The sequence below is a fragment of the Lycium barbarum genome, chromosome 4 (genome assembly GCF_019175385.1).
Source record: "Lycium barbarum isolate Lr01 chromosome 4, ASM1917538v2, whole genome shotgun sequence".
Lineage (NCBI taxonomy): Eukaryota > Viridiplantae > Streptophyta > Magnoliopsida > Solanales > Solanaceae > Lycium > Lycium barbarum.
In genome coordinates, this window is record NC_083340.1 from 30,938,983 (window position 1) to 31,011,071 (window position 72,089).

The 72,089-nt window shown below is 38.3% G+C and overlaps 2 protein-coding genes and 1 pseudogene across 2 annotated transcripts; 1 reads left to right on the top strand and 2 right to left on the bottom strand.

Annotated features, from left to right (window-relative positions):
• The first annotated feature begins 38,851 nt into the window (after nt 1-38,851).
• Nucleotides 38,852-41,547, top strand: LOC132635783 (protein NRT1/ PTR FAMILY 1.2-like). The gene is made up of 3 exons (XM_060352309.1): nt 38,852-39,049; nt 39,697-39,880; nt 40,619-41,547. The coding sequence occupies exons 1-3, from the start codon at nt 38,959-38,961 to the stop codon at nt 41,112-41,114; spliced, it is 771 nt and encodes a 256-aa protein (XP_060208292.1). The 5' UTR covers nt 38,852-38,958; the 3' UTR covers nt 41,115-41,547.
• LOC132637369 (pentatricopeptide repeat-containing protein At1g03100, mitochondrial-like) lies at nt 41,377-44,020 on the bottom strand (annotated as a pseudogene).
• Nucleotides 44,021-46,686: 2,666 nt separating this feature from the next.
• Nucleotides 46,687-47,610, bottom strand: LOC132637370 (uncharacterized). Its single transcript, XM_060354466.1, has one exon. The coding sequence runs from the start codon at nt 47,608-47,610 to the stop codon at nt 46,687-46,689; it is 924 nt and encodes a 307-aa protein (XP_060210449.1).
• Between the last annotated feature and the right edge of the window lie 24,479 nt (nt 47,611-72,089).

A 72,089-nucleotide genomic window follows, 5' to 3' on the forward strand; every position in this document is an offset into this window, starting at 1 on the left:
TGTAAATAGCATACGTTGTTGTCAAATTATGTTTTTTTGTGATGTTTTTGTTCTTGTTCTCCTTAGGATTTAGAAAAAATGGCTTGCAATCTTGTTGACTTTTTCCAACAGATGAGTAAGTTGTTGCAGCAACTTCAGCACTTGTTTGACAGTTGCAGACATTTGCTGAGGTTGCTTGCTTTAAAAACCTCTATTTGGTGTATTTTATGTGAAATACTGTTGTTGGTGTTGGTGTTGGTGCTGATGTTGTTGTTGGTGCTGATGTTGTTGTTAGTGTTGTCCTGTTATGGTATGGTTTAGAAAAAGAAAGGATAAACAATTATTGCACATACATTTGGTGTATTTTGTTAAACTTGTATGATTGTGTGTCTATAGTAGATGGTTTTGCTGTTGTCTTGGAAGTAGATGCTTGTTGTTTTGGTTTGGTTCAGTGTTTAGGAAAAGCTTGAATAACATCCATCTTGTTGTTGTTGTTGTTGTTGTTGTTGTTGTTGTTGTTGTTGTGTGTTTGTAGTGAAATAAATGGTTTTTTCTGTTGTTTTCCTGGTATGGTTCAGGGTTTAGGAGTAGATATCCAACAAATGGTTTTTTTGTTCATGTCCTAGTATTTATCTGGTTCTGTTTATAGAAGCTATGTCCAACAGATTTTTAGTTGTTGCAACAATTTCTACACTTGTGCCAACAAGTAGATAATATGTTGCGACAATTACAAATCTGTTGGACATAGCTTCAGTTTTTTGGTTGTGTTTGTAGAAGATATCTGATACACTCAAATTACACCTATTAATGGCGTAAAATGGACGTTGTCAAATATAGTAACCCAAAAAAGGTTGGGGTCGAATCCCACATGGAATATGGAGAGAAAAGAGTACTAATTGTATGCGATACTAGTCTTTAAAGGCTTTAATCCTATTCTGAATATTTTGAAAAGAGATTTGGTTTGTATTCGCTATTTTGAAGTGTTTGGATTTTGAAGAACCAAAGTTGTGTCCCTGCGATGATTAGATGTTATGCTATGGGTGTCAATATGATATATTTCTAATGGGTCGGGGTTATGTATGCACTTAATCTCTAATGCACTTTCTAATATTTTCCAATAGTTAGAAAGTATTTTCTTTTCATGATTTTCCCAAATGCAGAAAAGTTGTAAATAAGATTGATTAAATATGCCAAGTAGAACTCATCTTATCCCTAAGCGAGTTCATTAAACGAGGATTAGTGCCCCGAGTCCTTGTTATATTATTTCAAATCACACCCTAGTTCATCTTTCCAAATAAACTAGGGTTTGTCCATGAACAAGTGTGTGCAACCACTAATAAACAATGAATACGAGAAATAATAAAACACATCACAACCCATTATATATATATATATATATACAATGTTAGACACCCATTACATAGCACCCATCATTTGGGTCCACAACTTTGATTAAAGAAACTACTCACACATTATGGTGTCAAAAGTAGTAAGCAATAAATGAGACATAAAGCTTACAAAGTGTAATAAAGATAATGGAAAATGGAATCTTGTTGTCTTCACTAAGCTCCAAAAAGGGAGTATTCAATGCTCACCCACCAATGGAACTTTGTTCACGTGGTTACAATAATAATTGGCTGCCAAAAAAAACCTAAAATGTTCTTTAAATGGGCTCCAAAAAACGCATAGCAGCGACTGACAAAATTTCCCCCGATAGCAAGATTGACGGACTGTCGATCGTTCGACGATCCGTCGATTTCTACGTCCTTTGTACCTTCAGCAATGTGTTCCATTCGACGGTGCCGTCGACCAGTTTGACGCTCCGTCGAGTATTCCGTCTTTCTCTCTTCTTGTTGAGAGATCCTGCTTGACGACACAAATGACGAAGCGTCGATCAGTTCGACGCTTCGTCGATGCCTCCGTCCTTTGTCGTCTTCAACTTTGTTATCACTGGAAAATCGAGCTTATCGACGCTTCAAAGGACGGTTCGTCGGCTAATCGACGGAACGTCGATTCTTCATTTCTGGCCAATTTTTCCTTTGTTCTTTTCTTTTTGCTTTTGGGCCATTGTTTTCCTAAAAAACAACAAAACATATTAATGAGAACTAGACTTACTTGAAAACAACCAAGATTCATAGTAAAAAGGCGTCGAATGTGCCACAAATCCGCGGCACATCAACACCCCCAACTTAGGATCTTTGCTTGTCTTCAAGCAAGTCAGACAAAACAACCACAAAATAAAATTACAACTATGCTAAAAATAAAGTAAAAGTGACTACAATGGTGCTTGCTCGTTGCTACCGGCATGTGCATTTTTCAAATCAACTCCCTCTTTCCTCATTCCCAAACAAGGTTCTTTCAAAACAAACTTATTAGAATTGACCATGACGCTTCAATCGATGACATCACATTATTAGAAGCATTATGCGTGCGAGTATTCACCATTATGCCCTCACTTAAATTAGAGAATGTCCCACACATAATTTTTACAATAAGAATCGGGACAAGGATGGATGAGAATAGAAAGCACTCGCGCTCACAAAGAAGTTCATGATTTACAAGTGCAGATACCATATGCTTGCCTTTAATTTCAATGCCTAGCACTTTCGGATGGTTCAGTTGTGATCACTATAGGACTTGTTCTTGGGTTGTAATGTAGGCTCGGGGACGGGTAGGATACTCATTTGGGAATTAGTGACTCATCCTCCTCGACACTACAGATTTTGACCTTTCTTCTCATGCCCAATCTATTCATTCTTCAACTCATGACTAAGATGTGATTTTACTCTTACTAGAATTTACAATCTTTTTATGAGACAATATTATTATTATTATAAAACTATATATATATATATATATATATATATATATATATATATATATATATATATATATATATATATATATATATATATATATATATACAATTTTTTTTTTGTAAACTTTTCTCAAATTTAATCCTCTATCACATCCAGTTCTCGACTATGCAACTCACACACCCCCAGCTTTAGGCTCTTGGCCTTTACTTCACACATATACCACCCCCAACTTAGGCGATTTGCCACTTTTCTCTAGTAGTGTCAAAGAGGGAACAAGTGCAAAGATGGAATGAATTCATGAAGTAGGGAAAAAGTTTGTTACGACTAATCAAGAGAAAAAGTCAAAGGCTCAACGTGGGAACAGTGATATTCATATAGAACAGGTTTTGGGCTTTTAAGGCTGACGTGACTATTTAGAAGGAAAGCCTATGATCACTTCACAACCAACTATCCTAAGCAATATAGCACGACCTACCAGGCAAGTTCTGGATCCACATATGCTAACAATGAACACAAGAAGTTCTCACACTCGCAATGGCATAAGGATTTGAACACTTAATTCATACACACTCTAATATCTATGATGTCACAAAAAGAATCATACATGTCAATTCATTACAACCTGAGATAATCAACAAACTTTCGGAGGGGTCAATTTCAAATCAATCCATTTTCAAGTTCACAAATATCCTTTTTCATTCAAAATTCATGCCATAAGTTCAAAATGCAACAACCATGAAAGTCACAATTACTTTAAATAAGATTTAACAAATATATATAATACAAGGTACATCAGGTTACCCCACCCCCAGCAAAAAGAGGATGCATTGTCCCCAATGCATAAAAAATCATACCATCACCCCATGGTAGAGGGGCTGACCTGAAATGCTCTAATCTTGTTGTTGCTGCTGAGGTGTCTCCTCCGCAGCAGTGCGAATGGGAGCCCTCTCTACTACTGGCTCAGTGGACTGAAGAGGTGGAGCTGACTGGCTCTGTGGCTGCAGGTCCTGAGGAGATATCGTAATCGACCTGACTGGTGCTGGGATAACACTAGTGGTGGAAGATGCGCCGGTGAACCTCGTGTCCAGGCGTGACCGCCGAATACCCTCCTGAAACTCGGGGTATTCATCCTCATTATCCTCCTCCTCATCCTCATCATCAGCCAATGTGACAGGCCTCTTTCTTTTGCGACTTTCCCTAGGCTCATCCTTAGTCACCAAGTCAACTACTCGGATCAAATTGAAAATGCTGGCGACTGGTGCAGGTGGTGTCGGGTCATCCACAATAACGTGCTCTCTTGTCCAAAGGACGTAATCTCAGCTCGGAGCTGGTCAAGCTCGGTCATCAAATCTCCCGAAGTACCAGACTCACTCTTCTTCTCAATAGTGAGTATCCGCATCTCTAAACTGTCAAGTCGTGCATTGACCCTAGCATGATGCCTCTCCATAGCCTCCTGAAGAGGCTCCAACTCCGGTGCACTCTCTTTCCGGACAAACCTACCCAACTGCTATAATATCCGAGTCACCTTCTTATCAGCACGCTCAGCCTTGATTGCAAACTCTCTGAAGTTGGCTCTGTTGAGGACAAAGAGATCCTCAAAAGCTGATGCTGCGGCTGACGGAGGAGTAGGAGATGCAGATGGGACAGCAGGCCGAGGTGGTGCCTCTGAAGAAGGAGTAGCATCAGCTACAGATGGTGTGGAGGCCTCTGTTGTGGACAGTCCTTCCGTGCCTATATCAACTGTGCCTTGTGGTACTGAATCCATGACATGCTCAACCTGCTCACCCATGAGATCTAGCAATGAATTACTGGTGGCTTGAGAAGTACGGAGGGTCTCATCCCTACTCCGTGTGATGTCACATACCTTTGTTGCGGGGAGAGTAGCTGAAAATGTATCAATGTGCCTCACCTGGGCCAACCTACACAACTGCGTGATAAGGCACGGGAATATCAAGGTTGTCGCCTCCTGTGGTACGCGTGCCCGAATGGCGCTACTGATCAGATCACCCAAGTTCATTGGGTACCTGGATAGCATGGCAGCCACAACCACTGCTCTGTCCGGCGTGGCTATGTTATCTGCTCCCGTGGGCAGAACCTGATATATGATGAAATTTCACCAAAATTTAGCTTCCAAGATGATATTCGCCTTATGGATTTTGGCAGTCAAGTGTCTCACCCATGGGGCTTGGTCCGCCGGCCCACTAGCCATCACCGTCGCAAAACCATTCCCGTAGAGATTGCTTAGCCCTTCTTTCAAACTTATCATCATATTCCACTGTGGTTGGTGCCATGAAGTCATCACCAAAATAAAACCTGTTGATTGTGCGGGCTGAGATGTCAACATGGACACCCCGAATATATACTGTGTCTAATAGAGGGGCGACTTTCAAAGCTCTCTTGTTCTTGTGCTGCTGCTCGAGCATCACTCTATAGGTAGCATAGAATTCCCGAACCATGGTCGGGCAATAATCCCTTGGAGGTTATGTGAATGCCTTAAGATGATAGTGCTGGATGAGATCAGTAATCCGAGGGTAGCTCTCGGATTACCCCCACTGACTGTAGTGGCTCCTTTTACATAGTACTTTCGGCACCCTTTATAGGGGAAGCGGATTGCAGCTATTTCCATCTTTTGCAGCAGCAGCCACTCTTGTTCCTCATCTGAATTTCGCTCAGGAGCGGCTGGTTGTTCTGTTGGTGCATCGCTAGAATCAGCGGAAGTGGAGGATGAAGTCCCCTCTACAGACTGAGAGGAGATTAAGGTGGGTGATTCTGCTTAGGGAGCGGTGGTCTGTGCCCTTAACCTAGTCGTTGGGACCACCGCTTGATGTTCAGGGTCGGAGGGTTCATCCCTAAGAGTAAAGGTTGTTTGACTCCGACCTCGGCCTTTTCTGGGACCACCACCCGCTTGACTGGATTCTTTGGAGTCATACCTAAGAAAAGAACACCCTTCGTTGTTAAGACAACCATAGAAATATAACAGAATCAGACAAAAGTGCAAGACATGTGATAATGTGAACGCTGCCAGCGGGTCGTCGATTTGCTACAAGAGTCGTCGAACAGATCGACGGAGCGTCGAAGTTGTCGTCGAATTGATCGACGAGCCGTCTATCTCATCGTCGATCTCTTGTTAGCCACTGGAATTTTCGACTGAAAGACAGTTGGAAAGACGCCCCGTCCATTGATTCGACGGGCCGTCGATCTCACCGTCGATGCTGTTTTGGTTAAGAATTCTGAGAAGACTCATTCGACGTTGAGTAGGACAGTCCGTCGATTGAATCGACGGGCTGTCAAACTCACCGTCGATGCTGTTTTCAGGTTAAAACTACAGATTCCATACACTTCTTTGGTCGAGGTGCAAATCATCACTTATTTTGGGGTTACTCAGACTTTACCCCATGTTGGCTTCGGTTAGACTAGGGAAAACACTTGGTGGGTAAAACAACTCTATGCTCGTAATGCCCTCCAAGCCATCGTGAGACACAACGCCACACTTTGGCATTTCATCGAACAATTGGTGGGCAAAACAACAACAATCTCATGAATGAGGTGTGTTTGTCGTAATGCCCTCCGACACGGTTAAAGATCAATGACCCAACAACCACAAACAAACCAAGAAATCACCCCTAGCAAAAAATATGAGCATCCCAGGCGAAATAATAAAATAATGGAAAAACAATCAAAACAAGCAAAAATAATCAAAACAAGCCATGGAATGCAAAAACAATCAACACAAGGGAGCACACAATCCACTAATTCACATACCTTAAAATGAAAAGAATATGATTTCAGCCCTTAAGGAAGGAAAAACACCCAAAGAATCACACACACAGAGGGACAGAGTAGTAGGGCGGGGGGGGGGGGGGGGGGGGGGGGGTGGCGGTTGTGGGGTGGTGAAGGAAGGGGGAAGTGGGTGGGTAACGGTTATGGCAGGGGGAGAAGTGGAGAGAGAGAGAGAGAGAGAGAGAGAGAGAGAGAGAGCAAAACGTTACAAAAGGGAATGAATAAAAAAGAAGAACACAACGTGGGTTATAAAACTCATGATCTTGAACCGTCGCGTTAAAGGACGGAGCGTCGATTAGTTCGACGCTCTGTCGAGTGAAAACCCCCTCCCTTTTTTTTATATATATCTATATATGAAAAAAAGATAAGAATGCCCGTCGAACTGACCGTCGATCAGTTCGATGGAGCGTCAAACCTGTTGTCGAATTTTCATTTTTTCCAGTGACTAATCTTTCATGCGATCCACTCGACGGTGCATTCGACGGCTCGTCGATCAGATCGACGTTCCGTCAAATGTGTCGTGTAACTGCTTTCTTGGAAATTTCTGGATTCCACACTTAGGTTCGTCAACACATCAACAAACATTAAAACAACACAACAACAAAAATCAACGGAATGAGAAAAAAAATATTTCAAAAATGCACATGGGTTTCCTTCCAAGAAGCGCACAATTTAACGTCACGGCATGACGTAATACCACTTTTTATGCTAAGGTCCGGTGCCATGTTTCAACCGGTGAGCATCAACAATCTTTTCTCCATCAACCATCCAATGGTATTGCTTTACCCGATGGCCATTCACCCTGAAAGTACGCGTCCCATCGTTGGACTTTAACTCCATTGACCCACTGGGTGACACACTCACTAAAGTAAAAGGACCGGACCACTTAAATTTCAACTTGCCCGGAAAGAGCTTCAATCTTGAATTGAACAGCAACACCGAATCACCCGGTTGAAAATCTCGCTTCAGAAGTTTGACATCATGATAGTGCTTCATCCTTTCTTTATACAAACTCGCACTCTCATAGGCATGATACCGAAACTAATCCATTTCATTCATTTGAAACAACCGCAGCTTGGTTGCTTCGTCCCAATTCATGTTCAATATTTTTAATGCCCACAAAGCTTTGTGTTCAAGTTCAACAGGTAGATCACAAGCTTTACCGAACAACAACCGATAAGGAGAAGTACCAATAGGTGTCTTGAACGCTGTTCTATAAGCCCAAAGAGCATCATCAAGCTTAGATGACCAATCAGTTCTGTTTGCATTAACCGTCTTGGCTAAGATGCTCTTTATCTCCCGATTGGAGACTTCGGACTTGCCCACTAGTTTGGGGTGGTAAGGAGTTGCCACCCTGTGCTGCGCTCCATATTTCTCCAAGAGATTAGTGAATTGCTTGTTACAAAAGTGAGTGCCACCATCACTAATGATTGCCTTTGGAGTGCCAAACCTTGTGAATATGTTTCTTTTGAGAAATTTGGTGACACTCTTCCCATCATTGTTGGGCAATGCTACAGCTTCAACCCACTTGGACACATAGTCAACCGCAACAAGGATGTATCGCATACCACGAGAACTCACAAATGGGCCCATAAAGTCGATGCCCCATACATCAAATAGCTCAACCTCCATGACAAAATTCATTGGCATTTCGTGCTTTCTCCCATTTGACCCTTGGCGTTGACATTGATCACAAGATTTCACCATCAAATTTGCATCATGATAAAGGGTGGGCCAATAATAGCCACATTCAAGCACTTTAGCTGCTGTGTGGTTTCCACTGTGATGACCCTCCACGGGAGAGTCGTGACAAGCTTTCAAGATTTCCGTAGCCTCGTATTCGGCCACACATCGCCGAATGATGTTGTCGGCACAAGTGAGGAATAAATAGGGCTCATCCCAATAGTATTGACGACTGTCTCTCAAGAATTTCTTCTTTTGATAAGCCTTGATGTCGTCGGGGATAAGACCCATCACCAAGAAGTTGGCGATATCTGCATACCAAGGGGCAAACTCACAAGATACAGCCAAGAACCTCTTATCGGGGAAAACATCATTTAACTCAAGATTTCCACATGGTCTCCCAGCTTCCTCAAGTCTAGATAGATGATCCGCAACTTGGTTTTCACAACCTTTTCTATCTTTGACCTCAAAGTCAAACTCTTGCAACAACAATACCTAACGACCGCGGCTTTGCATATTTCTTTGTCATCAAATATCTCAAGGCCGCATGATCCGTATGAACAACCACTTTGGATCCAAGTAGATAGGCCCGAAACTTCTCAAACGCGTAGACAATGGCTAGAAGCTCTTGTTCGGTGACGGTATAATTCATTTGAGGTCCATTGAGGGTCTTGCTAGCATAATAAATTGGGTGCATGGTTTTGTTGTGCCTTTGCCCAAGCACCGCACCAATAGCAAATCCGCTTGCATCACACATGAGCTCAAATGGCATTGACCACTCCGGAGATACAATAATTGGAGTAGAGGTGAGTATATCCTTCAACTCATTAAATGCCTTAAGGCACTTCTCATCAAATGCAAACTTAGCTTCTTTTTCAAGAAGCTTACACATCGGGTTGACGATCTTGGAGAAATCTTTTATGAACCGTCAATAGAAACCGGCATGTCCCAAGAATCTACGAACTCCTTTGACAGAGATTGGTGGAGGGAGCTTGGCTATAACATCAACTTTTGCTCGGTCTACCTCAATACCCTTCTCGGAAATCCTATGGCCAAGGACAATCCCTTCCTTCACCATGAAATGACATTTCTCCCAATTAAGTACAAGGTTGGTTTCTTCACACCACTTCAATACCTTACCGAGATTGGCAAGTCATTCGTCAAAAGAGTCACCAAGAACCGAAAAGTCATCCATGAAGACTTCCAAGAAATCTTCCACCATATCTGAGAAAATAGACATCATACACCATTGAAAAGTAGTCGGGGCATTGCACAAGTCTAAAGGCATGCGGCTGAAAGCAAAGGTTCCACAAGGACAAGTGAAAGTGGTTTTCTCCTGGTCCTCTAATGCAATGTTAATTTGGTTGTACCCCGAGTAACCATCCAAAAAGCAATAATAAGCTCTTCCGGCTAGCCGATCAAGCATTTGATCAATAAAAGGCACAGGGAAGTGGTCTTTACAAGTCACGGTGTTTAGCTTTCGATAGTCCATACACACTCTCCATCCAGTGACTGTCCTTATAGGAATCAACTCATTCTTGGAGTTAGGAACAAAATTGATGCCTCCCTTCTTTGGCACGCATTGCACCGGACTAACCCATGGACTATTTGCAATTGGGTATACAACACCCGCATCCAACCATTTTATTATCTCTTTCTTGACCACTTCTTGCATAGTAGGGTTTAGCCTTCTTTGATGCTCTACACTTGATGAACTATCCTCCTTAAGTTCGATTTTATGTTCACAAATACCGGAGGGAATCCCCCTAATATCCACAATAGTCCACCCAATAGATCGTCGATAAGCCCGCAACACTTCAAGCACCTTTTGAGTTTATTCCTCATTTAGCAAAGATGAGAGAATAACCGGTAAAGTATTATCTGGGCCAAGAAAAGCATACTTCAAATGAGAGGGAAGTAGCTTGAGCTCAAGTTTTGGAGGCTCAATAATCAAAGGCTTAGCCGGAGGAGTGGTTCTTTTATCAAGATCAAGAGATAATTTCTTTGGCTCATAAGAGTTAACTGTTTCAATATAACCCTTCATGTCATCCACCTCGAAGTTCACCAAAATAGCCGAAAGTATTTCATCAAAGTGCTCCTCCTCTAACTTATAATCCACCGCTTCGTCTACCACATCGAAAGAATCAATGACCGATATGCTCTCATAAGCACTAGGCAATTTTAACCCCTTGCTAGCTTGGAAAGTTACCTCTTCATCATTGACCCAGAATTTTATTTCATTCTTTTCTGAGTTTATTAGAGCTCTCCCGGTGGCAAGAAATGACCTTCCCAAGATAATTGGGACTTCATTGTCAACTGCACAATCAAGGATGACAAAATCTACCGGTAATAAGAATTCCTCCACTTTAACAAGGATGTCATCAACAACCCCTACCGGCCTTTTGATGGTTCTATCGGCCATTTGGAGACGCATGCTCGTTGGTCTAGGTATTCCCAACCCAACTTTCTTTTATATGGCTAGTGACATCAAATTTGTTATGTCCCGTGCTTTCGTATAATTGGAAATCGAGAAATAAATAAGACTTGTGTGTTATAAGGAGATATTTTTGATTTTGGTGAATATGACTATGTTGGTTATGGAATCATTAATGTTAAGACGTTGGGGAAGGCCGAGGGTAAATTTGAAATTTCGGAAATTAGTTTCGGGAATTACAAAACGGGACTTTTGTGAATTGGGCCAAGAATTAGAACACACAAATATGAGGCCCAAAGTGATGGGGTGGCCGGCCAAAGGCCAAGGCCCATGACCCATTTTAATGACCATGTGCCATGCATGTGATCCTATTGGATATATATCAATGCAAGACTTGTAATTATCAAGTATTAGATCAAAACAAAAAAAAATTGAAGAACACCAAGAGAAAGAGGCTCTCGGCCGAATAGAAAAGAAGAGAGAAAAAACAATTGGCAAGCTTGATTCTAGCCTTAAAAATCTTGATTTTCACATAGTTGTAAAGTAGTCAAGATGCTCTCCGACGTGATACAAGTAGTTTGGCGAAAGAGCGACGTTTGCGGCAAATCGGAATTTCAAGAGAAAGGTGAGAAATCTATGTTTTTATGTTATGAAATGGGTTTATATGTTATAGTGATTGATGTTGCGTGAAGATTATGGAATGGTGTTGTGTTTGTGCATGGCGTGTGTGTGTGAGAAGGGTGTGTTTGGCCGTGAGCCATATTAGTGTGAAAGGAAGGCGAATTGCATTCTATTTAGTTTGTTAGTTGCGTCGTTGTGACCTTTATAACGTAAATGAATGATTAGTGAATTGAAAGGGCGTTGGAAAAGGATTTTGGAACATTATCGGAAAGTATATACCTTTGGTATATTTGCGTATATCATTGTATATCTTTGGTGCTAAAGACTTTAAATATGATTTATGGTTGATGTTAATGAATTCGGAATGAAACGACGCAAGTTAGAACGTTCGTTGTAAGTTTTGATGTTTTGAAAGAATTTTGGAAGTTTGAATGAAAAGTTGCCAACTTAGGTAATAAGGTAGAACTTTGAAGCTAGAGTGGTTTGATTATGATTTGTGTTGTTTGATGATGTGTGGGTTGTTGTTGTTGATGTAATTTGAGCCGAGCTAAGTCTCGGGGATGTTAGATTTATAGGGGAAATGCTGCCGAAATTTCGGTAGACAAAAATGAAGTTAATGGCATTGTTACGCCTAAGAATCTCAAATTGGTATGTAAAGCTTCCCACTTCTTCGTTTGGCATGTCTTAGTGTGCTAGGTGAATATTGGAACCTCCGGAGCATTTCTGCTCCTCGAAACCCGATCCACAGAAAAGTTACTATTCATTCAATTCAATTGAAGCCTAAGGGCTCTATTTTGGTTAGAATGCAACCAAATGTCCGAAACCTATCGAAATGTGGTCGGGTAACTTGGAAATGATTATGTATGACCTTTTGGCCCCTAAACGTCCGTAAATTATGTTCGCCACCTCAATTTGACTCGAGGTGGGCCCGCTAACCCCGAGACGCCCTATTTGTCCTAGCGGACTCTCCTTTTGAATAAAGTTTGATATGATACTTTCGGTTTTAGAACTTCCTCCTACGAGATATGTTTTGAATATTATGATATGCTAAGTTCTGTTTTGAGCCATACGTAATATTTTGGAAACGTTTTTTGAAATGAAACTTTGTATTGACTAAGTATTCGATTATTTTGTACTATGAAATGACTTGTGAGATTACTAAGTTTTGAAAGGCTATTTTGAAATATGAACTGCATTTGTTTGCTCACGACTCCGCTCGTGCCTCGTTATGACTTCGTTCACCGGTTCCCGGGCCGGTTATGATTCGTGCGCCTTATGATAATTCGGCCGTATGCTGTGTTGCGGTTCCCGAGGCTTCGCCATAGGGCCGGGTTCCGTTTGGAGTTATGCTGTGATGTGGCTCGTGATGCGATACGCTCACCTATGTTTGTGTTTGTGATCGGGGATGTACGGAGATTTGAAACTTTCTGGTGTTATGCTGTGTGTGGCGCCAGCGTCGGAGTGGCGACCACGTTCTTAAGCGTTTGCATGATTTCGTTTGCATTATGTATACGTATATGACTTTGATACGGATTTTGACATACTGATTTGTACTCCACTTTGTCATCTGATTTGCTTTCGGTTTTGGCCCATATTTCTGTACTCCGTGCTTTACATACTCAGTACATATTTCGTACTGACCCCCTTTCTTCGGGGGCTGCGTTTCATGCCCGCAGGTGCAGATATTGGTGATCCTCCAATGTAGGCTTCACTATTTGCTACTTCGGAGTACTCCTTCTTGACTCGGAGTCCCCTTTTGGTACAGACTCCCTTTTGCTATGTATATTCGGTACATTTGACTATTTGGGTACGGCGGGGCCCTATCTCGCCATATGTATTTGTTTTGAGTTCGTAGAGGCCTGTAGTCATATATGTGGGGCGAGGGTCCTATATATGTTTGTTTGATTTTGTTTTCTGGTCTTAAAGCGGTCCATTTGTTATGATGGCCCTAAATGGCCCTTATGCTTATATTTGCACTTCTGACCGGCGATGTCTATTCCGCCGCTCCGTTTGGATTTGATGTGACATTTTGATTTGTGCGACCGCTTAAGACGTATTTTGATATAAACTATGTTGATATGACCTGTATGAAATTCTGAAATAAGTTTGGATTTGGCAATGAATATGCAATTTGGTCTGGGTACCCAAGTAGGGTGCCAGTCGCGGCCCACGGGGCTGGGTCGTGACAAAATTAATGCTAGCCCCATTGTCACATAAAGCACGAGCAAAATCATGATGAGCGATGGTGCAAGGGATAGTGAAAGCCCTGGGATCTCCCTTCTTCTCAACCTTTGATGACGAAATAATAGCGCTCACATGGTGGGTGACTCTCACCATATCATGCTTGATTGGTGTTTTCTTCATCAACAAATCTTTCAAGTATTTAGCAAATTCCGGCATTTCTTGGAATGCATCAAGAAATGGGACATTCATTGACAACCCTTTCAATTGGTCGTAGAAGCGTTGGCACTTGGCATCCTCCGTTCTTTTCATCAATATTTGTGGGAACAGGGGAGGAGATTTATATATTTGAGTCAAGGGTTTAATTGCCCCCGTGACCTTGCTCTTTTGGGTGCTACCACCGGTAGCTTTTTCAACACTTGGCTTCTCGTCACCCTTGAGAACAATAGGGTGTGCTTCCTTCTCTTTCTCAACAATAATAGGCACTTCAATTGGTGCCTCCATTTCTTCTTCAACTTCTTCCTCAATAACATCATCAATAATCGACTCGACAATGATAGGTTCAACCACTCTCTGATTTACCGCATTAAGGATCTTTCCACTTCTGTTAGAAATAGCTTTGCATGAGGCAATGTGATCACCTCCACTACCTCTTGGGTTCGGAATTGTATTGCTAAGAAGGCCTCCTATTTGTGGTGAATGTTGCTCACGAGAAAGATCTCGCATTTGTGACTCAAGTTTATGAATCGAAGCGGTGGGAGAGCCTACCACTTCGATCAAATTTTCCATCTTCTTATCAGTCTTATGCTGATTGTCCAATATCTTTTCAAGCATAGATTCCATTCGAGAGGTCCCTTGATCATTGGAAGGACCCTCTCGCCAATTTTGAGAGTTATAAGTACGACCCTTTGGTGGAACATAGGCATTGGAGTTCCGATTACCATAATTGTTGTTGTTGTAATCCCTCATGTCCGAACCACCATATTCATTTCGGCCATATTGATTGCTTTGTTGTTGGGGTCTCCATTGCTTTTGATAACCCCCTTGAGAGTGATCGATATAATTAGCATCCTCACGTTGTGGCTGCCCCTCTAGATAAGCTTCCTCCGATACTTGGTACATTCCGGGAGCATGAGATGGCATCTCTTCGACAACATTCACACTTTTAGCTTCTTTCTCCGTAAGCCTCTTGTACAGTAAATCCACGGTGGTTTGCAGTTGAGCAAAAGCATGATCTCGCTCATGATTTTCTTTGGCCACCGCGGCAGCAGAGGGACTACCATATGATATGGTTTCACTATCACTTGAGTGCCAAACTTGATTGTGGGTGGTGAGCTTATCAAGCAACCTGGTGATGCTGACAAATGATTTGTCCATGAAGCATCCCCCAGCTGCAGTGTTGAGAGCAATTTGATTCATTGTATCTAACCCCTTGTAGAATTTCTCGGTGAGTTGGAGATTGAGCCAGATAGTACTTAAAACGCTCCCATGCCGAATATAATTGTTCCCTCGGAAGTTGTTTGAACTCAAAGATCTTATCTCAAAGCTCAGCCTTTTTGCTTGGTAGGAACCACTTCTTCAAAAATGTATTGGCTAACTCGCTCCAGGTATGAATAGAATTGCTGGGGAGCTTTTCATACCATTCCCTTGCTTGGCCAGCCAAGGAATATTTAAAGACCCGTAATCGAAGTGCATCAGCAGAAACAACACCTTGGGATTGTTGAGCACACACATGCAAGAAGTTCTTCAAATGTCAGAGTGGACAATCCTTCGAAGAATTTCAGAAATAACCTTCAAGTTTCAGCAGCTGATTGATAGAACTATTAATTTTGAAAGTAGCATTTCCAGTTCTAGGAGGAACCACAGCAGAAGCATAATCAGCTTCATTGATGAATTCTGCAAATATATTCTCATTCTTATCCTCTTCTGGTGCAGGTGGGTTCACTTGGAGTCCACCTTGGTTTCCTTGATTCTGATTCTGTCTTCCTGCCATGTTCACCTGGTTCACCACAACAGCAAACAAGGTGTGATGGAATAGAAAAAGTTTTAAAGAAGAGTACACAACAATCAGTAATTTCAAAACCGTATTCCTCGGCAGCGGCGCCAAAATTTGATACGCTCAAATTACACCTATTAATGGTGTAAAGTGGACGTTGTCAAATATAGTAACCCAAACAAGGTTGAGGTCGAATCCCACAGGGAATATGGAGAGAAAAGAGTACTAATTATATGCGATACTAGTCTTTAAAGGCTTTAATCCTATTCCGAATATTTTGAAAAGAGATTTGGTTTGTATTCGCTATTTTGAAGTGTTTGGAATTTGTTTGGATTTTGAAGAACCAAAGTTGTGTCCCCGTGATGATTAGATGTTATGCTATGAGTGTCAATATGATATATTTCTAATGGGTCGGGGTTATGTATGCACTTAATCTCTAATGCACTTTCTAATATTTTCCAATAGTTAGAAAGTATTTCTTTTCATGATTTTCCCAAATGCAGAAAAGTTGTAAATAAGATTGGTTAAATATGCCACGTAGAACTCATCTTATCCCTAAGAGAGTTCATTAAACGAGGATTAGCGCCCCGAGTCCTTGTTATATTATTTCAAATCACACCCTAGTTCATCTTTCCAAATAAACTAGGGTTTGTGCATGAACAAGTGTTTGCAACCACTAATGAACAATGAATACGAGAAATAATAAAACACATCACAACCCATTATATATATATATATATATATACACACACAATGTTAGACACCCATTACATAGTACCCATCATTTAGGTCCACAACTTTGATTAAAGAAACTACTCACACATTATGGTCTCAAAAGTAGTAATAAATAAATGAGACATAAAGCTTACAAAGTGTAATAAAGATGATGGAAAATGGAATCTTGTTGTCTTCAATAAGCTCCAAAAGGGGAGTATCCAATTCTCACCCACCAATGGAACTTTGTTCACGTGATTACAATAATAATTGGCTGCCAAAAAAAAAACCTAAAATGTTCTTTAAATAGGCTCCAAAAAACGCACAGCAACGACTGACAAAATTTCCCCCGATAGCAAGATCGCCGGACAGTAGATCGTTCGACGATCCATCGATTTCTCCGTCTTTTGTACCTTCAGCAATGTGTTCCATTCGACGGTGTCGTCGACCAGTTCGACGCTCCGTCAAGTATTCCGTCTTTCTCTCTTCTTGTTAAGAGATCCTACTTGACGACACAAACGACGAAGCGTTGATTAGTTCGACACTTCGTCGATGCCTCCGTCCTTTGTCGTCTTCAACTTTGTCATCACTGGAAAATCGAGCTTATCGACGCTTCAAAGGACGGTTTGTCGGCTGATCGACGGAACGTCGATTCTTCATTTCTGGCTAATTTTTCCTTTGTTCTTTGCTTTTTGATTTTGGGCCATTGTTTTCCTAAAACACAACAAAATATATTAACGAGAACCAGACTTACTTGAAAACAATTAAGATTCATAGTAAAAAGGCGTCGAATGTGCCACAAATCCGTGGCACATCAGTATCCAACAGATTGTTAGTTGTTGCAACAGGTTATACACTTGTTGCAACACGTATACAATATGTTGCAACAACTACAAATCTGTTGAACATAGCTTCAGTTTTTGGTTCTGCTTGTAGAAGATATCCAACAGATTTTTAGTTGTTGCAACAAGTGTAACTTGTTGCAAGAAGTATACAATATGTTACAACAACTACAAATCTGTTGGACATAGCTTCAGTTTTTTTGTTCTGTTTGTAGAAGATATCCAATAGATTTTTAGTTGTTGCAACAAGTATACAATATGTTGCAACAACTATAAATCTGTTGGACATTGCTTCAGTTATTTAGTTCTGTTTGTAGAAGATATCCAACAACTTAATCACTTATTCAACAACTGAAGAATCTATCACAACAACCTATTCACTTGTTGCAACAGTTACATCATTTGTTGCAACAAATTCTTCAGTTGTTGGGGAATTTTGTTACTTGTTGTATTTTGTTTGATCAAATGCTGCACTTCTTATTGTCTGTTTACTTTGAATGATGCATTAATCAGTTGGAGTTCTTTTTTTTTCTCCTGTGTGTAGATAAAATGTCTCTAGCCAAAAGAAAAGTTGAGAAATCAGCTGAGGGTCATAGAGATAATAAAAAAGCCAGAGTGCAATCATTATTAGAGAATCTTGCTGATTTAGCAAAATCTATTGTTGAATCAGTAAATATAGAGGAAAGAGACAGCCAAACTGACAATCAATCCTCAGAAAGAGAGGAAGTACAAAGCCAAGAAGCAGTAGATACAAATGAACAAAGTGAATAAGAAACAAATGAACAAAGTGAAGAAGAATTAGAAGCTGAAGAAACTGCTGATGGAGTAGATGAAGGAGATGGAGTGGATGAAGATGATGAAAAGGATAGTGCTTCCGAAAATATAGTTCACTTGTTGACGTTCATATCTGAATTAAGAACAAAGAAGAGAAATAGTGTGAATGCCAATTTAATTACAGAATCTTCTAGTAGATTGGACAATAGATCATAACATACCTTCCATTAACGAGGTCGTCAAGGTTTTCAGTATTGACAAGTATGCCGTGAGGATGCCGTTGAATGAAAATAATGATTTGACCGTTGATCTTACCGTCAAATCAGGCATGGGCAAGAACTTTGATATGTTTAGGCTAATTCTTAAAAAGCAGTGGTTGGAGGATTTCTTTAGGAAAAGTTGTTTTAGGGTGTATTTGGATCTGCCTGAAGAGACCGGTGCACGGTTTCAAACGAAAATGGTATATGGGCTTATGAAGCGTAGGATTCTTTCTGATACAAAGGATAAGCTTTGGATTAATTACTGTGGCATGCCGGTGTTCTTTGGCTTGAAAGAGCTTGCCATAGTTACTGACCTTAGCTGTCATCCTTGTGAGCTTCCTACTGTTGTATTGAATAAGCCAGCCCGGACTTGCAAGACAGCCAAAGAAGCCAAGAAAGTAGGAAAGGGTGGAAAAGATAAGAGTGAAACCGGTTTGGTGGAGTTTATTGGAAAAAGCTACAAAGGAGATAAGCTGCTTGTAGATTTGCAGTCCAAAACCATGTTAAATAAGCATAAGCAGTCCTTGTGTTTAGTTTGGTTTGTGCACTGTGTTCTTATGGCAAAATTGTCACGACCCGGCTAGGGCCATGACGAGTACTCCGGGCTAATCACCGAGCACCACTTGTTCTATTACTCATTCTGTGTACAGTCGTATTTCTTATGCTCATAATCGTAGGAAAACCATTTTCATTTGAAACATGTTTACCTTTATATATACATAATCCCTTTGGCTATTAAAATAATACATATATACATGTGGGAAATCGTGAGACCATACTACCCATACATACGTATCTACGAGCCTCTACTAGAGTACTAGACATATGAACGGGACAGGACCCCGTCGTGCCCAAAACATATATACACAAAAGAATCAATGGCACCTCCGGAACAATAGAGTGCTCACAAGGCCTACTAATAGCTCCTACGAGTCTGGATCACCTCCTTGTCTACCTGTGGGCATGAACACAGTGTCCAAAGAAAAAGGACGTCAGTACGAACATTGTACCGAGTATGTAAGGCATGAATGAAATGAACATAATAGAGAAATCATAAGACATGAGATGAAGATATAACCTCCTTAACTTTTAATAATATCACATGTACCATGAAATCACATATATCATTATATCACGTTTATTATGTCACATTTATCCTCATCGTTAACCCCCGTCCGGGTAATCATCATACGCGGCCCACTAGTGGTGGTCATGTACGACCCTCTAGGCACGGTGTACTCATACGCAGCCCACTAGTGGTGGTCATGTCCAGCCATTTAGGCACGGTGGAACTATAAGCAGCCCAAACCTAGCAGTGACATGTTCGGCCATCTAGGCGCGGTGGAATCATATCATCACATATATCTCATAACTTATCATGAACTTTTCATAGAGCATGCATTAGAATTTAAAGACAATCTATGAAAATCATATCATATTCGTAGCATGAATTTCATAAAAAAAAATATATCGTATGATAGGCTTATAATCTCTAAACTTAGGCTCATCATTACCATTATCGTATTTATGGCATATCTCTTACCTTTATCTCATATGAAATCCTCTATGAACATAGACTCATAATTTTTCCGGAACATTTGTCATAGGACATGCATTAGAGCTTATAGACAATCTATAACAATATCGGGGTGACATAAGGTCGAGAACCCCCGATTATATTATGGAGTGATCATATTCATCATATCTCACTTTGAAATAACTAACATTTTAAGGTGAGTGTAACACAACGAGCAACCTCAAGGGATCGTAAATAGGGTCATTAGATTGTTGAAACATCATATCGTATTCATAGCAAGAACTTTATGGAATTAGCATATCATGAACTTTAGAACTTTTAGGCTCAACTCATATTCATCATCATCATACTCGCATCGTATCTCTTTTCTTTATCTTATGAAAAGCTCTTTATAACCATAGACTCATAATTTCCGATGTGTAGGAAAGTCATAGAAATATAGGAGAATTCATGTCGTGGAGTCATGCCTTAGAAAGAAAGGACTAGCCTTACATACCTTTTTGTTTAACTATTCTATCGCTTGATCGTTCTCCTTCAATGCTCACGTCTCTACCTTCAAGAGAGTTCGTATTAACATTAGATAATCAATCACATGACCATGCTCTACTAAAGCTACAGAAAATTGGGCAGCATTTCCTTCATTTATAAAACTTTCCTCATATCACATATCAACTCTCAAACATCTATAATAACATTCACAATTTTATAATCAACAATCTTCATTCACTCTACATTATCCACATTTCACAATTTCACTTCAATTACTCCATAATCATGGTCATAGTTCACATATTACATTTAATATCATTTATAACATAATCATAATCACAACATATCAAAAATTATGACTCATTCCAAGCTACTACTCAAAATCTCATCATTCTCATCTTTGTGACCCATTTCCTATCTCCTTTCATAATCTAAATCTTTCAACCTCTAAATATCTTAAAAAACATGGAATGATCATAAAACTTACCTTAGATAGTATGGGAATGAGCTTTGAGTGGAAATATTTCACTTGAGCCAAAACCCTAGTTCACTTCCAATGGAATTTCTTGACCTAGATGTACCCTAATAAGTTTCTTACACTTGATTCACTTGGTTTGATGAAGTTGATCATGAATTTCTCTTGTGTTCTTGTGGAAGAAGTGTGTGGAACCCTCTAGAATACTTGAGAGAGATGAAGAAGTGTGGGAAATGAAATTAGTGAAGTGGGAATAGGTATTTATACTTGCAACTAATCAGCCTATCGGGCATTATATGGACCACTTATACGGTCCGTATAAGATTGTACTGTCCGTATAAGTGTCTGTGGTTCACTATTAGCCAAGACACCATTTCTTTTGGGAGTTATACGGTCCCTTATACGGACCGTATAATGTTATACGGACCGTATAAGTCAGTCGTATAACCCCATTCCTCTGAAGTGATTTCCATCGTTCGTTTGTTTTCCAATCCTTATGGAACCTTCTTTGTAACTTGTTTAACACCTTATTACCAATCTAAGGGACATTATAATTCTTCTCCAAAACATCATTAGGTCATCATTAACTCGGTACTCGTAAATCTTTCTCGATACATAATGTATACCTTGCCTTTCTTGGCAAACTTTCTTCTCTTACTTCGAATGTCCTTGAAATCTCAATTAGGATCATCAAATGCTATTTTTTACTTATTAAAACATCACATACTTGGTGCCCTTCGTTATTCTATTCACTTTGCATCAACATGAATTTGTTCGAGGTGTAACATTCTTCCCCCCTTTTTGAACATTCGTCCTCAAATGTTAAGCGCTCGGGAATTCTACGAAAAATTCGCCAGAGTTTCCCCTGTAATGTTGCACTACCATCCTGTCACAACAGCCCATAATAACAATGCCTCACAAGGCCATAACATCATAGCAATCTTGAGTCTTTTCCGGGGGTGGAGATAGATGCGTCTGCTTGGGCTTCGTACCCTCCTTCATTTCCCCGTGCATCTCTTCTACTTCGACGTTCTTTTCTAATATCTTTATCAAGCTTACATTAGTTCTTCCCTTTACACTTTAACCCATTTAAAAACAACCAAAAATTCTCATAAAATCTTTCAAGAATCTTCTCCAATTCCCTCGAATGTATCGGCCTTTAGGTGCTGGTAGAGAACCAAGCATTTTGACAAATTTTCATAGGTAGCTTATATGATTCCTTACACTGTCACACTTATTTCAGCTCTAAATCCATCCTCATCCTTGACCTGTACCGCGGAATTGCCTCACACAAGTTTACTCCTTATTTCCTTCTTCATTCCCACTGCTCGCTTCCAGTTTCTCGTCTAAATCTATCTTACTAAATTTACTGCGCTATGCGGTCTTAATTTTCCTTGCATTTGAGTACCTTAAGCTAGAAATTCTCGTATAATCCATCAGCTTTTTCTTCTAAATTACCATACATATCTTTTCCTTTGAATGTAGGTTGCTACCATCTAGTATTTACACGTTTTTATATAATTCATTTCCATTTCGGCCCTCCCTTATTGCTAGCGCCACACCTTTCTGTTGGCAAAGGAATTACTAAATTCTGATTCAAGCACTCTGCCTTTAAGGCTTTCACTGTACAATACTTCCTAAATTGTTATGTGACATTGAAACTTCGCATCCATGTAACTTGCTCGCGGTGACTATTGCACTTAACTTCCCATCTCAATCCATCATTCACTCCCCCCCCCCCCCCCCCTTTAGCCCGAATCTTACCCTCATCACTTGTAACTCCTCGCTATAAAATCATTTGTATGAGCCCTTATTATATGGAAACACCAGTTTATTCCTCTCTACCTTACGCTTGAGCTGAAGCCGCGATACTCACGCAATGTATCTCTTTGGGATTAATGCTGCTCTTCCGTCATATGCACATCTGTTAACTCTACCTCGTAATTTATTTATTATTGTATGACTGCTATGTTGGATTCTCCGCCCGTCTTACGTTCTACGCCCTATATTCTGCGTCATCTCATTCTTACGCCTTCAGCGGTCACATTGCCTCGGATAGTCGGAGGCTAATTCCTTGATGGTCTCTGTTGGTTACCTGCTTATTGCCACCACTATCAACTATAAGGGGATTTCCTTTAGCCCTATGTTTCTGTCATTACTTCTATCAACACCCATAGACCATCTTGTATGCTCGCCATTTCCACTAATATAACTCATATTCACTCTATACTCTCTATACCGTATCGTCCTCAACTTAGCCTCTCTTAACTCACCTTTTTCTCAAAACTCTTTCTTTAAGACTTTCACTGCATAACTCACCGAGGACGCGACTCCATTTGTTGCTGTCTTGATATATATATATATATATAAAGTCAGTTCATTGATCATTCACCATCAAACCTTGTTTCTTCTTTTGTCTTAATTCTCATCCTTTTTCTCAAATGATTTCATTCATAGGACAATAGTCCTAAACATTGAGTATCATTGAATCTCTTTTGATAAAGCTACAACTTAAGATTCAACGTCGCTTTTTCCATAATCTTCTCTGATCAATTCACACTGCCATAGAAGTACTATCCTCTAGCACTTCAACATATTAATGGTAGGGTAATATATGGTCCTTTTAGAATTCTCCAAAAACATGTTGTGTAAAGTCTCCCTCCACACACAAGATATCTTACTCGATAGTTGGTTCCATACCTCGGGTCATAATTTAATTATCCACACCGCTCTCATGGCTTGATTAAAAGTTTCAATCGCTTCACGATACCTACTAACATTTCCTGGTAGTATTAGGGGATCTGCAGGGTCTGATTCTCTTCCATCCTCCGCTTATCGAGTTACTGCTCTAGTGGGCTTCCCTCTTATTTGGCTTGCTCCTACCCTTCCTTATTTGTTCCTAACACCTCTACCCCGTGAATCACATGTGCTAAGCGTTCATCACTTGTCATCCTTTTGTTTCGCCGATCACTTTTATCTTATTTTTGCTTTTCCTCATATCTATAATAGCAATCCCGGCCGTAATATCGTCTGAACAGATTCCTGGAGGTATAACTTAAACTATAACAAGGAACACAACCGCGATCACAAGGTCAACCAACTACCAGGCGAAGAGCTTTTGTGAACACATCTCTTCTAGTCTCTTTCCTCAAAGTATCGCCGAGGACATTAAGGTTAGCTTATAGTGACAATCTCTCCCACTCTATTCCTTAGGCGAAGCATAGCTTAATAATCTTATTCGGCGCATCGTGCATCGGCTTACACATACATATTAAGTTTATCTCATAACTTAATGCTTCCCAAAGGTGAAGGGAACGAGCCAAACTTTCTAACGTACAACTTCTTCTGGAGTGCTTATCCCTTTAATTCTCCTTAGTATATAAAACTTCTTTCTACCTCAAGCACACCTTCCCATGTTCTTTATTCCATCCTAACCTATTCATCCTTTCCTTAGTATAATACATACTTGCTATGTTTATCCTATATTTTGGTCACTAGCTCCGTCCTTCATCACTCGTTGCTGGCCTTCTTTTCTTTCACGGCAATTCTGTCTACAGTTCCCACAATTTCCTTTAGATTCTTGGGAGAATTTCGGCAGAGTTTCTCTTGGAAACATAACAATCCCGAACCTGCACATAGCCCAGAAAACACGTCCGATGCCTTAATAGGACATATATCGGGACACACATAATATGCAACTCAGCAACACAAGATCACTTACCATTAAAGGATATAAATAATAGAGCTTGTCTCATAAGTTGTGCCTGCACACTCGGTCTAGAATTCCAATATATATACATACACATATTATTTATGTTCACTCACTGTCAATCAACTTACTCGTAAATCACGATTCTGGCTGTCACTAGGTCACTAACAAATATAGTCATCTCAAATTGTTGGTTTGGCTCAGATTTTTCACCTCAACACAATAATCACATCGGGAGTAATATATGACAGTGTAGGACCCGAGTCAATCGACGCATACATATCATAAGATATTACTGAAAACGTACCTGGGACAATATCAGAGGGATACTCAAGATCCTATTGCCCAGCTAATACATAGGTATGGCACTGGGATCCACTCAGACTGGGCACTTCTCTTTAATCTCCATCACAACCTGCTACTATTTGCGGCCTCCGCCTAGGAGGGCGTACTAATGATGAAGAGTCAGCTACCATTCCCGTAATCGAGCCTCATCTTTACCACGTAGCGATGGACAATCACGCCTGAAATGGCCTGGTCGAGCACAAGCATAACAAACATCCGAACCCAAGCGGCACGGTCCAGAATGTAACATTCTGCATTGACTACATCGTGGTACGGGTAATCTCATCGGGCTTGAATCACCCCTAACCCGAGAACTGGGAACTCTAAGACTCTGGGGCGGCCTAGAATAAGTAGATCCATCAAACATGGGTCCAAGGAACTGTGGAGGAGCGCTTGTTGTTGAACGAACTGAGTGCCTAGAGAATTTTTGTCTCGGAGCGCCCCTATACTCATGATCAAACCCTGAAGAATTAACTCTCTTTCTCCAACCTCTATTACCATGGCCCACATCCTGCCGCTGAGCCTGAGCGGCTACTAACTGAGTCAGTAAAAGAATGGCCTGTCTCATCTCTTGGCCTGAGACATCTGGTAGAGGGACTGGGGGTGCGAGAGCTAAAGTTGAGGCTTCCCTCTGATCCTCTAAAGTGGGCGAGGTACGGGAAAGCCGAGATAGGGCCTTATTTTGGGGTTCGCTCTCCTCCATATCCGTAGATGGCCCCCGTTCAAGCCCTTCTGCAATCACTGCCTTGCCCTTCTAGGCTGCAGTAACTTTTCCTTTCATCAACTTTGCTGAAATAATAAAAGCACCATTAGGGAGGGGAAAATCTTATAACATGGCTCTATAGCACGATCTAGTAAGAAGAAGAACGGTCATTTTTCCTAAACGCCCTGTACCCTCCTGTTTATTAGGGTGGCGCGCAACATACCATAAAAAAGACTCTACTAGACACGGCTCGTAGACACTTCCTGGGACTGAACTGCTCTGATACCACTTTTATCACGACCCGGCTAGGGCCATGATGGGTACCCGTGGCTAACCACCGAGCACCACTCGTTCTATTACTCATTCTGTGTACAGTCGTATTTCTTATGCTCAGAATCGTAGGAAAATCATTTTCATTTGAAACATATTTACCTTTATATACATAAGCCCTTTGGCTATCAAAATAATACATATATACACGTGGGAAATCGTGAGACCATACTACCCATATATACGTATCTACGAACCTCTACTAGAGTACTAGACATATGGACGGGACAGGACACCGTCGTGCCCAAAACATATATACACAAAAGAATCAATGGCACCTCCGGAACAATGGAGTGCTCACAAGGCCTGCTAATAGCTCCTACGAGTCTGGATCACCTCCCTGTCTACCTGTGGGCATGAACACAACGTCCAAAGAAAAAGGACGTCAGTACGAATATTGTACCGAGTATGTAAGGCATGAATGAAATGAACATAATAGAGAAATCATAAGACATGAGATGAAGATATAACCTGCTTAACTTTTAAGAGTGTGAACATTTTAATAATATCACATGTACCATGAAATCACATATATCATCATATCACGTTTATCATATCACATCTATCCTCATCGTTAACCTGCGTCCTGGTAACCATCATACGCCGCCCGCTAGTGGTGGTCATGTCCGGCCATTCATGCACGGTGGAACCATAAGCAGCCCGCCCTAGCGGTGACATGTCCGGCCATTCATGCACGGTGGAACCATAAGCAGCCCGCCCTAGCGGTGACATGTCCGGCCATCTAGGCTCGGTGGAATCATATCATCACATATATCTCATAACTTATCATGAACTTTTCATAGAGCATGCATTATAATTTAAAGACAATCTATGAAAATCATATCATATTCGTAGCATGAACTTCATAAAAAAAATATCGTATGATAGGCTTATAATCTCTAAACTTAGGCTCATCATTATCATTATAGTATTTATGGCATATCTCTTACCTTTATCTCATATGAAATCCTTTATGAGCATAGACTCGTAATTTTTTCAGAATATTTTTCATAGGACATGCATTAGAGCTTATAGACAATCTATAACAATATCGGGGAGACATAAGGTCGAGAACCCCCATTACATTATGGGGTGATCATATTCATCATATCTCACCTTGAAAGAACTAACATTTTAAGGTGAGTGTAACACAACGAGTAACCTCAAGGGATCGTAAAAGGGTCATTAGATTGTTGAAACATCATATCGTATTCATAGCAAGAACTTTATGGAATTAGCATATCATGAACTTTAGAACTTTTAGGCTCAACTCATATTCATCATCATCATACTCGCATCGTATCTCTTTTCTTTATCTTATGAAAAGCTCTTTATAACCATAGACCCATAATTTTCGATGTGTAGGAAAGTCATAGAAATATAGGAGAATTCATGCCGTGGAGTCATGCCTTAGAAAGAAAGGACTAGCCTTACATACCTTTTTGTTTAACTATTCTATCGATTGATCGTTCTCCTTCAATGCTCACGTCTCTACCTTCAAGAGAGTTCGTATTAACATTAGCTAATCAATCACATGAACATGCTCTACTAAAGCTACAGAAAATTGGGCAGCATTTCCTTCGTTTATAAAACTTTCCTCATATCACATATCAACTCCCAAACATCTATAATAACATTCACAATATTATAACCAACAATCTTCATTCACTCTACATTATCCACATTTCACAATTTCACTTCAATTACTCCATAATCATGGTCATAGTTCACTATTACATTTACTCACATATAATGCTTATCCCACGTCCTTAATATAATTTATAACATAATCATAATCACAACATATCAAATATTATGACTCATTCCAAGCTAGTACTCAAAATCTTATCATTCTCATCTTTGTGACCCATTTCCTATCTCCTTTCAAAATCTAAGTATTTCAACCTTCAATATCTTAAAAAACATGGAATGATCATAAAACCTACCTTAGATAGTGTAGGAATGAGCTTTGAGTGGAAATATTTCACTTGAGCCAAAACCCTAGTTCACTTCCAATGGAATTTCTTGACTTGGATGAACCCTAATAAGTTTCTTACACTTGATTCACTTGGTTTGATGAATTTGATCATGAATTTCTCTTGTGTTCTTGTGGAAGAAGTGTGTGGAACCCTCTACAAGCCTTGAGAGAGATGAAGAAGTGTGGAAATGAAATTAGTGAAGTGGGAACAGGTATTTATACTTGTAACTAATCGCCCGTCGGGCATTATACGGGCCACTTATACGGTCCGTATAAGATTGTACGGTCCGTATAAGTGTCCGTGGTTCACCATTATCCAAGACACCATTTCTGTTTGGTATTATACGGACCCTTATACGGATCGTATAATGTTATACGGACCGTATAAGTCGGTCGTATAACCCCATTCCTCTGAAGTGATTTCCATCGTTTGTTTGTTCTCCAATCCTTATGGAACCTTCTTTGTCATTTGTTTAACGCCTCATTACCAATCTAAGGGACATTATAATTCTTCTCCAAAACATCATTAGGTCATCATTAACTCGGTACTCGTAAATCTTTCTCGATACATAACGTATACCTTGCCTTTCTTGGCAAAATTTCTTCTCTTACTTCGAATGTCCTTGAAATCTCAATTAGGATCATCAAATGCTATTTCTTACTTATTAAAACATCACATACTTGGTGCCCTTCGTTATTCTATTCACTGTGCATCAACAGGAATTTTTTTGAGGTGTAACAAAAAGATACAAGTCTCAACATACCACTTGATTTGCTTAAACTTGTGGAGGACTATGAGGCATTCAACAACCATGGATGGGGCCGGGAAAGCTTCAAGTTGACTGTTGACTATTTATTGAAAGAGCTTAAGCCAACAGTGAAGACAGTCAATCTATATGGCTTCCCTTGGGCTTTTATGGTAAAGCATTTGCAATGTCAATTTCTTGTATTTTTTTTGTATTTCTATCAACATTCTGATTTTGCTGGTATCTTAATTTCTGGGCTTGGGCATTTGAAACCATTCCTTACCTCCGGTAACAAGTGAAGGACTACCCTTCAAAAGTGTCTTTTCTAAGAATGCTTAGATGGCTGACTTCAAAGAGCAACACAAGATTGAGTGTTGATCTTTTTAACCCTCCTTTGGAAGAGGTAAGGCTTAAGACATGTATATAGAATAAACTTAGTCATCTATTGGATAATGTCCAACAAGTATGACATCTGTTGCAACAAGCTACTAATCTATTAGATAATGTCCAACAAGTATGACACCTGTTGCAACAACCTAGTCATCTGTTGTATTTCATGATTTAGGACCATTTTAATATATCTACTTTTTTTATTGTAGGTTGTGCACCCGTGGCTTGTCCCGATAGTACGGGAGTTGGAGATGCCATTCCTTGCATCCTTTGTGCCCTTACAATCTGTTCCTGATAAAATGATTGAGGAGTTGAAATTAGAATTGGCTGGAGTGACAGCCATCAAAAGGGAATTAGTTGTGGTAGATGTTAGTGGTGATGGTGGTGTTGTTGGTGGTCAACTTGCTGTTGATGATGTTGCGGCAGAAATTGTCGGTGAAAAATAATAGATGATGATGTTGATGTTGGTAGACAAAATCCAATTGGTGGTGTTGTTGGTGGACAAACTCCAATTGGTGGTGATGTTGGTGGACAAACTCCAATTGGTGGAGATGTTAGTTGTGGTAGATTTTCCTTTGTTAGTGTCGACACATCGAAATGTGCTTGTGAATGCACCTATTGTAAGCGGCGAATGGACGATTTGATAAAAAATGTTGAGGAGTTGGTGAAGGCACAAAAAGACACAAATTCTGCTTTACAGAGTTTGTTATCCAAGAGGGGTGTCAATCCATCCAAGAAGCTGACCTCACCCTATACTCCTATTCGCATTCGCAAGAAGGGAAAAGCAATTTTCAAGGCACTTGCCGATGTTAGGTCAAGGAAATCTTCTACACCCCACAAGGCAACTGCTGTTGTTGATCTTAAAAAGGTAAATGTGTACAAGCATGCAGATGCTCAAAAATTGAAAAAGCTTGAAAAATTCGTCAGTGCCAAGAAGAGCAAGGGTACGATGTATTCATTGCATGAATTGAAGGCCGATGACTTCAGGATAATGACAAGCATGGAAGATTGGTGGCTGGCTAGTGTAAGTTTGAAAACAACAATTATTTTTGTTGAAACAAGTCTTATTTTGGTTGTATCAGTTGCAACAAGTTAAATATTTGTTGCAACAAGTGGAATACTTGTTGCAACAAGTATTGTTCTTGTTGCAACAACTCACTTAGGTATTGGAGATTGCTTACAGCAGTTGGGTGAAATAGACCCAACTGCTGTAAGCAATCTCTAACAACTAAGAGACTTGTTGCAACAAGTGGAATAGTTGTTGCAACAAGTGAACACTTGTTGCAACAACTCACTTAGTTGTTTAGGTGACTGAAATTTCTTATATTTTTAATGCAGTATGTTGATGAAATTATGCTCCTAATGTGTGTGAAGCAAAGCACTTTCACTGAGCATTATGCTTCCACAGATATAATCTTGGATCTAAACTTCTACAACATCATGCTCAAGCGGTACACAGAGTTGTCGGATGAAAGCACACAGCCGGAAGCTATTCCATTCAAGCAAATGCTTGATGATTTTATATGGGATGATGATGTTATCACTTATTGTAGAGGTACTATACCAGCCAGAGGTGGTCGCGAGTGGGTTGGGGCCAAAAGGGTGCTTTCTATCATGAACATAAATGTCAGACAGTTTGTCACCCTCGAATTCATAATTGAGGAGGGGGTGATAGATGTTTATGACTGCAACCTCCTAAAAATCCAAGATGATGAGTTCTTCATCCACATCCAGCCAGACATTGAATTATGGCCGAAGCTACTGAAGCAGAGTGACATGTTTGAACACTTGCCTGAAAAGCTGCTCAACGAAGATTGGGAATTTGTGCTGAAGGAGAATCTCCCCCGCAATGAAATTGCAATGGCATGCAGATCGTATTCACTTGCTTTTATTGAGCATTTACTTACCGACACTAACATGATAAAGCCCGAGACTCTATTGTGCGACAACTCAGTGGCGAGGATGTAGTGGCAGTGGGCAGTGGGTGTGATAGATAAAGTTTTGGAGCTATGAGCTGGCTGTTTAACAAATTACTACTTGAACAATTTTTTTTTGTCCTTGTTATTATTTACGAATGTTGTTGCAACAGATAGTACAATTGTTGAAAAAGTTGCAAAAAATTACTAATCTACTAATCTGTTTAGATAAGTAGCCTAAATGATTGCAACAGGCCATACAATTGTTGAAAAAGTTGCAACAAATTACTAATCTATTTCAACAAGTTACTAATCCGTTCTAACAAGTAACTAATTTGTTTAAATAAGTTATGAATTTATTGCATTAGATAATACAGTTATGGAAGAAGTTGCAACAAATTACTAATCTGTTTCAACAAGTTATTAATCCCTTTCAACAAGTAACTAATCTGTTTAAATAAGTTACTAATCTATTGCATTAGATTATACAGTTGTGGAAGAAGTTGCAACAAATTACTAATCTATTTCAACAAATTACTAATTTGTTCCAACAAGTAACTAATCTGTTTAAACAAGTTACTAATCTGTTGCAACAGATCTTACAGTTGTGGAAGAAGTTACAACAAGTTACTAATCTGTTCCAACAAGTTACTAATCTGTTCCAACAAGTAACTAATCTGTTTAAACAAGTTACTAATCTGTTGCAACAGATCATACAGTTGTGGAAGAAGTTGCAACAAATTACTAATGATTGTAGTATATATATATATATATATATTGATCAATAAATATGGTTGATTTCAATTTATCACTAAATATGGGTGAATCAAGAAGTTCACATCAATTCACTCCAATGATTACTCCATTTAGTGCGTATTGGACTTAGTTGATTATCTATCTTGACCCAAAACACCATCAAATTGCTTAAGTATATATATTGATCAATAAATATGGTTGATTTCAATTTTTTATCACTAAGGCCTCATTTGTTTGCACTTATCACTAAGCCATTAAGTGCATTTATTTGCATTAAGATCTAAGCACGTATTGGGTCTGAATAAGTCATAATCATTAAGATCTTGAACCAAATCTTAATATCATTAAAAGATATTTTTGTATGGAACTTTTTTGTTACCAGCTCCAACCCCGACCCCAACCCTTCACCTCAACCCCATCCTCTCCTACTCTCTACTCCAACCCCACCCATCCACCTCAACCCCACCCACCCTCAACTCTAACCCCCACGCGACCACTAACCCCAATCCCACCCACCCCCACTCCCCACTACCCCCACCTCCCACCACCAACCCCACCCTCACTCGCCACCAACCCTAGTACCCCCACTACCTCGTACCCCTCACCCCAACCACCCACTTACCCCTCCACCCCCACCTACCACTCACCACGACTACAAAACATCTCCACCATTACTAGTGAACATAAATGTTTCATTTTTTTTATCAAATAATATATATTATTTTATTTAATTTGTATTTATTTTCTACTATTTAGGTACTTTTTAATTTGAATTGTATATTTATTATGTTTAAATAAATACATTATGCACATTCAGATATTGAAAAACAAACAATCTTAATGATTCAGTGTTCAGACCTAGAGACAACATCTTAATCATTCAGATGTGCATTCAGATTCAGACGTTTTAATCTTAATGAAAACAAATGAGACCTAAATATGGGTGAATCAAGAAGTTCACATCAATTCACTCCAATGATCACTCCATTTAGTGCGTATTGGACTTAGTTGATTATCTATCCTGACCCAAAACACCATCAAATTGCTTAAGTATATATATTGATCAATAAATATGACTGATTTCCATTGTTTATCACTAAAAATGGGTGAATCAAGAAGTTCACATCAATTCACTCCAATGATCACTCCATTTAGTGCGTATGGGACTTAGTTGATCATTTATCCTGACCCAAAACACCTTCAAATTTCTTGAGTATATATATTGATCAATAAATATGATTGATTTCCATTGTTTATCACTAAATGTGGTTGATTCCCATTGTTTATCACTAATTATGATTGATTCCCTTTATTGATCACTAAATATGGGTGAACCAAGTAGTATCTGTTGCAACAGCTGTAGTAACTGTTGCAGCAAGTGTAGTATCTGTTGCAGCAATTGTAGTATCTATTACAGCAAAATGAGTAAGTTGTTGAACAAGTCCTTACTCTTGTTGGATAAAACACAACAAGTTACCTATTTTCTGTAACAAGCCACTCCACTTGTTTGATTTCTATTGTTTATCACTAAATATGGTTGATTCCATTGTTTATCACTAAATGTGGATGATTCCCTTTATTGATCACTAAATATGGGTGAACCAAGTAGTATCTGTTGCAACAGCTGTAGTATCTGTTGTAGCAAGTGTAGTATATATTGCAGCAATTGTAGTACATGTTGCAGCAAACTGAGTAAGTTGTTGAACAAGTCCTTACTTTTGTTGGATAAAACACAACAAGTTACCCATTTTCTGTAACAAGTCACTCCACTTGTTTGATTTTCATTGTTTATCACTAAATATGGTTGATTCCCATTATTTATCACTAAATGTGGCTGATTCCCTTTACTCAATAATTAAAACTTGAGTCATTCCACTTGTTGGAAAAAACCCAACATATAACTTAGTTACATCTGCTTAAAAACTCCGATTTTTTGTAATATGTTCAACGACTTACTAGTTGCTGCAACAAGTCCTGTTACTTGTTGGATAAAACCCAACAAGTTACTCATTTTCTGTAACAAGTCACTCTACTTGTTTGATTTCCATTGTGTATCACTAAATATGGTTGATTCCCATTGTTTATCACTAAATGTGGTTGATTCCCTCTACTCAATAATTAAAACTTGAGTCACTCCACTTGTTGGAAAAAAACCAACATAAAACTTAGTTGCATCCACTTAAAAACTCTGATTTTTTGTAATATGTTCAATGACTTACTAGTTGCTGCAACAAGTCCTGTTACTTGTTGGATAAAACCCAACAAGTTACTCATTTTCTGTAACAAGTCACTCCACTTGTTTGATTTCCATCGTTTATCACTAAATATGATTGATTTACATTGTTTATCACTGAATGTGACTGATTCCATCTACTCAATAATTAAAACTTGAGTCACTCCACTTGTTGGAAAAACCCCAACATATAACTTAGTTGCATTTGCTTAAAAACTCTGATTTTTTGTAGTATGTTCAACAACTTACTAGTTGCAGCAACAAGTCCTGTTACTTGTTGGATAAAACCCAACGAGTTACAGAGCTGTTGCAACAAATTCATTACTTGTTGGAAACTGTACAACAATTTATTAACAAGAATATACACATTAGTGATTTGAACACGAACAACATATCATTTTAACCAAGTTCACAATCACCAATAATATAAATTACCATGTTAAGAAAGAATAACATTAAAATATCATAAAGATCCAATAGATAACTATTATTACAACACAATGCAATTTACAACTATGGAGCATTTCGGGTTGGACATGTTATTTTTTTGTGGCCAACTGTTTTGCATAAGGAAAATTTGTTTTTTCGCATAGCCCTCTTTGTCCACCTTCCTCCGTGCTTGCTAGAACTTGAAACCTTCACATCCCTCGGCCACCACTTGCACTCCAGATGTTCACATCTGAAGCAATACACACTTTGCGAATTGAATGACATTCGTTTATAAAAACCTGTTTCATCATCTTGAACATGGCTGGACTGTGATGATTGTGCAGCACACGGTGTATTACTCGCAAGTTCGGGTATATGGATCGGCTCACCCCCACTTCCATGGGGCTTCGCATTTCTGTTATCTGAAATATCTATATCCACCCCATCCAATTTACCATTTAACATATCTTGTTGGTCTTGGGCTAAATTATGGTTCTCGATCGGGCTTCCAACCACGTATACCCTTAAAATGGGCCTAGCTACATCTTTCAAATAAGTACGCAAACGACCCTGATCGGTTATCTTAAAAGGCAAGACCCTCTGGTTTTCAAAAGAGCTATGCATGTAAGTGATGACAAGGTCTTTCGGTTCATAAGTTAATTCACAATAGTTAATGATTAAGTTTACAAAATCATCAAACTCAACATCTCTTGGGACAGTCATCGCTATCGTCTCTAACATGTGACTACCCTTCCATTGCCAAATATATCGATTGTTCACCTCGATCCATTCACCATGGCAATCAACACCTATTATTATTGAGTCCCCCATTAATGGTACCTGAAGATATTTTGTTTTAAGAAAATCAGTCATGACCAGCGCAAGTCAAAGGCCACTTAAATTTATGATTAAGTTAATTATTGAGTGGTTTTTTTTGAAATTTTGGACTCAAATTATTTAACTTAATCACAATTTTGAGCGGCCTTTGAGCTTGGATGTTCAAAGCTGTCACATCTAGTAATTACAACGCTTGAACGTCAAGTGTTGAAATTACTCTAGGTGACAGCTTTGACCACCCCAAGCCCAAAGGCCGCTTAAATTTATGATTAAGTTCATAATTGAGTGGTTTTTTCTTGTAATTTTGGACCCAAATTAGTTGACTTCATCACAACTTTAAATAACTTGTTGGAACAAATACTTACTTGTTACAACAAGTAGGTTACTAGTTGCAACAACTCGCTTATTTGTTGGAGACAACTTCAGTTTTTGTCTCTGTCTCATATCAAAATGGAACAACTATCTGACTTGTTGGAACAACTAACGTACTTGTTGCAACAAGTATGTAACTTGTTCCAACTACTTGGTAACTTGTTGGAGATAGCTTCAGTTTGTCTGTTTCATAACAAAATGCAACAACTAAGTGACTTGTTGGAACAAATAACTGACTTGTTGCAACAAGTAGGTTACTAGTTGCAACAGCTCGCTTATTTGTTTTTGTCCTTGTCTTATATCAAAATGGAACGACTATCTGACTTGTTGGAACAACCAACGTACTTTTTGCAACAAGTATGTAACTTGTTCCAACTACTTGATTACTTGTTGGTGACAGCTTCAGTTTGTCTGTTTCTTAACAAAATGCAACAACTAAGTGACTTGTTGGAACAAATAACTGACTTGTTGCAACAAGTAGATTACTAGTTGCAACAACTCACTTATTTGTCGGAGACAGCTTCAGTCTCTGTCTCTGTTTCATAACAAGATGGAACAATTATATGAATTGTTGGAACAACTAACGTACTTGTTGCAACAAGTATGTAACTTGTTCCAACTACTTGATTACTTATTGGAGGCAGCTTCAGTTTTTGTCTGTTTCATAACAAAATGCAACAACTAAGTGACTTGTTGAAACAAATAACATACTTGTTGCAACAAGTAGGTTACTAGTTGCAACAGCTCACTTATTTGTTAGAGAGACAGCTTCAGTCTCTGTTTCATCCAACAACTGTAAAATATGTCCAACAGTTGCTAGACTTGATGCAACAAGTAGCATACTTGTTGCAACAAGTAACTTAGTTGTTGGAAAGAGTAGGAGCTCTCCAACAGATTTCACAGCTGTTGCATAAAGTACAACAACTGTTGTAAATATTTTATTCACATTTTTAGTAATTGTTGCAACATATTAGCAAATCTGTTGCAACAACTTCATAATTTATCAACAACTCTTGTAGAAATTAGGACTACAACAGCTGATGCAAAAAGTTCAGAAGCTCTTATACAACAGCTTTAGAACTTGTTGCAACGACTATACTGCTACTGTAACTACGAATATGGGAAAATCAGCAACTAAGGCAATTATACCCAGATGAACAATTGAAACAAAACAGTATTGTTTAACTTACCAATGGTCCGGAAAACACTTATGAAGTAATGCCAGCGCTACACCAATGACATTCAATCAAAAAATTGTAAAATCGGATGATTTTTTTTTCTTGAGCAATGAAGGATGAAAAAGACGAAGAAGAAGAAGAAGAAGAAGAAAGCAGCAATAATGACGGACCAAGAAGAAGAAGAAGAAGAAGAAAGCAGTATGAAGAAGAGAAGACGAAGAGATGGGAAGAACAAAAATGGAGAAAACGGAGCTGAAGCGGATTTTTTTTTCCCGATTTTTGTATTTTAGGGTTTATAGTGGTTGGGTCAAAGTGTTAAAAATAAAACTTTTGGGCAAAGTGTTAAAAGTAAAATTTAGGGTCAAAGTGTTAAAAATAAAACTTAAGGGCAAAGTATTAAAAATAAAACTGAGGGTCAAAGTGTCAAAAATGAAACTATTGGACAAGCTCAAAGCCCCTTAATCACTAATCAAATTTTGTCACATCTACTCAATAATTAAAACTTGAATCACTTCCCTTCAATTTTAAAACTAAAACATTACTTATAATTAAATGGTCCGAGTAACTATTCGTGCTAGATTAGCTTTTATCACCTACAATAACTGATTTCCACTCCACTCTTATGAAGTATGCTTGCATTCTATTCACACACACACACACTTAGGCAGCCATATATAGTCGTATATAGAGAAGTAACACATTGCAAGCTACATAGAAACCCACAGTCCATACCTAACTAATGATCAGAATCAAGTCAGTATAAACAAATAAAATAGAAAAACTAAGCAGAACTCAGCGATAAGTACAGAGGATGAATGATAAAGAGAGAGACATAATTTTCTACCTGAAATTTTGGATATGAAGAGACCAAAGTTTTTGATTGAAAATTCTCTTTGAGGTTGTTGGGTGGGTCGCAATAGAGTTGTTCAAAAGAAACCATATGTCAAATTACAAGGTATACACTGATAATGCAGAACGTACAATTTGAACAGCTGTGTTCTTTCCATTCTATATACTCCTTCCGTCTCAAATTATTTATTGATTTTCTTATTTTACACGCCCCTTAAGAAATATTAATTCGGAGGGAGTTTTGACTACTTTACTTTTATTCATGTTTAAATTACGGAAAAGGCTCATAAATACCCCTAACCTATTGAAAAAGGTTCATAAATACCATCCTTCCACCTTTTGGTCTAAAAATACCCTTCCATCCACCTTTTAGGTCTAAAAATACCCTTAAGGTTTGTTTTTGGCTCAAATATACCCTCAAACTAACAAGTTAAAATTAACTCTTTTAAAAAGCCAAATGGCATTTTGTAATTGGTCAATAATAAAATTCCGTAATTTAAAAAAAAATTGCCAATAATAAAATTCCGTAATTTACATATTTTTTTTAAAAAAATTGCGTGGAAACTTAAAAATTAAATTTTTTTAACGAATTAAAAGTTAAAAATTTAAAAATTTAAAAATATGAACGAAACTAATTTTTTTTTTGCATTTCGTGAATTAAAAAACGAAATAGGAAATTATATATTTTTTTTTTTTGCATTTCGTGTATTAAAAAACGAAATAGGATAAAAAAAAAATATTTTCGTTCATATAAAAACGAAATTGGAAAATTGGACAAAATATATTTTCCAATTTCGTTTTTATATGAACAAAATTATTTTTTTTTCATCCTATTTCGTTTTTTAATACACGAAATGCAAAAAAAAATAATTATAATTTCCTATTTCGTTTTTTTATTCACGAAATGCCAAAACAAACAAAAAAAAAACATATTTCGTTGATTAATTCACGAAATGCAAAAAAAAAAAAAACAGTTTTGTTCATATTTTTTAATTTTTAAATTAAATAATATATGTGTCCAATCACAAAATGTCATTTGGCTTTTTAAAAGAGTTAATTTTAACTTTGTTAGTTTGAGGGGTATATTTGAGCCAAAAATAAACTTTAAGGGTATTTTTAGACCAAAAGGTGGAAGGAGGGTATTTATGAGCCTTTTTCAATAGGTTAAGGGTATTTATGAGCCTTTTCCGTTTAAATTATAATCTCTCTCCATTAAATGTTTACTCTATTTATGTGTTTCATTTCCATAAATGACAAAATTCTATTAAAAGTAAAGTGAGAAAAAAATCTATTAAAAGTAAAGTAAGAAAAAATTCATTAATTTTGCTTTAAAGTTCTAAATTGACAAATAATATGGAATAACTATTTTTAGTAATCATAACAAATTATTTGAGACAGAGGGAGGGAGCTGTAAGATAGTAGAAATTACGCTGGTTGAATTGTAAAAAGGTGCCTACTTTAAAAGTGCCACCTCTCAGCAATAAAATAAGAGGATATTTGACACTAGATGCTCCACATATGGGGCAAAAGCACTAGGGTAGCTCTATAGTGACATTTATCTATTCTATTAGGAAAAAAATTAGAAAAAGAACGCTTTAAAAAAATGGCAATTACTGAGGAAGAAGAGAACTTGATAAATCATTTGCCAAAATGTTATACAAAGGGTGGTCTCAAAACAATGCCTTTCATCATAGGTCATGCAAAATCTTTATGGTGCTTTCATTATGTTTTTTTTCTTTTGTTATTTTGATCAAGAATCATTTTTTGTGCGTGGTTTTAATAATTTTTGCGGTGAATGAAACACTAGAGAAAGTGGCAAGTTTTGGATTGCAGCCAAACATGGTGATATACTTGATGAAAGCTTATAATTTAGAAGCTGTAACAGCTACAAGCTTACTGAGTGTATGGTCTGCTCTTTCACATGGATTGGCCCTTTTGGGTGCATTTATTTCTGATTCTTTCTTGGGCCGCTTTAGTGTTGTTGCTATTGGATCCATCTCCAGCCTTTTTGTATGTCCCATAACACTTCTCTTTAAGTTTATTAGTCAATTCAGCTTAATTGTTTCCTTTATGGGTGTGTATGGTATATTATGAAGGTAAATGTTTTATGGAAAATAAGTCAATTTCTGGTGTTTGGTTGTCAGAAGATATATATTTTGGGTAGGCTCACTTCAATTATTTCATTGTGAAGACTGCCCTTCCCCTAAATTCAGTAAGGATGTGCTACATTTCAATGAGTTGTGTAATTTAACTAAATCTTGAACTTAGTTGACAATGGAAGATGTTGTTTGGAAAATTGGTTTTGGGATTCCTGCCATCCTTATGCTTTTCTCTGTTTCAGTCTTCCTTTTAGGTTCTTCTCTGTATATCAAAGTTAATGCGAGTGAAAGCTTGTTCACTGGATTCTTTGAAGTACTTGTTGCGGCTGTTAGAAAAAGAAATACCAATCTTCACTCTGTTAACCATGAAAATTATTATCATCAATCGTCCGATTCTGAGATTCAAGCCTGGACAAACAACTTCAGGTATGAATCATTTGGAGTGTATCCTATGTTTAATTTTAGTTACATCAAGATAATAAGCCTGTTTTGCCAAGCTTCCAAAATTTGCTTATTTTAAAAAAGTGTTTTTGTCTTAAGTCCTTTCGGAAAAAGTACTTTCGGGAAGTAGCAGTTTGTATTTGACTAATCAATTTGAAAAACACTTCTGTCAATATTAGAGCGGTACTTTGTACTTGGCCCAAAGTGCTTCTAGGAAAAGCTAATTTTTTTTTAATTATTTTTTTTTAAATGACAATCAATTATTGAGTAATTTTTTGAAAAACAAAGGAAGCTCCACTTTAGAGATAGGTTTTTCGTCAACATCAAAATAGGTCAAGGGCGAGTTGACTAGACCATTCAACATCTGAAGGACTCTTACTGCTAGAACGACCGACCGACCGACGCTTGATTCATTCAAAGACTCAATGCTAATGCTCAAGGGTTCCCCGCTTTTAACTCAATCAAAGCGGGGGACCTGTATCACTTGACTACTTTATCCTTATATTTATACTAAGTATTCTAGTTTCTGAAAAACAACTTTTACTATTACTCAAAAGCACTTATTTATTCCCTAATAGCTTGGCCAAACACCTCAATTTTCTAAAATAAGCACTTCCGGAAAAAACATAAGCATTTTTGGCTTCCCCGAAGCTTGGCCAAATATGTCGTAGCCCCATGTATGTTACTATTAGCTGTGTTAGCTAAAGCTATACCTGTGTTTAGATATAAGCTTGCACAATTGAAGATCCTGAAAGAGATAGAAATAAATCCTGATGGATTCGCTTCAAATCCATGGAGACTCTGTAGTGTAGAACAAGTAGTATCTTTGAAGTCTCTTCTTAGAGTTGTTCCCATGTGGTCCAGCAACATTATGGTTCAGTTGAGCTTAAACCAATTTTCGTTTTCCACACTTCAAACAAAGACAATGGATAGACATATCTTTTCGGATTTTGAAATACCAGCCGGATCTTTTTCTGTCTTTATAAGCACACTAATAATATGGATTGACTTCTATGGTCGTGCTTTCGTGCCAATGATGGGAAGACATACAAGACAGCCAGGAGGCTTAGTTCTCTCTTCTGCAGCAATGACACTTTCAGCTATAACAGAAGGCATAAGGCGGCACATAGCAAATTATGCATCAGTAAACATGTTGGCTATGTGGTTCATGCCACAGTACGTGCTTCTTGGACTAGCTGACGCTTTCAACGCAATCTGATTGGTAGAGTTCCTTTACTCTGAGCTTCGAAAAGCATGTCTAGTTTTGTTGTGGCTATTTTCACACTTGGGATGGCTGTATCTCGCTTTTTTGGGAGTCTTGTAGTGAATGTTGTGGATAGTGTTACCTCATGTGGAGGTGGAATCAGCTGGTTGTCAAGTAATATTAACAAGGGTCACTTAGATTATCACTACTGGTTACTTGCTTTCTTCAATATTATTAACTTCCTTTATTTTCTTCTCATTTGTCGATACAATTATCCTGACCAGGAAGTCGAAGAAAAACAATCCAAATACAGTAATCAGGGAGCTTGATATGTATCTGATACTATCTGTTGTTGTACTAGAACATATGTATATGTTAATTATCAACTGAAACTGGAGAATCTTCTTTCTCTGCCTTAATTAAAAATTCAGCTAGATCTTTTGTTCTCCCGGCTTCCAAGAAAGCCTTTACCAATTTAACGTATAATTTCTCGGTAGGCTGGAGAATTCCACGTTCAGTTGTAATAAATTCAATTTGCTTCTGCAACTTAATTACCAAGACATCAAGTAAGTCTTTAGCAATGGTCTGCAGTTTTGAGAACTTTCTGTCTCTACAGAGATGAGAGATCTTCATATGATACTAAGTTTTTCGATTCATCTGGTTTTCGATGATGTGCATCCTCTGGGGGAATATTTAAACGTGATGCATCATTTCTAGAAGCGTCTAGTAGCAAACTAGCTACACCAAGAGATTTTTTAGCTTTCTCTGCCTTGCGAAGCATTTCTAGAACCATGTGTGATGTAGATTCAAGATCTCCAAATTTCAGAGAGCATGAAAGCAAACAATTATAGAACTGACGAAACTGCATCCCGGTCACGTTAGGGGCCTCTTCCATGTCTCTGTTAAGCTTCTTGAGCTCCTCCCTTCGTCCATTCTTCTCATAAATATGAGCCATTATGATTAGTAAGGTAGCATCAGCTTTCAAATTGATTCGAGGCATCATGTCAAGGAGCTGCTCTGCTTTTCTAGTAGTTCCAAACAGAAGACATCCAGCTAAAGCAATGTTAAAACAGGTAGCATTTAGGCTTCATGGAAAGCAGAGGTTCGTTGCACTTTTTACGCGGATCAACTCTTCCATCCTGAAATAAGTAACCTATTTCAAGAACCAATTCAACGGCATGGTATGCTCCAGTGGAGGTTTGTGACATATAAGCCAGGATCGCAGACCAGCACTCACAGGCGGCTAATTTTCTTTTTCGACAAGCTTCCTAATAAGAGTAGATGCGGGAATAGGTAATCCACGTTTGGCAAAAGCTAAAGAGAGATAGATAAGAGTATTTCTCCCAAGCAAGTCATGTTTGTTCTCCTCAAATGCTTGTTCAACCAAGCTATAAGCGCTCTCCAGCTGCCACAAGTTTATTAACAATTGATTTTCTAGGAAATCCTGCCATTTGAATGTGGCGCTCATACAAAGCCCATGCATCGTCAAGTTTATCTTCATCGATCACACTTTCTAACTCCTCAGATATTTTACCAAGGTGTTGAGCCTGGAAAAGGATTGTCCCAGAAATGGTCGAAAATGGAGCAGTCTGACCAAATGCAGTGCGATTGACTCCACTCTGAATCTCTACATTGCCCCAAAAGAAGCGAGCTGAACGGTTGACAATCTCACTACTCCAACCAGACTGAATTGTTGTTTTTGAGAAGGTAACATAACCAGACTGAATTGTATTTCTGAAAACTATATAATATAACCAGACTGAATTGTATTTCTGAAAACCATATAATTACCATTGACAGCAAACAACCGAAGCAAAGAATAAGGGCAAGCTGTTAACCCCAAGTTCAACTTCCAGAGAGTGATCATTTTCTCCAAGTAGCATTCCTAGCTCTTCATTTCATGCTGAATCTTGGTTGACAAAGGAATTATACGTAAGAGAATATTTTCCCTGTCTGTTTTCATTCATTCCATAGGTTCATATACATCATGTACATCATAATTGTAGGCTACAAATTAGGAACTAATTTGACTAATTGATTCTAACGTATGCTATCCAAAAATAGAATATTACAAAATATATGGAACTAAATATGTACAGACTCTAACACACCCCCGCAGTCGAAGCGGGAGGTTTACGAACGGTTAGACTGTCCCGAAAATCATCAAAGAGTACGCGCGGAAGACCTTTGGTGAAGATGTCGGCAATCTGATAACGGGACGGTACATGTAGGACACGAACCTCTCCACGTCTAACCTTCTCACGAACAAAGTGAATGTCCATTTCAATATGCTTGGTACGTTGGTGTTGTACCGGGTTTCCAGACAAATAAATGGCACTCACATTGTCACAATAGACCAAAGTCGCTTTACGAATAGGACAATTGAGTTCAAGCAACAAATTTCTAATCCAACAAGATTCAGAGACAACATTAGCAACCCCTCTGTACTCAGCTTCAGCACTAGATTTAGATAGAGTAGGTTGGCGCTTGGAAGACCAAGAAATCAAGTTATCCCCAAGATAGACACAATAACCCGATGTGGAACATCGAGTGTCGGGACATCCTCCCCAATCAGCATCTGTATATGATAGTAGCGACTGTAGAGATGTTTTGTATAAATGTGTGCCAAAATCAATCATACCTCGAATGTAACGCAAAATGCGTTTTAATGCTTCCATATGATGGACTTTGGGATCATGCATAAACAAGCAAACCTGTTGGACGGCGTATGATATGTCTGGCCGAGTCAATGTCAAGTATTGCAAAGCACCTACCAGACGACGATACTTCGTGGGATCCTCATACGGGGCGCTTGAAGAAGCGTTGAGTTTTCCTTTGGTGTCAACTGGAGTGGGGCAAGGCTTACACTGTGACATGCCTGCCCTGTCAAGAATATCCTCTGCATAAGAACTCTGAGACATAAATAGGGTATTTTTGTCTCGGGAGACAGCAATCCCCAAAAAATAGCTCAACGGACCCAAGTCTTTCATTGCAAATTCCGTAGCTAACTTGGACATAATACCGAGTCTGAGAGAGTCTGAAGATGCAGTTAGAATAATATCATCCACATATAACAAAATATAAGCAGTATCCTTTCCACGACAATAAGTGAAGAGAGAGTTGTCAGATGTACTATGCGAGAAACCAATGGTTGCCACATATTCAGCAAAACGCTGATACCAAGCCCGTGATGCCTGTTTCAAACCATAAAGAGACTTACGCAAGAGACAGACATGATCAGGACGAGCTGGATCCCGGAATCCCAGAGGCTGATACATATAGACGGTCTCATTCAAATTGCCATGTAAGAAATCATTCTTTACATCAAGTTGGTGAATGGGCCAAGAGTGAGATAGAGCAATAGTAAGAACCACACGGATAGTTGCCGGCTTGACCACCGGACTGAAAGTCTCATCACAATCAACACCTTCCCGTTGAGACCTGCCATCACCTACAAGACGGGCTTTATGCCTCTCAAAAGAACCATCAGATTTCTTTTTATGCCGAAAAATCCATAACGACCGAATAATATTAGCATTTGGAGGACGAGGGACCAACTCCCAAGTCTTACTATCAATAAAAGCATTATATTCATCTTGCATAGCATTTTTCCAATTCGGGTCATTAAGGGCACCAACGGGATTCCGGGGAATGGGGGAGATGGAATTAGTGGTGGCACTTAAGACTTGATTATGGTATTTCAAGTTTGGCTTAAAAATCCCATGTTGACTACGTGTAGTCATGTGATGAACGGGTGGGGGACTGGCAGGGAGAGAGCTGCTGCCGTGGTGGGGCAGCGAGGGAGAAGGAGGGGCGGGCAGTGGGGGGACTGCCGGTTGGGCAGTGGCAGGAGGCGGTAGAAGCTGGCGGGCAGCTGGGGCAGTGGGGGTGCACTGCTGGGCAGTCGACGATGAAGAAGAGGAGGTGTGCGAGCTCGGGTGGTGGGTTGCAGGAGAGGGAGGGGGCTGCATTGGTGGAGCAGTGGCCTGGTCATGCAACAAATGAATTCTCAATGGGGAATTATCATCACCCAAAAAATCATAGGAGGTAGGCGATGGAGTATTTATTTGTGAAAATGGGAAGGAACTTTCATCAAACCACACATGCCGGGCTATGATTATTTTTCGGCTCGATAAATCATAGCATTTGTACCCCCTATGATTGGAAGGATATCCTAGGAAAACGCACGGAGTCGACCTAGATTGCAGTTTATGAATTTGTGTGGAGGGAAAGAGAGGAAAGCATAGACAGCCAAAAACTCGGAGATGAGAGTATGATGGATTCTTTTGATAAAGAATGTGAGTGGGTGTCTTATATGCTAAGATTTTAGAAGGGAGAATATTGTGTAGGTATGTCGCCATGGCTAAGGCGTGATGCCAATAGGAGGGGGCATAGATGCATGGGCAAGGAGAGTACGACCAATATTATTGATGGATTTAATTTTCCGTTCCGCCTTACCATTTTGCGGGGAAGTGTGGGGACAAGAAAAGCGGAAAAGCATCCCATTTTGTTCACAAAAATTATGAAAAGGACCATTATCAAATTCACGCCCGTTGTCACATTGAAAAGTTTTGATTTCTTTTTCAAACTGAGTGCGAATGAAAATCCGGAAAGACAAGAAACAATTATAAACTTGGGACTTTGTTTTGATGGGAAAAGTCCAAAGAAAATTAGCGTAATTGTCAAGAAATAAAACATAATATCTGTGACCAGAAGAGCTAAGAACAGGTGAAGTCCATAAATCACTGTGAACAATGTCAAAGGGCATAGTAGTAGTTGAAAGAGAGTCATAAAAAGGCAATTTAATTAATTTCCCCAGAGGGCAAGAATGACAAACATTGTTTCGAGCCTTATTACATTCAATCAAATTACTACTACGTAAAGAACTAAGAATAACATCTCCTGGATGACCTAAACGGGAGTGCCAAATATGAGGGGAGAGAACACTAAAAGCAGATGGTGCGGAAGACGAGATGGCTCGATAATGTTTGAAGAATGGATAAAGATCACCCGAACTGTCACATCTCATGAGTTTGCTCCCCGTCCGTAAATCCTTCACAGAGAAGCCAAAAGGATCAAATTCAACAGAAACCATATTATCGATAGTAAATTTACGAACGGAAATAAGGTTTTTGATGAGTTTAGGTGCATGTAAAACATTTTTCAGGTTTAGGGAGGGATTTGGTCGAAGAGCAGTATGACCATAACCACGAATCGGAATCATGTTACCATTACCAACAACAATGCTATTATTTTTGCTCAATTGATAGTAAGATGAGAGAGTACCTTGGGAGTTGGTCATGTGAGTTGTGGCTCCGGTGTCCATGTACCAATTGTTGTCTTCGGGCGGATTGAACGACATTGTATGCATAGCTTGATCAATATCCGTGGGCGCATACCCATCATGGGAAGACGGGGTTGCTGAGTAGAATGACTGAGGAGGACAAGCACCGAGAATACCTTGCTGGGACTGGGCTGGCCGTGACTATTGTTGCCACCCACGAGGCTGCTACCAGCTAATGGTGGGGTAGGGGCACGGTGGGGTGGCCCACGGCTGAGGCCCCCAAGCATCCCAAAGATGGTAAAACTATAACTGGGCAGCAGCCCCTTGGTTCGGCGATGCTGCGAGCAGATTGCCCTGGGCGGTGTGCCGGCTGCCCCCGCCGCTGCTCTGCCCGTTTCCTGTGCCACCGCGGTTGCTGTTGCGGTTTCCGCCGCTGCGATCGCGGTTGTTCTTCTTTCCGCGATTGTGAGAATTTCCTCGATTATTAGAACCATTCTCAGAATTGTTGGACTGCCCATTACTTGAAAAATTGTGAGGATTAACATTGTAGGAAACGAGAACAGCATTCGACCCGGAGTCGTGGATGGCGTCCTCGCCATGGCTGTCTTCCTCAAGTTCAAGCATCGACCGAACAACGTCAAAAGATGGGAGAGGAGTACGGTGTTGTACCGTCGTTCGAAAGGTTTTATATTCCTCCGATAATCCTCGCAGAAGACGCAACACAAGTCGTTCGTCGGAAACTTTGTGGCCGACGTTTGCAAGATTGTCTGCAAGAACTTTTAGCCTGGTGCAGTATGCTTTCACATTCAGAAAATCCACCAATTTGGTGTTGGTGAATTTTGCATCAAGAGCAAGAGCCCTAGCCGATTTGTTGTCCTGAAAAAGATGAACAAGACGATTCCATGCCTCAGCTGCAATGTCCTCTTGATGAATGATCATGTTGAGAAGATCATTCGATATTGTACCATATATCCATTGACGAACAATGTCATCTAGCCGTTCCCATAGAGCCTTCGTAGCAAGTTTCTCGGTTGCCGTTGCCGGTGGTGGCACGGTGGGGGAGGCAAGAGGTAGTATGTGGTCGATCACCAAGTTTGCTTGGCAATGGAGCTTGAAGAGGGTAGCCCAGTTGTTGTATTGGCTTCCTTCATAGTCAAGAACAATAGGAATGCATGATTTGATATTGGTGACTGTAGTCGCAGGGTGCAACTTGGAGGTGTCAGCCATGGAGAAAGGGAGGAGGAAGAGCCGAAGAGAAGGAAGACAAGAAAATTGTCGGCGGCTAGGGTTTAGGTGATCGGCGGCTAGGGTTTAGGTTGCTAGGGTTTTAGGAGAGACCTAGTCTGATACCATGTAAGAGAATATTTTCCCTATCTGTTTTCATTCATTCCATAGGTTAATATACATCATGTACATCATAATTGTAGGCTACAAATTGGGAACTAATTTGACTAATGGATTCTAACGTATGCTATCCTAAAATAGAATATTACAAAATATATGGAACTAAATATGTACAGACTCTAACATTATAAATATTAGAGATTAATTACCAATTTCTTTTCTTTTTGTCAAACACTAATTTACCAAGTTTTCTGACATGCTAACCTTAACTTAAGAGTGGATGAATTATGATAAGGTGGCTCTTTGAGTTTGGCTGTAAAGGTACCTGACCAGAAATTGTATTGTATTGTCATGGAGAAAATTAATATAGGTAGATATTTTGGTTATGCATATATACTTGGAAATTTTGGAAGGAAGGCTCTTACTTTTTTGTTGCAATGTTTACAGGCATATTTCAATTGTCCTCGAGAGAATGAAATTTGTGATGGCGATAGTGCTTGGGAGAATGAAATTTGTGTTTGTCTTTTAAAGGAAACTTAATGAATAAAATAAATAAAGAAATAACAAGATAAAATGGTATCGATATAAAATGAACTGATGATTTTCAATTGTCCATGTATCATGTATCTAGTAATGCATTGAGCATTACTAGAGTCTAGACAATAAAATACTGGAGGTGATCCTGCATCTAATAATGCATGGAACATTGCTGGAAGTAATAACTATAGTTTGTTAAATATTTTATGGAAACAAAAAATGCTCACTATTAACAAATTCAAAAAATCAAAATGCTTAAAATATATTTAAGAGATAATTTTAAACCCGTCTTCAAGCATAAGGGATTAATCTGTCATTTCTTTATCATTATAATCATTTTAATTAATATATAGTTACTACTTTCTTTCTACAACTACAACATACGCAAAAACTCAAATTGCATGCAACAAGTCACGTCATGTTTCACCTATAACATGCCCGAAAACCGGGTATTATAGCTAAGTGGATCCTCAATATGCATATGATATATATTTCAGTCTATTTCATTCTAATATTAAATAATTTCTCTCTCTATATTTCACATTCATCCAATCAGCTTTAACTATTTTAAAGCAAATAAGGTTTCTCTTAATAATGTATTTATCGCCACGAGGAATATCTAGTTTAAATCCAACAGGTCAAGAAGATTTAAAAGATTATGTGATGGAGACATCTCGTCAAATTTTATCGGGGCCACAATAGATCAAATTCAATTACTGTAACTTTTAATAACGTCATTGAGTATTTATAATGCGTTATCCTTTTATTTCTTTGTATTTAATTATCATAAATATACTTTTTAAGCTTGTGCCTTTGTTATCTTTTAGACGGACTCCCCAGAAATATTAAACATGCAATGGTGCAAGCTGATAAGTCCTTTATAAAGCTTATCTCTGACAGAATGGCAACCACCTCGATATGTTTGGTCTTCCCATGAAAAACAAATTTTTTTGCTATATGAATAGCAGCTTGACTGTCACAGTAAACTGAAATGGGTAGTTGGCAAGGAACTGTGAGTGTATGCAATAATCTTTCCATCCAAACTAACTCTCCAACAACCTTCCTTACAGCTCTGTAGTCAGCCTCAGCTGAGGATAATGAAATGGAACTTTGTTTCTTGGATTCCAACTAATGGGACAGTCACCAAGAAGAACAAGATAACCACTAACTGATTTTCTTGAATCTGGGGCATCACAATATGCTGAGATAGAATAGTCATCTTTGTTGGACAAGAAAATCCCTAGAGCGGGATCATTCATCAAATACCTGAGGACATGAAATGCTACCTTCAAATGTGGTTCCCTTGGAGACTGCATAAACTGGCCAAGGTGTTGTACACTATAGGCAATATCTAACGTGGTGTTCGTGAGAAAATTCAACTTTCCTACTAACTTTCTATAATAAGAGAGATCGGTAAGCAAAACTGTAACACCTCGTAGCTTCAGGCGAAGGTTTGACTCATAAGATAATAATATAATGGAACCAATATGAGGGTTATAGGAAGTGTTTTGGAAACTAATCAAGTCATAAGAATGGTCTTTGGACAAAGCAAAGTCAAAAGCCTTTCTACGGGGGATGTTTTCAAGTGAGTTTGTAGAAGGTCTTACTTCCAATGACCATAACCCCTTTATTATTTGGAAATTTTGGAAAACTTCCTTGATAAAAGTTGTAGCCCTTTGAAATATCTTTCCAACGGTATATTATGGGTCTTTAACAGAGCTATGTACAAGACGTTATGACTATTTTACCGAACACTGTGCAGAACCAACACATGTCGCGGGTTAATTGCACAAAAACACCCTCTCTGAAAATCGACCTGCAGGAGGTCACGCGATGCACGTACGCCGCGGACCCAACGCATAAAAGGTCGGGTTTCTGGTCAAAAGTCGGGTTTACGCATTTTAAGTTTTATTTAAGATTTGGGGTTTATTTCCCCAACACCCCATTCACAAAAAATCACCCTAAATTCATAGAGAACAAGTCCCAAACCTCAAGAAACTTCCAAGGTAAGTTTTATCATGATTCTAGGTTGAATTCAAGTCCCTAATCCCTTTCTAACTTGAGTAAGCCCTTCCAACTCAATTCTAATATATATACTCTAATAATCTAAGCAAGAAATCATCATTCCTAAACTAGGGTTTTCAAGAAAACCCATCTCAAGGTTCAAGAATTCAAGATTTTGGAAATCTTCTTCAAAGCTCAAGTCTTTAATTCAAAGCTCATGTGGTTTGCTCGGTCACATGCAATAAGGCACCGAGTACCGTGTTTCGCCCAGGCCATGGTTCGGGGCGTGACAAATCTTCGTATCAGAGCCTAGGTTCAAGTGTCTTAGGGAGTCTATGAAACCGTATCCAGTGGGATCACTTTTATATGTGTGTGCGCGCCACACATATAAATAGTTGACCATCAAGACATTTAAGATTGTCTCACTTCTTTCAACTCTAGATCGTGCAATAGAGCTATGTTCTCAGAAATCACTCGGACTCGTGTGTTGTTTCCCGTTCTACTGAATACGCCTCATCTTAATGGATGAGGAAGATATAAATCTAATCATTATCGATGTGGTTCTTTCAGATAGAGTCATCATGAATTATTCTAACTCGTGCCATAAAGCTTGGAGCAGTAAGTAACATCTTTTTCCATCGAATTCTGAACGTATCAAATGTGTAAGCGGCAAGAAGGAAATTCGAGACCCAAGACTTGCCAAATTGTGCATGGTGTGTTTATCAGGTGTTAGTACCATTTGAAAGACAAATTTCGGTATGGTAGCACACGTAGGTTATATACCCTATAGGGTTAGTTTATTTGGACTCTTTGATCATGGAGCTATAGTATAAGGGTGATGGTTCATATTTAAGACCCCACGAGGTAAGATGTTATGAAGTTAACCGCAACAGGCATAAATTGTCCACGGTAGTTTTGAGCAGGAAATAGCCTAAGAGCCAACCACCTGTAATACTAGAAAGTCTCGACTTTTTCAAGGATATATATATATATATATTTGCCATATGATCTATGTACATGACTAGGAAGGGACTGATGCGATAAGAAAACCACGAGCAGACGATATTGAATTTTTTTGTAGGGTTAGTTTTAATTTATTTAAGCTTATTCAGATCAGACCTAGAGAGTATGATGTTAGTGAGTTACTACAAGAAACATATATTACTATGAGATAAAAGATATGACAATTCCCTCTTAGGTTATGTGATTAAGTATTTATCCCTGATGTGTATAGTATGATATAATTTTGAAAGTGTATAGGGAGTTTGGGGTTAGTTGTTCCAATTCCTTATTTGAGACAAATGAAATTTCCCTAAGTGTGATCCATGTCCATAGTTCAGAAAAGATAGTATACAACCTCAGAATAGAGTCACATAAGGAGGAAAAGTTAGAAATAACCTTATGCTTCACTTTAGTACTCAGAGAAGAATTAGAGAATATGATGCTAGCAAGTGGTTAACAGAAGCATAGTAAGTAAGTTTTAATAGATACAGCGAATTAGAAATTTTCAGCAGAGTTAGTAGAAGTACGATTTGAGTTACTTAGTCAAGTTAGCACTACTAAGTGGGTAACTGTCTGAATACACCGAAGGCGTGTTAGAACCCAAAGGGTTTAAGTTAAATTTGAGATATAGAAATTGGTGAAAGAAGAAAACCATCTAAGCAGTAAGAGAGCAAGCTACAGAAAAAGAGCCTTTAAGAGTTATCAGAAAAGAGTTTTTCTCAAGACTGACAAAGATAGTATGCCAGTTATGTACATTAGAAATCCGTTCATTTATGTAATACAGTTTTCCAGTAAGTAAGACTTGCTTGAAGTAAGTCGAAGAAATGAGTCGACAGTATGTTAGAGGAAATTCACGAAATCACTAGATGACCACTTATCGCTAACTCAAGGGATCCACATGCTTTAAACGTTAGCTTTTGAACTAAGGGGGAGATCGCGCGATAAGGTTTCGATATAGACTATGTGTTTCATAAGTTGATAGGTGTTAAGGAGATTATGCCAGAGGATCACAGTTTCATGTAGCCAAGATAAGGTGCGTAGAATGTGATTTTTGTCATGCTGTTAAGATCAAGTACTAGGTAATTATGTTATGAGATAAAGTTCTAGCTCGAATAGCGGGTTTTAAGGGTATAGCGGTTCCAATTCCAGAGTAATTCATGTACTATGCGGTACTAATGCCCAGACGTACTCTACTCGTGCCTTTCGTACCTATTTCATGCCCAAGTTAGCGTTTTACACTCCATGCTTATAATTAAAGAACCAAGACTCCATAATGATAGTAATCCATTCAAAATAAATATTCTTTCATGTTTTGCACATCAGGTTGTGCTCATGTCTAAAGTTACCGCACTCATGTCTCACGTATCTATCGTACTTCAATACTCATGTCCATGTTCTAGCATCTAAGTGATTTTCAAATCTGATAATGATCTTGACCCCTATGATTATGTTATCCATGTTATCACATACTCGTGTCCCAATTCATTTCGCTATGCATTCCACTTATAGCGGTATCGTAACAATGATTTTGTGAGATAATAACGAAGGTGAACCAAGATGGATGTCCTACCCATGATTTTATGTAATTCGTGCTTATGTTCCTTTAGCTAATGTTTTACGATCATGATGACATGATTCCTTTTTCCTTTCGCTAAGTATCTAGGCCTCGTTATGTTCAAGGTGACTTTCTACCCGTGTCTTAGATGCTCGAGGAACGAGTTATACATGCCTCTTATCCATTCTTTCATGTGCCTTATTTATAACAAGGGTGTTTACTCACGGTGATAAGAGTAAGATATGTTGAACCATGTCCTATTCTTTCGGTATATCTAAATTCTAAAAGTAATGTTTTATCCATGCCTTACGTCTCTAAGTACCCAAGAGTTAGCCTGCAACTTGTGCTCTATGCAAGTCAGACTAATGCCTTAGTCTTACTTCAATACTCATGAACTCAATTCCATACGCCATGGTATCTAGGTACTCATATAAGCGCCATATTTTTCATGGTCCCATGCCCCATGTCATGCTATTCACATTTCATTCCATATGAATCACGTTCCCATGTACGCATGTTCCACGTTACGTCCTCCATGGACAATGCACCATGTCGTGTCTGTTCTCTAAAGCAAAGTATTTCATGTGAATAGTACTAATAATTCCTTTTCTCTCAGTCCTCTATAATTCACTCACGAGAATGAGCAAGATGAGCTAAGGTATTCATAATCGTGATTAACAACTAACAAGATAATCAGAAGTAAGGTGCATTCCTATATTCAAATAGATATCTTTTCATGTACCTTATGGTACTTATCTCGGGAGTATTCTACTCAGATTCGACGTATTCATGTCATGCCTATGCTAGAGAATTATGAACACCTATGTTAGGATCATATTCTTGTTATACGACTCAAGCCTGTCGCATTCACATCGAGTTGCGCTTACATTCAAAGCCTAAGTCATACTCCTATCTCATATTACCATGGTGACATACGAACGTCTATGATTAAGTCTCTAAGTATCCAAATCCTACACGCGCTTAGTATTCAACCCATATGTTGTAACGATCATGTTTTCGACATTCAGACCCCATGTTACGATATCCATTTTTACACGTATTTGTATCTCATGACAGTTTAGCACTCATGTATTCATGTCATCCAGTCTTCATGTATATGTCCCACGTCATGCGTCTCACGTCCAGAAAATCATGTTATGTCCGTGCCTATTTTCAGTACTCATGTCATTCGTGCCTACGGACTTTCTTCCAAACCCCATGTATAGTAATCATGTAATCATTCAGCCAATATCCATGTGTTCAAGCCAGCTCAGTATTTATGTTAGCTACATTCAAGATTCAGTAATCATGTTATGTCACATCATGCCTATTAAGATACCATGTGAGTTCTGTGTTGGTACTTTAGTTAGCTGGTAGGCGTTTGAGAAATGTCGTGAGAGTCCGAATTATGAAGGAGGTCCTACCATAAATTTTGTAGATTCCAGAGTTAGTAGCGATTCTTAACCACTAGTCACAAATCGAGGACAAATGCTTCACGATTCTCAATCATGTAGGTGCTACTCAGTTTCATGTTCCCCATGTACATGTTTCCATATAATCACGTATTCAGTTCTCATGATCCATAACCATGTTCCCACGTAACCATGTCAAGCTCTTATGTTTTATGTCATGTTTATTTCATGTTCACGTATTCAAGCCATGTCCAGCCATATTCTTAACCATGACCCATCATTCGAGGACGAATGATCCCAAAGGGGAGATATTGTAACACCTCGTAGCTTCGGGTGAAGGTTTAACTCATAAGATGATAATATAATGGAACCAATATGGGGGTTATATGAAGTGTTTTGGAAACTAATCAAGTCATAAGAATAGTCTTTGGACAAAGCAAAGTCAGAAGCCTTTCTACGGGGGATGTTTTCAAGTGAGTTTGTAGAAGGTCTTACTTCCAACGACCATAACCCCTTTATTATTTGGGAATTTGGGAAAACTTCCCTGATGAAAGTTGTAGCCCTTTGAAATAGCTTTCCAACGGTATATTATGCGTCTTGAATAGAGCTATGTACAAGAAGTTATGTCTATTTTACCGAACACTGTGCAGAACCAAGACATGTCGCTTGTGGGGGCGCGTGCGGGCGCGCGCGATGGACCTTCGTCGCGGGCCAATCGCACAAAAACACCCTCTCTGAATATCGACCTGCAGGAGGTCTTGCGATGCACGTACATCGCGGACCCAACGCATAAAAGGTCGGGTTTCGAGTCAAAAGTCGGGTTTACGCGTTTTAAGTTATATTTAGGATTTGGGGTTTATTTCCCCAACACCCCATTCACGAAAAATCACCCTAAATTGATAGAGAACAAGTCCCAAACCTCAAGAAACTTCCAAGGTAAGTTTTATCATGATTATAGGTTGAATTCAAGTCCCTAATCCCTTTCTAACTTGAGTAAACCCTTCCAACTCAATTCTAATATATATACTCTAATAATCTAAGCAAGAAATCATCATTCCTAAACAAGGGTTTCAAGAAAACCCATCTCAAGGTTCAAGAATTCAAGATTTTGGAAATCTTCTTCAAAGCTCAAGTCTTTAATTCAAATTTTGGAGCAACTAAGGTATGTAGAGTTACTATCTACGTGTGGGAACATCATTGTTCTTCCCCATGCCTCATAATCCATAAATTATGATTCTTTACGAAAACTAGGGTTTCTATACCATGTTCATGATAACCCTAGGTCCATGTCTATAATTATATTATGTATGAATTGTTATAATTCCATCATTGAGTTCTTAATATTTCTTTATGATTATTAAGAATCTGTCCGTAATCTATGAAAAACCCATATATCTCAATCCATGGGTTCATGCATGCTAGTTTATGATATATTATGCTATTTTCAAGAAAATACTATACATGTTTTACAAGTTCATGCAAGCACGCTATAATTTATGATATCCATGTACAAGCAAATTATATTCATGAAAACCAAGGGCAGCAAGTGCCACTTATTTTACACGTTCCTGATTTTGGGAGTTGCTTTAATTACCGAGGAAGACTTTAGATAGCCTGAAACTACGTAGCCACCGTAGGATGAGGATCGCTCCACCCATGTCCCGGGCGATCTCTCATAATGACTGGATCCTTTCATATTTTATTAAATCTCATGTTCCTGGCAAGGACTGAGTGTTCTGCTGGTGGGACGCAAGCACCAGACCATGGATCGGTTATAAGTTATTGCTCTCCCTACTTATGATATTTTCACCATGTTATATATATATATATATATATATATATATATATATATATATATATATATATATATATATATATATATATATATATGTATGTATTCATGTTCATGACCAGGTTTCAGTTCCTATCGTTATTATTTCATGTCTCATGTTATTTCATTCAGTTGCTTTACATACCAGTACATTCAAAGTGCTGACATCCCCTTTCTATTGCCCGGGGGCCTGTATTTCACGATGCAGGTACTGATATACAGGATGACACATCTGCTCAGTAGGACAGCATTCGTATCAGCTTATTGGTGAGCCCCATCTCATTTGGGATTTAGTCAACTTTTGTTTTATGATTAGTTATGCATCTAAGGTATGCTGGGGGGCTTGTCCCAATGAGTATGTTTTCCATGTTCAGACTTATGTTAGAGGTTTCATAGACTAGACAAGTCAGTTATGTTATGTCAGACATTTGGAGTCGTATAGCCATTTTGGCTCATTCATGTTATTTCCACACCCATGTTTAAACAAGTATTTTTATTAAGTATTATGACTTACTACGTTTTATAAAGGCTCATCATGCATTCACGTTATATTCCGCTCATGTTATGCCTCATGATGATTCAGCAAGCCATGTGGTTCGCTCGGTCACATGCAATAAGGCACCGAGTGCCGTGTTTCGCCTAGGCCATGGTTCGGGGTGTGACAAAAACACCGTCACTTGAGCTGAGTTTAACTGAACTATCAACGGGAGAAGAAATAGGTGAGTACTGCAAGCAATCAAATTCTTTGAGAAGATCTGAAGTAAACTTTCTTTGAGAAATCAAAAGGCCATGTGATTTGTATAACATTTCTAAACCCAAGAAATAATGAAGTTTGCCTAAGTCTTTAATGTTGAACTTGTGATGCAGAAAAGACTTGAGAGACTGTATTTCATGCAAAATAGTGCCAATTAAGATCACATCATCTACATATATAGCTACAAACAATGTTGATCACCCACTCTTTTTGTAGAATAGAGAATAGTCACTGTCAGAATGTGTGTACCCTCTCGAACACAAAGAATCAGCTAACTTGTCATACCATTGGCTACTGACATGTTTCAAACCATAAAGAGACTTTCTCAGTCTACAGATAAGGTTTTGTTCAGTAATTTCTAAGCCTGGAGGTGCTTCTATGTACACTTCTTCATGTAAATCACCATGAATAAATGCATTGTTAACATCTTATTGAAACAAGTCCCATCCCTTCTTGAATGCTAGACTAGTGAGGGTGCCGACAATGGTCATTTTCACCACAGGTGAAAAGGATTCAGTGTAATCTATACTTGTCTGTTGTGTGTACCCCTTTACCACTAACCTTTATTTGAACCTTTCAACACTCCCATCAGCCTTGTGTTTGATCTTGAAAAGGATTAGCATATAAAGCTTCAAATTATTGTGTCATAGCTGCTTGCCAGGTAGGATTTAGGGCTACTTCTTCATATGAAGAAGGTTCACATTCACGAGAAATGTTTCTAATTAACTGCTGACTGTTGGAATCTAGAGTGGTGAATGCTACATGCTTGTTTTGAAAGAAAAGAGCATGAAGGGATGATGGATTAGACTGAGAACTGTTGGATGAGTTTGGTTGTAAATTGGGAAGGTTGTATTTGTATTCTTTAAGGTAGGCAGGGGTAGTGTGTCTTGAGGATCTTCTAAGTTCTAGGTTGGGTGGAACATGTTGAGAATTTTGTTGGTTTGGTGGAGTTGGTGGTGCAGTAGGGTCAAGGTCTTGAATTACATTATGATCTTGTTGAATTACATATTGAGCTTGAGGGTTAATGGGTGAACTAGATTGAGGTGAATGTTGATTGCTACTGGATGATGAGGTTTGTGATGGTATAGGATGACTGATAGGGTTGGACAAAAGACTGACTACTATCGTGGCATTCTTGTCTAGCATTAGATCTTCTACAGAGATGTTGTATGTGGAAGTCAAGTTATCTGATCTATGCATTATTGACTTCATGACAGACTCAAAACTAGAACTAATAGGAACAATAGCAAAAGGAAAAACATTTTCATGGAACAGGACATCTCTGGAAATGTGTATTCTCTTGTTGGCCAAGTCTAGTACTTTGTACCATTTTGTGTCATAAGGGTATCCAACAAAAATGTGAGGTGTCTCTCTTGGTTCAAATTTATCTTTATAAGTTTTAAGGGTAGTGGGAAAGCACAAGCAACCAAAAGCTCTTAAGTGTGTATAGGTGGGTTTCTTCTGGTAAAGTAACTTAGAAGGGCATTTGTTATTGAGTATTGTGGAAGGTAATCTATTTATTATATAGGTGGCTGTCTGAATACACTCACCCTAATATCTCAGGGGCAATTTGGATTGGTACAATAGTGCTCTAGCTGTTTCAAGTAAGTACTTGTGCTTTCTTTCCACCACACCATTTTGTTGTGGTGTATAGGGACAGGATTTTTGGTGTATGATTCCTTTTTTTTTTTTGTTGAAAGAATGCTTGGGCCTAATTACTGATGAATTCTGATCCATTATCAGATCTTATGCACTTAATGGTTGTTTGAAACTGGTTCTGAATGAGAGATACAAAAGCCTTAATTATTTGAAGGGCACTGCTTTTACAACTTAGCAACTGTGTCCATGTAGATCTACTATAGTCATCTACCATGGTAAAAAATTATCAATGATTTTCATATGTTGGGCTATGATATGGTTTCCATAAGTCGATATCAAAAATTTAGTAATTGAAGTGTTTCTATGAGGAAATTTTAGTCTGGTCTGTCTTGCCATTAGACAAACAGGACATATGAAGGACTATTTGGGTGCAAAGTCAATTGGTATTGAAGAAATGGTCCTCATTTTCACAAAGGGAACATGCCCTGGTCTATTGTGCCACAAGTGGTCAACATTATTTCCATGAGATACGGAAAGCATACGAGAAGATAAACAAGAATTCATGACAAGACTGACTGTTTTATTGCTTGAACTTTGTACAGGTGGAGCATGTCATGACAATACAGTCTCTTTACTTATAACAGTTGAGGGAACATGACTATTTACAGATGTGGAGTTATTCTTGTTGAAACTAGACAATGAAAAATTTTAAACTAGAGAATCTCATAATGAAGAATCAGAAAATGAAGAACCACAGTTACCAACAGAAGTTGAGCAACAGTTGTGGCATCTTGGACATAGGAAATATAAGCCATTTCTTGCCCTACCAATCTCTAGAGGCCTCTTCAGAGAAAAGCCCTGTATTAAATATGACAAGCTATTGAAACTGACAATTCCTTTAAGTTGAGAAGCTAAATAATGCACAGAAATTAAATTGAACTTAAAACTAGGCACAAACAACACTCTACATTAGGTCAATGCTGAGCTAAGAATGACATCGCCAATTTCAGTCACTCTAACTTTGTATCCATTTGGCAAAGTCATTAAGAATGGATAAGGTAGGCATTTGTTATAGGTCATATAGTGTGAGGCTCTAGAATCTATAATCCAAGAATCAACAGACAATTTCATACATTTACATGATAGTTCACCAATTCCAGTCATAGAAGAGTAGCAAGCCAAAATACCTGCCAGGTTTACAGCACCACAAGTCATGTTGGTTGATCCGTCATTCCCATCTCTATTTCCACACTACAGGCTTGCTAGAAGAACCATCAGTTGGTCATATTGCTCTTTGGACAGGTTTTGTGTTTTCTGCTCCATTCTTTGATTCATGTTCTGCTCACTGGTATTGATATCCCCACAGTTTCCATGCACATTTGCTACAGTTACCATATTCTTACCCTTAGTTAACTTGAAATCTTGAGGAAAGCCATGGATCCTATAACACTTGTCTTTTATGTGTCCGAGTTTCTTACAGTGGTCACAGAACAGGCTTGACCTATTTTGTGAATGGCTATTGTTTGATGATCCAGCTCTGTTTGTGTTGGTTCTTCCAAATTTCTTTGTTGGTTGTAATTGGTCCTGAAGTTAGTATTATTCATGGTATTTCCATGTCCACCATAGCTAGTACTCCCCTGTCCACTTGCACTTAGTGAAGTAGACTCCAAGGCTATTCGATTATGAGGTCTGACTTCCCTTTGCTTCTCTTCCTGAGCTAGAATAGAAAAGGCTTGTACCATGCTTGGTAGAGGATTTATCATCAAAATACTACCTCTTACCACTGTATACACTTCATTTAGGCCCATGAGAAACTGTATCAATCTTCTGTCCTGTTCAGCCTTTTGCAAGTTAGCTTTTCCTCACATGTACACAAACAGCTGCATTATGAGCTTGTATCCAATGTGCTCAACTTTTCCCACAATTTCTTTACCTTCGTGTAGTATCCAATAATGTCGTTATAGTGTTTTGACGCATTTAACCTTGTTGACCCTTTCCCCGAGTCCCGTTAGTACGACCTATGACTTAGTGAATCCATTGGTTTGGGTCCCAAGGCATCCAGGGATGTTTTAAGTCTCGAGTGAGGGCTTAATTTCATAGTGTTGGGGTTGACTTGGTCAACACCGGGTTAAAATGATCTCTTTTGGGAATTCCGAGGTTACGGCTGAGTCCGTAATGTGGTTTACAATCAAAACGGATATATGGTTTGTGTTCGGAAGGTTCCGGATGAGTTTCGGGGGCTAAAACGAAGTTTTGAACGTTTCAGAATTTTGGGCACCCGCTGCAGCGAAAAAACTGGGCAAAATGCCTGTTTTTAAGTTTTTTTTTTTTTTCAAGTCTTTCCCTTCATAAACCCAAAAACACTTCCCTAGGACATAAGGGGCTATTTTCCTAGGGCTAGGAGTGGAGTTCCTCCTTAAAGGTAAGTGCAAACCCTTACGTGATTCATTATCTTTCCTTTCTCAAATCCCATGACAAGCTTAAGCTCTATTAATGGTGGGTGCAAGATTAGAACCCAAGAATTGATGAAACCTTCAATAGTTAAAGGGTTGGGAGATAACAATGGAAAAGCATTCACAAGCACTTTGGGGTAAGATTCTAACCTAGTATTCAAATTATTTATTTGTCGATTATCATCATCTCATAGTCATCCTGCACACTAATTGTGAAGAACTAATGGGTTAAGAGCACTAAAGCTAAAAATAGAAAAGATGAATTTGGATATCTTGTGATGAATAGAATTTCATGAAATTAAGATTGAAGGTTAACTAGATGATGGGTAACATAATTATGCACTAAATTTCTCGTTTTACCTTCATGAACCCGGATTCACATTGTTGGGGTATTTTCAACATTTTTCTAAAAGTATAGCAATATGGGTATCGTTGGACTCGTTTAGACTCATAGAGTACTATTTTGACTATATTGTATCTGAATTTTTAATAAAATTATAGTTTTTCCCTTGTGGCTCGGGTTTGGCTATTTTAGGTCCATTTTTGGGTTTTGGGTAAAACTATGGCAATATGGGTATCCTTAGATTCGTATTCTGACATAGAATTCATATTTGATAGACGTTAATCATTTTTAGGTTCTCCAAAGAGGAAGGCAAGGCTACGATTTAGCGATTCGAGACTGTTGCTCGACATTCCAGGTAGGTTACGGCTTACTTTAGTTAGACTTTGATTAGCAAAACGTATGTGTATAATTGATGGGAGAAAGCATGATTAGGTCTTCGAACATGGTGTTTTGGTTGGATATTAGCTAGGTTGGTACGACTTCTGATTTTGTGGGCTCATCGCCATTACTTTATGTATTGAAATATTAGGTGTAGTTGTATTCATACTGTGACGATTCGAGATGGATTTCTATTAGATTGATTGTTGTTGATGGTGGCTCGTTGCCTTGCTATTGTGATTAGACTTATTACCTAAATTGTCGTGTTGTACCCAATTCTCTCTTATTGTGACACATATCATCGGAGAAAGAAAGGATAATGAGTTTAGACTTGAATTGTGATATAAAGTTATGACAGTATGTAGATGAAAACTTGATGTATGATTTACTGTTGATGATAATATATAGAAAAATGGAGCATATTGGTGATACAAGACTTAGTTATGAGGCTTACTTGCAATATGTGGAAGTAAAGAGGGACATGGACTCTTATGTTGGTTGACATAGTTTTTATGATTAATTTCATGGTTAAGTTGATCTAAGTCTTGATACGACTTGTGGCTTGTGACTTGTACCTTCACTGTTGCTTTATGGATTTGCATTGATTTACCATGTTTACACTTATTCATGCATTAATACACTCATACATGATGGAAATGGTTCGGAAACGATTCATGAAAGAATTGTGGCATAATGCCTTGTGTTTGACATTAATATTGCTAATTGTTCATAGTCCATACATACTAATGAATTGGAATACGTTGAGACATATATTGTGATGTGAAATTAGTGAAGAAGTTAATATAATCTTCTTGTTGAACTTGTGATACTATTTGATTCATGGTACTTGATAATCGCTCATTAAAAGTGATGTGACAATATATAGATATATGTATATGTAAAGGCACATTTGACCGGGGGTGAGGATCTAACCTAGATTATGAGCTCATGCTCCGAGGTTTGTTCCAAAAACGAGTGGTACATGATGTGGATCCGTGTGCGAAGTTCTTTTCGGAGTGGAGGATTTATGGCTCGGGTCCGATGAGTATTCGGAACGAGTGGTAAATGGACACCATGGTTCCCCTGCAGGTAATGACTTCTGGGCAATGACACCAGTGAGCATATGTGTACAGTGTGTATTTGGCCAGTGCATTGCATGCACTTCATCATATTTTGCATCGCACATCATTACATTTTATTCTGCATTATGATATGCTCATTTGGTTATGATTTTGGTATGGATGTTGAATGTCTATTGTGATATAAATATGATCTTTGATTGAGTTAAATTGTGTATTAGTGACTCTACATAGGGTCAGAACTTGGACTTGTGATTATTAGGTGAGATTATTGAGACTTGACAGACTTGTGGTTTAGAAGCATTATCTTAGGCTGTCACTCCGTTATGAGATGTTGTAGCGGGCGTTGGGAATTTCTAAGTTTAACCGACTCGCACATACCTCATGAAAGGGGGGAGGTGTCCCGGGGAAGTACGGTTGTGAATCGTACCGGGAAAGTCAGAAAAACCCGCCAACCACTTAATGGTGCTCTAAAGGATACATTTTAGAGCCGCCACCTAATTTTTAGGAAATTAGGAAAACTAGTTCGAAAAGGGTTCATTTAAAAACTATTTAAAAGAAACCTAATCTACCAGAGTCTGGGTAAGAGTTCTGGTGATCCCCGGGGAAGGTGTTAGGCACGCCGGTGTTAAGGGTCCGCTCAATTGCGGTTTACCTACGGGTTCTAATAGTTTACCTTATGATTATAAATTATTTTGGAAAAAATTGCTTAAGTCTAGATTTGCGCAATAAAAGGGTGTCATTTACATGCAAAAGTTCATTTTAAGAAATCATCGAAGTATAATTCCGCTCAAAATTTGAGCATGGGTGTCGTACTTGAACTCCTAAGCTAATACCCGAAGGCTCTTAGCCTAGGTAGGACTCCACGTAAGTCCACCCAAAAGAGATTTTAAGTTATGAAAATAGTTTTAACATATTATTATACTATATATATATATATATATATATATATACCGTAATTCATCATGATATGTTATTCATTTTTATCAATTATATTCTTTATTAATCCAAATTTTAATCCGTTTCATACGCATTTTCCCAAGTTCAAATGTTCAAAATCAGTCCATAAGTTTTAGAGTGGTCCAGAACGGTCTCGGGCATTTCAATTCCCCAAAGTTCTAGTAATGTCAAATTAGCCCAGTAAGTTTCCCCAAATCCGACGTTATAAGTCCAAAAATGTCTTGGTCTATCTTTTATTTCATACATGAGTTAATTTTAAAAGCGGTCAGTTTTTAGCAACTCTAAATTGTATGACAATCATATAAGAGTTCCAACATATTGAATTTGAAGGCACAAATAAGAATTTAAATTGCATAAAGTAAGAGTAAAGATTTTGGGCCGACCAAGCCCAAACGAAGGTATCATGCATGTTTGTCCCTAAGTTCATACGTATGCTCCATTTCGCTCCAAATCCATTCGACTAGATCTAGATACGTTAGTGGGCCCCATGGGGGCCCACCAATGAGTTTGGGTGGACAAGGATACAAACGGGTATACATAACATTAGAATACATCCATAAATTACACTAAGTACAAGAATTAAAAAGCTACAATAATTATTACAATGCCAAAAATTAAATTATAACATTATTGGGCCAAGCCCATATATAATAACTAACAGTATCAACTACGAGAAAAATGATATGACCCAGATGTAAGAAATGAGATGCAAGCCCAAAACAATAATGACAATGGCCCAAGAGGAAATACCCAGAAATTTCTGAGTGTCAAAAGTCATTATATACATGATATATATCCAACATACACCAAATTGATAGCAGAACCATTGTGACATACCCTTCATATACACTCAATATACACCTCAACTTAATCACTTCAGTTCCCAGAAATCGAAACTAGAACAGGACCCCCCCCCCCCCCCCCCCCCAGGAATTTCCTTTTTTAACCAAAACTTTAGACTTATAATTGGTTTTAAAGGGCATAGGAGGTTTCTGAATGTCAACAAGTCTAATCAGTGATCCACAACACCTAAAGGAGCTACTATAATTCATTTATATTCAATCTGAGGTCTCAACACTAATCCCAGGATGCAAACAGAGGTCTAGAGAGGTGTCAAGTTATCAAGTCAAGTAAGGCAAAGTATTGGAAAGTTGCAAGTAACACAGAAGCCACAACAGCAGGAACATAGAAACAAAAGAGTATTCATGGTGATAGGAGAAAACAACAACAATGCAGGGAAAGAATGGGGTAAGGTCATGTCAAATCAAGCCAAAGCAAACAAGACATGGCATAGATCCTATACTGGTTCCCAGTTTTAGAAATCAAAACCAATAAGGCAAAGTGAAGGGCCAAGCTAGTTTCTGAGGTACAAGGGTCATGTTACTCAATCCTAGGATAAAAAATGGACACAATAGACATTGTTCAGTTTCAATGAGCAAACAGGGACAAACAACACATGAGGCAGTAATCAAATTAATCAGGTAAACAGTAAAGGGATGGGATATCGCAAAATAGGAATCACACTTAATCTCTCTAAGGCAGTTTTAATCTTGTCCTAGCCTTCCCATACCTGGTTTTAGTGACCTATGTGAAACAAAAATCCCAAACAAACTGACTCTACACTAGTGTAAAGAGCACAAGTCACAAAGAGCAGATTTTATGAATACTACAAGCAAGTAGGACATAGGAGAATTATCAAGCATTCAGAGACAAAATCAAAGCAATCAACTTATTAGCCATTCCCTGTCCTTCTTATTCCAATTTTTAGACAAGAAACCAAGTTCCTTACACTTTCCTATCTTCTATCTCTTGTAATGGCTCCCAAAACAAGATCAACAAATGCACACAATGCATAAAGGTTCAAAACACTTAAACTCTTCAAAGATCAACAAGATAAGCTAAAAGTCTTTCAGGTTCTTATTTTAAGCAAATTCTCAATCTAGACAGTCTCAGAACTCACTAAAACTGGCTCAAGAAAATCATTTTTATCTTCATATACTTTGCAAGATTTAGAAGTGACAAAACAAAGCAACAGCCAAAGCAGAACATTCATAAAACACATAAGCATTCTTCTTATGGTTTTAAAAGTCATATAGCCAAAACAGGAAACCAAGATTTATTTTAAAGGTTTTCAGAATTAGCAAAGTTCACTATTTCCATACCAGTACTGAAAATCCAGTTAACAAATCCTTTTAAGAAAGATCTTCAATAAGCTAGTTTTAAAGCAGTTTGAAGAAATCATTTTTTCTACAAGACTACTTGATAGGTTTTAAATATAGCAGTCTTAAAGGTGTGGTAACAGGTTTATCATAAACAAGACAAGCAAATATTAGACTTAGACACCTTCTAGTTTAAGATAAGTAGACTACCCAGAATCAAACAAGACACATCTCAGAATATTTAAGCCATCTTTGGCCAGATTTTAATCACTAGAAACAAGTGAAAGGAAAACCATCTCATTTTAATCTCAGAACAGTTTTAGGCAAGAAATGAAACATCCACTTTTAGAACCATTTTTTAACCTTAAAAACCTTTGAAACCCATTTTATAAACTCTGAACCATGACAAGCAAGTCTTGACTCATATTCTTAATACCAGGGTACAAACAACTAAGATAATCAACTTCAAGAAATCAAAAGGAGCTACAACTAACCAGAAGTCTTTAAAATTGAATGAAACAGTAACAACATGCCTAGAACTAGAGAGAACGATACCTCAACATCTTTTAATAAAACACAGATCTTAACAGAAAGTCACATATCCAGTTTTCATCTCAGAAATTTCAATGTAATAGTGAACTACAAACTAAAACAGACCCTTCTTTACAGCTTTTGACCATTTAAACATCAATTCCATCTAATCAACACCGAAATAACAACATTATAACACAAATAGCTCTCTCAACAGTTCATAAACAGGTTGTAACCAGTGGAACAATATACTGTGGACATAAGACAAACTATTCCCTATATTCTTTAACTATTTTAAAATAATAACAGCAACTAATTACCACTAGAATCCCCTAAATCTTCATAATATCCACACTATAACATCATGATTAGCCTTAATATCTATATAAAATAGTAACCTTCAAACAATCATAAACACATATCAATACATGTAAGTAAACTATAATAGGATATAAATAGGATATAATAGACATATTACCTTTTTATAGGGCAACCTAAGGATCAAAAGAGGGGTTGAATCACAAACTTCCATACCAACACCCAAAAAATCTCAAATAGCCCTTTTGTTCTTGAATTTTTAAAGGTAATAGTAGTGTTTTTGTATGATATTAGTATAGTAGTGTAGTAATAGTGGATTTTTAAACAATATAGTAGTAATATAAAAGTAGGATAGGAAGATCAATGTGACAATCGAACCCTAATTGTTCTAAGAGAGAATTTTAGGAATAGAAATCAGACCCCCCAAAAATGTCACAATCCTATTCTATTTATAGCATGATAGTCTCAACCCTAAGGCAAAAATGTCCCAAAATGAAACCAGATTTCCCCGCCAATTCCACAACAAATTCGAATTTCAGTAAAGGACAACCAAAATTCTCAGCAAGTGTATACCTATTGTACCTTATCCAATCAAATTTTCACATAAATCACAATATACAACTCAGAATCTAACTAATTCTACCCGAAAAATGTAAATAAAATTAAAAATTACTAAGATAGTATGCCTAGTCATTAATAAAACAAGATTACTAACTCATAACGGTACAATAGTACAAAACAGGATAAAATCCCCCCAAATTCATACCCAGCCACGAATCTATTTAGGAAGTTTCCTCTTAGGTTCCCTCATTGAGTGTTTATAGTGCACAAGGTGGCAAAAAGCTCGTGGCCTTGCCCATGACAACCATAACATGAAGAAATCAAGAGTAACAAACCTTAACACGGTTCGTTTTGGCATAAAAAATAAAATTCGAATGAAATTGAACCTAGAGATTACAAGAACTCACGATAATGAACAAAACCCCTCAAAAACCCGGCCATAAATGGCCGTGGATCGCAGTGGGTCGACTGCCAGCGGCGGAACCCTAGAACACATACAATCTCCTGAGAGAGGTGAGGAGTATTCGGGTGGAGAAAATGAGAGAGTGGGGGGTGGAAGTTTGTTTTTACAAACTTCCACTTCCCTTCTTTTTAACAAATACCCCCCTTAGACTTTTAAAAAGGTTAATTTAAAACCCCTCTCCTAATTTAAACCAACTAATACTAAGTGATATAAACACACATATTACTAAATAAAATAATTATTTTAGGCTAATTTAAAAATTTAAACTAGTAAATTCAAAAATTAGCTTCAAAACGAGCCTAATATTGATATAGTTCCGGAGTGACCTAAAACAAATTTACAGAGATTAAAGTGGAAAAAATAATAAAAATACTCTGATACCATGTTGAATTCCACGATTGAAAGAACTAGATCAATCCTCAACCTCCATTGGAGGAGCTTGAGGAAGAAGAAAGTAATTCTGTTGCAAACTTGGAGAGGAAGATTGAGACTTGATGAAGTGAGATTGAGTTGTGCAAATGCAAAATGACTTTTCCATATCATTGATCACGTTTATATACACATCAGTGAATGAGAATCAAATCTAACAAAATATCTAACTAGGTCTAACTAACTTTCACCTAAATTAACAATAATGCCACTGCAAGCTGTATAGACCAGTTGTACATGCACATAATTAATCTAAGCTAATCTAAACTTAATCTAAGCTAATCTAAACTAATCTCAACAGTAGGCAGGTGAGTTTTACGACCAAATTTTAAGTGTCCCTACTATCAGGGCGAATGTAGTTTCTATGTCATGAGTTTATCTTAACATAATAATTTTTGGACAGATCTTATATGTATGCTGAAAATTTCACTTAAGAAATAGAAATAACAGATATCAAACTCAGTAAATCGAAAGGGATGTGATAGAATCCTAAACATGAATTTAAATTCTAAATCTGCCTCACCTCGATGTATCTGGTTTTGTGACACCCCAGCTTAGGAGGAAAGTCCCACATCGGTATTATTAAGCATGCCTTACCTCTTAGTGACACGTTTTAAAGCCGTGCGGGCCTAGACCTAAAGCAGACAATATCACTAGTGGGTTGGGCTGTTACAGATGGTATCAGAGCCACTCCTGTTTCAGCCTTGTTAATGGTGGGCCAGAGTTCAACTGAGTTTAGGAAAATTCCTGGTAGGCGGGGCAAACCTCAGTGCTGAGTCTAGGAAAATCGCATGCGGTGGGGGCAAACCTCAGCGAGGACGCTGAGTCCATAAGAAGGGGTGTATGTGATACCCCAGCTGAGGAGAAAAGTCCCACATCGGTATAAGTAAGCATGCATTACCTCCTAGTGACACGTTTTAAAGTCGTGCGGGCCTAGACCCAAAGCAGACAATATCACTAGTGGGTTGGGCTGTTACAGTTGGTATCAGAGCCTAGGTTCGTGAATCTCGTTGTACAAGGACGTTTCTAGTAGAATCTTGTAAATCGGTACGAAGAGCTCCATACCTATCTGTGAGAGGCTATGGGACATTTAAAAAACTTCCACTTCTTTCATTCTTTCGTGCTACTTCATTCAAATTGGTATGTAGACGATTCTAATTGGTATCTGCACTTCCTTGTCTTATTCTTCCACGAATGATGGAAACCCTTTCCCTAAACTCTTATGTGAGCGGTTTGTGTTATGGCATGGCCTGTTATGGTACTAGATGCGTCTTCTTGATTGGGATGCATGATCCAAGTTTAGTTTCTGGTTGTGTCTTGAAGTATAGTTGTATGGGTTGTAATTTAGACCCGGTCATTTTGGTTGCATAATCTTGTAAAGAAGAGAACATTGAATAGATTAATCTCCACTATTAGGAAGGGAATAATTGGTATCTGACTGTAATGACCTTTGCGATCATTATAGAAATCTTGACCACCTTAGCCGGTAACACCTCTCCGAGAGTAGAATGAGCTAGTAGAAACTCAAATGTAGAAGTCTAAAAACTGAGATTTGGCTTGTTGTGTTGTGTGTTGTGTGGTGTATAAGTGAATGTGTGTTGTGCATTGTGTGCTGTATAAGTGAATGTGTGTTGTGTTTGTTTTACTTAGTGTAATTTTGATTTGTATTCTTGAGGCTTAGAGGTGCTTTGTATAAACTAAGTATGGAACTCAGCTAATTACCGGGGTTACTGCCTAAAAAGGCCTACTGCGGCAGGTGAATTCCCGTGGTAGCGGACCCGCTATAGCGGATGGGTCGTTGCTATAGTGGGGAGTTAAGGGTCACAGGGTCCGCTATAAAGGATACTCTGCAGCGGAGTGGTCGACCGCCGCAGCAATGGATGAACAGTTTCAGTGTTTTAAAGGCCCACACTTAGAATTATTTATTCACTTAACTCCAAAACAGTTCCTAAGAAACACTTAGGGCAATTTTCTAAGACTAGGGCAAGGAGACTCTTGAAAGGTAAGTTTCAAACCTTTACTTTGTTAGTTCCATTATCATCCTAAGATTATACCTCATCTAAAGGGTTTCTAATAGTGAATTGGGGACTAGAAGACCCTAGAACGTAAGAACCCTTGTGGTAATTGATGGGTTATGAATATTATTGTTAGTTTATCATCCAGAAGCATGGATTATTACTTGTTAGTTGAGAATTCAACCTTTAGATACATGAGAATGGTGACTTGAGACTTAGGGTAACTTGAAGAGTTCTTGAATTTTTTTCTTCTGGGGTGAGTCCCCTGTCTTATCTTATGATTATCTATCATCTTAGGCTTGAATTAATGGTGCAAATGTATGGGGACTAGTTCGAGAAGATGAGTTTCTACCTTAGCATTGAGAATTGAATAATAGGCTTTAAATATTAGTTTACTTGGTGAGTCTTGCCAATAGTAAGATGGGATTTCATGAAGTCGTAAATCATCAGCTTGAATCTCTAATCTAGACTAAGATTGATTAAGGATAAAAAGGGGGATCGTTCGAAACAAGAGCTAATAATTTGAGAGTTATGTTGAGGTTGTACAATGTGAAGTCGACTCGAGGGTTATGTATGAATTGGTAAGTTCTAGTATGTCATAGGCTATAGGGGACATTCGTTGGATAACATAAACAAAGACTCTAGTGGTTAGTGTGTTACTTACGGCTGGTGAGAGATGATATTATTTATTGTACTATATTTTCATAATTACCTATGTGGTTGTTGAGCTTGAATATATGTCTGTTAGTTGGTATTCGCCAGTTGTATGACATCTTGCTAAGGTAAAACTTATTTCCAAGATATCTGAAATTTCATCTTATTAAAGTAATGATGATCTTAGTTAAATTAGTTGTCTAAGTTGGAAAAGGGTTAAGTATGAACTTAGTGAAGCAGGTGTCTGAGTCCTGGTTTGTTGAGATAGATATGAGGAATAATTAACAAATTGATGGTAGTTGAGATTTGCCTAAGATTTGATATACTGTTGTGACTTCTTGATAAATAGTAAATTTGTCATAATGTGAGAAATATAGGGATGTTAAACAGTTTTGATAGGACGAGATGTTATGAAGAATGTCCTAATAAATTAGTCTCGGGCAAAAACGGTGTAACACCCCGAAATTTTTAAACTAACACTTGAGTTTTCGATTGATCTTATCTTGATAGTAAGGGTATATTTTACTTCGCACTTCCTAAACGTGAATTTGACGATATTTGGAACTTGTTTAAAGTGTTATGGTATAGTTATGTAAACTACTCCTACTATTATTATCTTAAGTAAATTAAGAAATGGAATAGATATTTAGTATTTTGGGCAGCCACGTTTTCATATTTATACAAAGAAGTAAAAGTTTGGGCAGCCACCTTTTTGTTTCACACTTATCCAAGGTGATATATATCACCTATGTGAAATATCTTTCTCCACCTCCTTTTATTTCGATTTCTTGAGAAAAAGGAAACCCCAAAACTCCTCTCCTCTCATCAAATTCTCCCACTAAATCACCAACAAGACCAACAAGACTGGTTTTGGTTGAGCCACAAGCTACTCCACACTTTTGAGATAAGTTTACCAAACCCGTTTTTGAACTGGATAGTTGTTAGTATTTGTAGCATATTTCCCTGTATAAAATTTCATTTTAAGTGAGCTAACACGATATGGAAAGATATTTCATATGTACAACTTTTGTTCAGGCTGCAAAACCTAGTTTTGCCTGTATTTACTTGAAAAGGGGTGATGAAGTACAGGGAAGGTGCTGCCCAGATTCTGTTTTACAAACCCTCCATGTACTACTGTTAGTGTTTTGAGCATACATTTTTGTACGAAATTGATATTGGGGTGCTTTAAATTTCTATGGAACCCCAAGACATATATCTACAACTTTCATTAAGACCACAAAGTCTATTTTTTCCATTTACCTCATTGAAACTGAGCCACAATACAAGACAACAGTACTGTCCAGAATTTCTGTTTTGATACTTCA

Coding starts and splice junctions, on each gene's coding strand:
- LOC132635783 (XM_060352309.1), top strand. CDS start 38,959: ATGGCAATTACTGAGGAAGAAGAGAACTTGATAAATCATTTGCCAAAA. Junction 39,050..39,696: donor AACAATGCCTTTCATCATAG/GTCATGCAAAAT, acceptor TCTCTGTTTCAG/TCTTCCTTTTAGGTTCTTCT. Junction 39,881..40,618: donor GCCTGGACAAACAACTTCAG/GTATGAATCATT, acceptor ACCTGTGTTTAG/ATATAAGCTTGCACAATTGA.
- LOC132637370 (XM_060354466.1), bottom strand. CDS start 47,610: ATGGCTGACACCTCCAAGTTGCACCCTGCGACTACAGTCACCAATATC.